The sequence below is a fragment of the Haliotis cracherodii genome, unplaced genomic scaffold (genome assembly GCF_022045235.1).
Source record: "Haliotis cracherodii isolate W230 unplaced genomic scaffold, xgHalCrac1.p SCAF_13, whole genome shotgun sequence".
Taxonomy (NCBI): Eukaryota; Metazoa; Mollusca; class Gastropoda; order Lepetellida; family Haliotidae; genus Haliotis; species Haliotis cracherodii.
Genome location: NW_027266268.1, coordinates 18,745,360 through 18,817,448, shown reverse-complemented (window position 1 = coordinate 18,817,448; position 72,089 = coordinate 18,745,360). Strand labels below are relative to the sequence as shown.

The 72,089-nt window shown below is 42.3% G+C and overlaps 4 protein-coding genes and 1 pseudogene across 4 annotated transcripts in view; 2 read left to right on the top strand and 3 right to left on the bottom strand.

Moving 5' to 3' along the window:
- LOC139459030 (uncharacterized) overlaps window positions 1–1,039 on the bottom strand; it is a 12,020-nt gene extending 10,981 nt beyond the window's left edge. The window contains exon 1 of the mRNA XM_071240471.1: window positions 905–1,039. The gene's annotated coding sequence lies outside the window, so the exon portion shown is untranslated. The remainder of the gene's footprint in view (window positions 1–904) is intronic.
- A 4,525-nt stretch (window positions 1,040–5,564) lies between these two features.
- On the bottom strand, window positions 5,565–13,871 carry LOC139459029 (uncharacterized). The gene is made up of 4 exons (XM_071240469.1): window positions 13,791–13,871; window positions 12,613–12,769; window positions 7,198–7,403; window positions 5,565–6,448 (listed from the first exon to the last, which is right to left on the bottom strand). Exons 1-4 carry the CDS (start codon window positions 13,845–13,847, stop codon window positions 5,657–5,659), a joined length of 1,212 nt encoding a protein of 403 aa, XP_071096570.1. The 5' UTR covers window positions 13,848–13,871; the 3' UTR covers window positions 5,565–5,656.
- A 4,699-nt stretch (window positions 13,872–18,570) lies between these two features.
- LOC139459028 (uncharacterized) lies at window positions 18,571–21,546 on the bottom strand. Its single transcript, XM_071240468.1, has 3 exons — window positions 21,455–21,546; window positions 20,679–20,814; window positions 18,571–19,563 (listed from the first exon to the last, which is right to left on the bottom strand). Exons 1-3 carry the CDS (start codon window positions 21,506–21,508, stop codon window positions 18,650–18,652), a joined length of 1,104 nt encoding a protein of 367 aa, XP_071096569.1. The 5' UTR covers window positions 21,509–21,546; the 3' UTR covers window positions 18,571–18,649.
- Window positions 21,547–26,989: 5,443 nt separating this feature from the next.
- On the top strand, window positions 26,990–57,486 carry LOC139459027 (sushi, von Willebrand factor type A, EGF and pentraxin domain-containing protein 1-like; annotated as a pseudogene).
- Window positions 57,487–67,253: 9,767 nt separating this feature from the next.
- Window positions 67,254–71,583, top strand: LOC139459025 (uncharacterized). The gene is made up of 5 exons (XM_071240467.1): window positions 67,254–67,311; window positions 67,664–67,903; window positions 69,704–69,931; window positions 70,492–70,746; window positions 71,207–71,583. The coding sequence occupies exons 1-5, from the start codon at window positions 67,254–67,256 to the stop codon at window positions 71,581–71,583; spliced, it is 1,158 nt and encodes a 385-aa protein (XP_071096568.1).
- Window positions 71,584–72,089: the final 506 nt, after the last annotated feature.

Here is a 72,089-nt window from a genome sequence, read left to right as displayed (position 1 = left end):
GTGAGTGAGTGTGGGAGGAAAGCCCGAATTGATGCAGGTCCTAGAGGTTTACCCCTGTGATGAAACCAACGAATGAAACTTGGAACGGTATCGTCAAGAGTGAGTGAGTGAGTGAGTGAGTGAGCTTGACGTGAGAGGAAAGCCCGAAGTGATACAGGTCCCAGAGGTTTACCCCTGTGATGAAACCCACGAGCACAAGTACAGTGCTCTCCTTAATATGGCGAATCAAAGGGTCCTGTCACGCCTAAGGGACGCAAATATGCACAGCGAAGTACGTAGCCTAAGACGACCACACTACCCGTGTCTACCCAGGATTAACGATGTTTTACAGAATATCGACCCTTGAGATGACCTGCCGCTATGAAGACAATAGAAAAGTGTTGTGAAAGGGGTGTTCCAAACAAGTGTTGAAAATAAAATTAATGTCACGGCCTATTGATTTTTGTCGACATGCATCACGTGTTTTGAGCTTTACGACAACAAGTGTACGGATGGGTGATCATTGTGCAATACTGATCATTTGGGGAGCAGTGCTAATCTTCCGACGTTGAATCGCAGTAGAGGCACCCCGTGAATCTCGTCAAATCAATTCCCAGTGCAACAGAGTATAGACGAAATTCCAGATCAACAAACTAAGACTACCTGGTAGCTCCCCATAATATATTCATGTATAGACGTTCAATACAGGATTTGTCCGGAATGCGGGGTTTCCGGACTAATGAGGTTTCATTGCAAAAGGAACTGTACGCATTTGGGTAATGAGGCAAGTGCTGAATAAACCAAGACATCGATCGATGTCAGTATTCACGCTTAATAATTAATAATCGCCCCTTCGCAGCATACATTCATGTACCCAATGTCCCCCCCTGCCACTGACAAAAACTTCTGGTGGACAACCACTTACCTTAATCAGTCGATGTGGGAAACTTTGCTCATCCTGTCCGAATAGACGATTTTACAAACCAAGGAAAGTAATACTCTAATGTTTACATGTACATAACACAACAATCTACCCATGCCTTGCACAAGAGACCCGATCCGAAAATAGCCACCGCCATATTGGCTGTCGTTGTCAATGACAACTGTAAACAAAATAATCTGATCGCTAGACCGTCGCTCCTTTGAGTGGCCCAGAATCACTTCTGAATAAACGGACGTCATGAGCGTGAAGTGACTATACTATTATTATATAGAACGTTCAATGATAACTGGACTTACTAGCTGTGAGAGATTTGTTGTGGTTAATCTGTTTATGCAATCAGTTTGCGTTGAACGCAATGACCTTCCGTGTATTTAGACCGTGTTTGTTGATTGGTTATACTGTTAACTGGGGGACAGATCGGAGTACTTGTTGTGTATGTCATACTAATCTGCGGTCAGGTTCCCAGTTTAAAACGTGGCTCCTAGGTGCCAATTTCTATCTTCAGTTCGATGCATGTTTAAATCGGGAGGAATGTCAGAACACATTAGGAATTAGACTCACTTGAATATTAAGATAAGTTGTTCGCGGTGAGCATTTGTGTGTGCGTGCGTGTGTGTGTGTGTGTGTGTGTGTGTGTGTGTGTGTGTGTGTTACGGCTTCTGCCGGTGTGTGTGTGCATGTTTGTGTTTATGTGTGTGTCTTGAGGCTGTGTTAAGGCTTCTGCCGGTCTGCGTGTGTGCGTGTGTGTGTGTGAAGGCTTCTGTCGGTGTGTGTGTGCATGTTTGTGTTTATGTGTGTGTCTTGAGGCTTCTGCCGGTGTGTGTGTGTGTGTGTGTGTGTGTGTGTGTGTGTTTGTGTGTGTGTGTGTGTGTGTGTGTGTGTGTGTGTGTGTGTGTGTGTGTGTGTGTGTGTGTGTGTGAAGGCTTCTGTCGGTGTGTTTGTGCATGTTTGTGTTTATGTGTGTGTCGTGAGGCTGTGTTAAGGCTTCTGCCGGTGTGTGTGTGTGTGTGTGTGTGTGTGTGTGTGTGTGTGTGTGTGTGTGTGTGTGAAGGCTTCTGTCGGTGTGTTTGTGCATGTTTGTGTTTATGTGTGTGTCGTGAGGCTGTGTTAAGGCTTCTGCCGGTGTGTGTGTGTGTGTGTGTGTGTGTGTGTGTGTGTGTGTGTGTGTGTGTGTGTGTGTGTGTGTGTGTGTGTTGGGGTGGGTGTGTCTGTGTGTGCGTGCATGTGTGCAGGAGTTTATGAGTTCGTGCTTGCGTGCGCGTGTGTGTGTCGTATGATCCAGACACAACACGCATTCCTAAATAAAGGCATTGACGTCATAATTTATTGCACCGTTTTCATGCTGACGTGGAATCTTGACCAGGCATACCATTGACTGAATGTATGAGCAACGATCAGACAGAGTGGTAAACTATCGACAAGGTAACACGTTGTTGGATCTCTGTTCATTCGGCGTCCTTCAAGTACTGGAATTACTAACATGGGGAAAACGTATTTCGTACTTGGTTAGTACTTGGATAGTACTTGATAGTACTTGGTGGTTACTACTTGGAAAGTACTTAATAGTACTTGGATAGTACTTGATATTACTTGAATATTACTTGGATAATACTTGGTAAGTCCGTAGTTATTACTCGGATAGTACTTGGTAGTGCTTGGTTAGTACTTGGTCAGTCCTTGGTTAGTACATGGATAGTACTTGATAGTACTTGATTAGTACTGGATATTACTTGGATAATACGTGGTCAGTACTTGGTAAGTACATGGATAATAGTTGATAGTACTTGGTTAGTACTTGGATATTACTTGGATATCACTTGGATAATACTTGCCACTACTTGGTAAGTACTTGGATAGTACTTGTTTAGTATTTGGATAGTTCTTGGTTAGAACTTGGATAATACTTGTTTTGTACTTGGATAATACTTGATAGTACTTGGTTAATACTTGGATATTACTTGGATAATACGTGGTCAGTACTTGGATAATACTTGATAGTACTTGGTTTGTACTTGGATATTACTTGGATAATACTATGCTAGTACATGGATACTACTTGGATAGTACTTTGTTAGTACTTGGATAATGATTGTTTAGTACTTGGATAATACTTGGTTAGTACTTGGATAGTATTTGGATAATTCTTGGTTATTACTTGGATATTACTTGGTTAGTACTTGGATAATACTATGCTAGTACATGGACACTACTTGGATATTACTTGGTGAGTACTTGGTTTGTACTTGGTTAACCGATCCGCCGTCTCAACATTCCAGACAGCGCAACAGATTTTCACAACTGTTTCTTATTCTTACAGCTGAATCTGATGAGTCAATATTTTATTACGCCCCGTGAAAGACCCGGATTAGAATAGGTCTTCAGCAACCCATGCTTGTCGTAAGAGGCGATTATGCATGTCGTAAGAAGCGACTAACGGGATCGGGTGGTCAGGGTCATTGACTTGGTTGATGCATGTCATCGTATCCAAATTGCGTGGATCGATGCTCATGACATAAGTCACTGGATGGTCTAGACTCGATTATTTACAGACCGCCGTCATATAGCTGGAATATTAATGAGTGCGGCGTTAAACAACAAACAAACATATTTAATTACAAAAACAAATCAAACTATATCGGTTCGTAAAACAAAACACTCAGAGTCGAGATGTTTTAATTTCATTTTGTTTTTCACTAATGGTTTTAAGTGATACCTATATGTTTTGGGTTCTATTTTTTCATTTCACTTAAAAACCAGGTCCCACTTGCACAGAGCGATCTTAAGTACAATCGACCTCAGGTGCTTACAACCTACTTTACTGTCACCATGCTATTGATCTTAGCGCGATTGTAAGACGACTTGGATTTAAGTTCGCGATCGTAGATCGAAGTCTTCAACGGTGGAGGCACGAATGTCATAAACTCGACTCCTGTTAACAGTTGTCTATAGCTGTCTGAAAACGCGCATAGCTTGCTGTGTGTACCAATAGTGGAACCGGTTACGACACACAACACGTGCCTCTCCCCATCGCACCTTGCACAGTTTTAAGAAAATGTCTCAGTTATTTAAAGGAGCGATAATTAGGATGATGGCATATAACAGTTTGATATGGGAACTAGAGAATACGTACCCATGTATAAAGAAAATACCGAAATACGAATGGGTTTTGTGACATAATTGTTAATTAAAATAAGCAATAATAATATTTCGATATAACCTAATACGTACATGTATGATCGTCCAATGGTTTCACCAAAGGTCATTGTATAATACGCATCTATTTTGGGGGAGCCTTTCGTAAAGTATCCCCGGCCATATGCCTGCGTTATTCTGCTATAAGAAAAGGAGCTATGACTACCTTTCTTAAAGCACAGAGAAAGGACGTGTATTGTGACGCATGCACGGAAGGGAGATAAGAATGATAAATAATAGCAGCTGTTTAATAAATATTCACTTGGTATGTAATATTTAACAATATAACAATGATAATTATTTTCAAACAGTTTAAAATTTACTATTGCTGGTTATAGGATAATTACACAGATTTCAAATGTCTAGTCAGGATTCCCTTGTTTGATGAATACGTTTTGTTTATATAAAATTCATATATATATGTTCGTCCCTCGTTCCACTCGATTTACTATTTTAGATAGATTATAGAAACCCGTATGAGTTTGCACTTCTCCTTGTATTTAATTGTAAATCATTTTAATGATAAACTTAAAACAAAATACCCTGTTTTGCACGCCATGTTGTCAAGTTGTGTCCAGGAACAATAACGATCTCAGCAATCTAAGAATGGATCCGGGCCAATTGTAAGTTTTAAATTGTAGCTTACAGAGCTAATGCTACAAACTTTTTGTGCCACTGGATAGTGATTGTAGCCGAAGCCTGGTTACAGCTGTTTCACAATGATGGTGGAGTTCGAGAAAACTGTCGCAGGGGGGAACGTTTGGTACCAGGCTGCATTCAAGAAGTTCATCCCTATGGTGGAGGTGGTGTGAGGGTTTGGGGTGGAATTTGTGGCAACCCACGGATGAGACTTGTCAGCATCCGTTGCAACCTCAACGGCCAGCGATACAGTGACGATGTTCTTCAACCCGTGGTGCTTCCATGCGTTCGCCAACAGCATCAGGTAACATTCCTGCAGCACGACAACGCTAGACCACACACGGCTCTTCCTGGACTTCTTGCATACGAACAACGTCAACGTTCTTCCGTGGCCAGCACTCTCACCTGACTTGAACCGAATTGAACACTTGTGGGATCATCTGAAGCGTCAGATCCGAAGACGTCCACACCCACCAGCAAACCAGCAACAGCTTGCCGACGCTGTAAGAATTGGATGGAATCAGATTCCCGATTACGTCATCCGTCTGGGCGAGTCTGGGCGTGCATTTGTGTACACGGTGGTCATACTCATTATTGATGGTACCAGGTATCCGTTAAAGACCACAAACTTATCAAGACAGTACCTGGTTGACTCTGATCATTCCCGTAAACTGTGATCTGCCTGCCCCATGTTCATGTAAACGTCATGTACACGTCACCCGTTTTGGGTTTCGCACTGCAGTTGTGCATGGACTATCGCATGTGATCCTATCAGCGAATACACAATCATTGAATAACATTGTCTTGTTTGTTTTCATTTTATTGATCATCAAACATGGGTGATTACTTTCTTTTGCCCACTAGTTTATACATTCAAATTTTATCAACCTGACCAATATTTAATCAACATACATTCAGGACATTGATGTTGAAATCGGCTTTTGCACTGCCTGTTCCGTTACGTGACTTCATCTTTGCTACTAACAAGTATTTCCCTGCTTGTTCTGAAGTTACAGACCGGAACCGGAAGTAAACCTCTCTTTCGAAGTAGCGTTTAATATCAACAACTGGGTGTACCGCCTGCTTCTTTTTTGTCAGCCTGATTTTCGGACATTCATACAATGGTTCCTCCCAACCTTGACCAGCCTCACTCCCGCCGACAGCCTTGAATCCTACATCGATGTTCTTGCCATTTTCAACATAGTAATTTCTCTTCACCTGTTCAAAAGCAACTTCTTTTTCCGCGAACATAAAGGAATGGGGCGGTGGTTGGAGGAACACCATATTTGTGACCTTGACCCCTGCAAACAATACGCATGACCTTGTTAAACTGTACCCATTGGTGAGTTTCAGTATTCCCCGGGGTAGGTCATCGGATGAGTTGTAGGTCACGTTCAAACGTCGCACATTGTACTTTGGATCATTAATAGCAAACATTTCGTCGAGATTGAGGTTATCATCGCGTGTTGGGGTGGTGACTAGAAGGAATTCGGGGTCAGATACGGCTGTTTTGGTCTGGATTTTTGGAGGGCTTATGCAGTTATCGATGGTGGTGAACTCCACTTGAAGTCCGTCCCACGTGCCACGCGCAATGTCCTTTGCTTCAAAGGAAGTACGGAATAAAAGGGAGTCTCCGGGGTTGTAGGTGACACGATCCTTTGGACTCACTTTATACTCGTACTTGGGTATATACTCCTAGAAAACAATGAAAGGTGTTCGAAGTAGCGGGACAAATCAAGGGAAGAAATACCCCTCCCAGAAAAAGAAACTAATCATTTATTGTTTGTTTGTTGTTTAACGCCGCACTCAGCAATATTCCAGCTATATGACGGCGGTCTGTAAAATAATCGAGTCTGGACCAGACAATCTAGAGATTGACATCATGAGCATCGATCCACGCAATTTGGATCGATGACATGTATCAACCAAGTCAGTGAGCCTGACCACTCGATCCCGTTAGTCGCCTTTTACGACAAGCATAGTCGCCTTAATCATTTATAGAAGCATCAAGTGTATTTTACAAGCATGTCATCAACGAGTATGTTCATATACAATTCTTAACTGGTTCTAAACAATCAAAGAGGTTACGAAATATGTCTCAAGTTATTATTGAATGGAAATATGGTTGACATATTAATGCCATTTCATAAGAAAATGATCAAATTGATCCAACAAACATTAGCATGTACATACATGTATGTATGATTTTCCTTCTGTAAGTGCCTATATAAGTGTAAGTATCCACAAGATATTTGCCAGTAACTCCGGTTTCAAATTTCAGATTCGCCTCAATTCTGATCGTTGATCCATTAGCACCATACACATGTTCGTAGGCCTAACACATGTCACAGTGTGAGTTTTCCTTCCACACCAAGATGAGACACCATGATACATCTTCAAAACTATTCCCAACGGAGTTAATCTCAACCAAGTCACTCACTTACCAACATGGACTTCCCAGGTGCTAGCGTCACTACGGTAATTCTGATTGAGACGTCGACGGTTTTCCCTGCCAACTGCAGCTGAAGTGATGTGACATTAAAGGACTCTGGTATGCGTATTGACGCCGTCGTGTACCAATGATCAACCCCATTGTGTGCCGTTTCGTAAAAGAGCTTGGTCACGTCAGTTCTAAGACCATCATCACCATCTGGAAAGAAAACAATCGTTTCCATTTTTTCGTCAGCATTTGTGGAGTGTAAGGAACTATCGTCGCATTGTTTGTTTGTTGTTTAACGCCACACTCAGCAACATTCCAGCTATATGACGGCGGTCTGTAATTAATCAAGTCTGGACCAGACAATCCAGTGATTGACAACATGAACATCGATCCACACAATTTGGATCGATGACATGCATCAGCCACCCGATCCTGTTAGTCGCCTTTTACGACAAGCATGGGTTGCTAAAGACCTATTCTACGCCGGATCTTCACGTCGCATTGCAGTTGCCGGTGTATCCATAGCAAGTTCGAACATTAGCAGTTGACATTGGTGCCAGGCTACACTATCCATAATATCGACGGACGATACGAAATGAAAAGTGTACTTATAATTATGTATACTTTCAATTAAAATAACATGGAAAAAATCACATTCCATTGTCCGTTGTAGGATTCCGACAATATCCGATTTATAAGAATGTATTTAGGAAACACTATCAAATATTCATGACACCAAGTTTTAGCGAAACGTAAAGCGTACCCCCCCCCCCCCCCCCCCCCCCCACCCCACAGACACACCCACACCCCACAGGTGAAACCTGATCACCAGAAAAACTCAGGAACATATGGTACAAATCAAAACTGGAAATTACATCGGACATCATTTGGTCACTGATGCGTAAATGTAGCTCTGTCATCCACGTGTCCACCACAAAACGTCTTGAAAGCTTTAAATGATGTAACCCTGATCAAACAACGCTTGAGCAAGAGTCGCATGACGCTCTTTGACATCTTCATCGAAAGAGAATGTTCGATTGTGCCTCAAAAGTTGTGAAAATATCGGTACTGCAGGCTATTGGAAAGTTGACGTCATCCCTCTTGTTAATGCAGTCTTGTGGACAGATTTTTCTCACTCTAAATCTGTACACAGATATTATGAAACAGATGTGGATGTTTCATTGGTCGCTTTCATTACTAGTTCAGGTGGGTAAATCAGTGGAGGGGACCACTATAGAACAATATTGATATTGCCTGAAACATAACTTAACTTCTTGCCCAAAATCCTGTTTTGTAACTTTGCCAATCCATGAGGAAGTTCCGATTAATTTGGTCAAAGGAACAGGTCAGCAAGGAGCGTTTGGTTTCCCATTGTAATGACTGCTCATTTTTACCGAGAGATAATCGTTCAGACCTATTATACACCTTTCTCACGCGGTGGCCATTAATAGCAAGAACCAGGCTCGATGTACACGACTCACTTCCGGTTTCGCCGTCTGCTAGAAATATGTCACACGTATCATTGCTACCGCAGTGGACTAGGAGTCTGAAGACATTGCCAATACACGTATTAAAGTCATCCGATATATATATATATATATATGTCTGGGTCACCGAGTGTCGGATTCCACGAGCCATGTATAAGAAGGCATTTTTTGTTGAATTGTATGTTCACGAAGTAAACAAATACCCAGGCTATCTACTTAACATTAGAATCATTGATTAACTGAAGGGAAAAATTCATAATCGTATTTTTTGTCTCAAATATGTTCAATAGATCTAAGTGATAACTAGCTTAAGCATTTTCTAAATATTAATTCATATACCAACCTGGTGCAAAATAAACATAGGCTAGCTGAAAACAAAATAACCATAACATTTTGTATATCGAGTCCTACGCCTGCGTCCAGCAATTTCGGAACCCCACATCCCCAATAATGAGTGAGTGAGTATGGTTTTACGCCGCTTTTAGGGCTTCACACCTTGCCCTCAAATAATAATATCACTAATATACTATGATGGTTCATTAGAAAACGTGTGTGCCTGTAACCTATCAACGTATCTATTGGAAAAAGCTATATCTATCAATTATTTTTCAATAAATAATATTAATTGGGGCCCCTTTTAACTTTTGTAAAATTTCAATCATATAAGGTATTGGCTGAATTTTTTTATTTCGACAGATGGATTTTTTTCAGCAACATACCAAGACAAGTCATTTCTTTCCCCTTTTCCCAAGGGCCAGGTTTGTTATTCGGAAATTACATTTATTTTACATTCAAAATATTAGGCCACAGGTTTATAAATCAAGATGGGAGGAAAAATATTCATCTCTAATGTGTTTAACATGTTTCTTTATTTTCTTAAATCCAAGATTTAATCTAACTTCAAATTCAAAGTGTGCAATTACAATGTCAAACACATACAACAACACACACATGTAAGGCTGTAAACGTTGGGAACATTTTCAACATGGCACTTGCATGCTCGTACCAAACCGTCCATGGAGAGACGCAGTGCCTCCATTGTTTTTCAGACAGTGTTTGAAATAAAATAAACATTGCACAATTCTTGCTTTTGGCACTTGGTTTTTGGACCTTAATTTCTTACAATCGAAAATATCTCGGGTATTAGGGTATGTACTCTTAAAACATTCTTGCATACTTATATCAGCCCTTTACTGGCCATCATGGAAGCATACCTAACATCAACATACAGATTATGGGCAAATGTATTTAAACGTCTTAGTTAAACTGGTGGCCAGATCTTCTGAGCTGATGATTTCTTCCTCAAAGCTGAAAAAAACAATCTTCAGTAAAATGCAAATCCATGTTGTCTTCAGGGACGGTTGTGTAACATTTCCAGGTAATATAAACTAATATTACAATGGACGGAGGGGCTAAAACAAGGACTGGTCGGCTCGGAGTCAGTGTACTGTGTCTGAGTGGGGTATTCGTGTTAAACTGCGGCATGGTATCTCAGTGAGCGAGCACTATAAATCGGCATCAGTCCGGACTAGTACAAGCAGCCACACACACACACACACGTGCATGCACGTCGCTACATTAGTGAAATAATCTTGGACGCGACGTTAAACCCAATTTCACCTCACCTCATACAGGTACAAAACAATAACATTCCTCAAAATATTTATAGACAATATTACACATGGTATAATTTGTAAATAAACAGGACAACCCTGACTAAACGTGTCTTTGGAGGTTGACGTTAACTTGTTTTTTTTCAAGTAAAATGTTTGGCATGGCTCCATGATTAGCCTGCGGATGCCAGTCAAGGTTCTGGTCTAAAGTGATTGCCATAAACATGTGTTTCATTATTTATCTGAAACAAAGCAAAATTGTAATATTGAATATGATTTTGTGAATTCATTGCATAACTAAAGACATAGAATACACACGCAATTACCAAGCGTGAAAAGATTTTTTTTAAAGTAGTTGTGAAAATTTTGTAGGTACAATTACAATAGGGACGTTGAAGACGTTTTTCTTATTTTGACATTTTTAATATAAATAGTTTTAAAAAATCAAATGACAAGGGTAAAATTCGGAATCTATTTGTAAACAAAGAAGTCATTGATGGAACAGCGAACAATGCATCACATTCGACCAAACAATTGGTGGCAAATCGTTTAATGTGTAAATAAAGATTGTTATCACAACTTAATCGGCTTAAGAATCGTTGAAGCTAGATATTATGTCCACCAGATATCACTACAATCATCATCTGGTCAGCGTAGCTGGTGAATAGTCGTGGAGCAAAGGTAGACCCGTGAACCCATGCTTGCCGTAAAAGGCGACTGCGCTTGTTGCAAGAGGCGACTAACGGGATTGGGTGGTCAGGCTTGCTGACTTGGTTGATGCATGTCAGCGTGTCCCAAATGCGTGGATCGATGGTCAAGATGTCAGTCACAGGATTGTCTGGTCCAGACTCGATTATTTGCAGGCCGCCATCATATAGCTGGAATAACGCTGAGCGATGCGGTAAAGAACAAACAAACAAACAATCCTGTGATTTCATGACCAATATATATGCTAACATACCATGGAAAACGGTCACTCATCACGACGGCTGTTGATAGTCCACTGTGTCCTGAAGCCCGTGAAGATCCGGTGTAGAATAGGTCTTCAGCAACCCATGCTTGCCGTAAAAGGCGACTATGCTTGTCGTAAAAGGCGACTAACGGGATCGGGTGGTCAGGCTCGCTGACTTGGTTGATGCATGTCATCGGTCCCAATTGCGTGGATCGATGCGCATGATGTCAATCTCTAGATTGTCTGGTCCAGACTCGATTTTTTACAGACCGCCGTCATATAGCTGGAATATTGCTGAATGCGGCGTTAAACAATAAACCAACCAACCAAGCACTGTGTCCGGAAGGACAGCGCTTTGCCTTCACGGCCATCATTCCAGCAGCGTGGCATGCAGCAGTGATGCGACATTCGTGCTAAGTGTATACCGAGCACCGTTTTGAATTTCTTTAGCGGGTCGCGTGAGAAGAGCGTATTGGACAACGTTCTGTGTCTTGGAAACAGTGAACGTGTAAGACGTTGGTATACTGTCTAATAATACAAGGACATCTTCAGTGTAGGAGCGTGTTTCACTGTGCCGTCACAATACCATTGCAATAGTTGCAATAATAACATAAATCTTTGTTCAGAGAGGTGTATTTGCAGATGTCAAACCATTCCGTCCATTCCGTGTGATTCACGTACCCTAGGGATGAACAATCTTGTCGAGCTGGCAGTTATTTTCAATGTACGCATTCCACAGGGGCTCCAGTTTTGAAGGTGCATGTGCGTTTCATTTTGGAAAGGTATTATATTTTTCTCCATGTCATTGTGGTCCATATGAAAATCTCATAAGGGGTCGGGGTTATCGAGTGCTGCGTCCCCTAATTCCCTGTATCTGCCCCTGACATGCACATGAAAAGAATATCAGAGAACGAACATCAACGATCCATTCGTCACCACTCGCTCCTTTCCGTAACCTACAAGAAGACTCGTCCCCCTACCGATGAATGTCATGTGCGAAAATACCACAAACCAATCAGAATGCGCGTACGATTTTCAAGTTCTTCGTCAAAGAATCTCTCAGAAATATTTTTTGATTTTACATTTGTCTTGTATCTAAAATTATACCCAAAACACATTTAAATGTTTTCAATCATACTGTATGGATAGGCATGTCCAGATGTGCTTTAAATTGCATATGAAATATATACGACATAGGGGAAATATATGTGAACCATTACGCAACGAGTGACAATTGTTTTAGGTATGTCCGTTTGCGCTAAGACGGAGCACGGTCGCTAAAAAAGGCCATGAGAGGGGCACGAGTCGCTGTTCGGCTTGTCCCGGAATAACAACGATCGTTTTACAAACAAAGGGAGATAACTCACCCACAGCGAGGTTTCCATTGAGCCACCATAACGGGGTTACATCCCGTGGAGAATCATATCTAACGGTGACGTTCACAGCGCCTCTGTCATTAGCCAGATATATCGTCTTTGGCTTGATCCAGAGTTCTTGGTATTCTTCAAAAGTTGAGGAAGAGAGCTGAACCAAACAGAGACCCACCATCAGCTCGATACACCGTTTAAGACAAAATCACATAAAGTGAGTGAGTGAGTGAGTTGTGTTTAACGCCGCGTTTAACGGTATTCCAATTATATCACGGCGTGTCAGTTTAATGTGGGAGGAAAGCCTGAAGTGATGTAGGTCTTAGACGTTTAAACTTCGGTGAAACACACGAGCACGGGTATGGTGCTGACAAACCTAGAAACATAATCGGGGCGGACCGGGATTCGAACCCACATTCATAGGTTTCTGGCTAGCCGAAGGGTTGCAACTCTGAAAAGCGAATCGCGGCGCCTTAGACGACTGGGCCACCCGTGACCAGTGGCTTATTCCCCGTGCAGTGTTTTCTTGTACGACAAACAACGACCACTCGTCATTTATTTCTTATTTGAGATATCAACATTATCATCAAGTTGCTCGCGCATGTCGAATCTCCAGAAATGATGTCATGATAGAACATGGTTTTATCGTGAAATAAACAACACTTCGATTCGTTCTTCATTGTTCTCTGCGATTTATCACGTAGCTATCTTATATTTTAAAACAAACAATGATACATATCACGTATGTTTCTGCTATGAAATATGTTTTTTCTCGATCTTGGAACCCTCATCACAAACTGTTACAAAGCCTCAAATTTGCATTCTCTGTTATACAACATTTTTTTCCTTTCTGATAGTTCAATAGTTTTCAATAGTTCAAAATCTCGTTAGACCTCTGTATGACAACTGTGTGTAGCCCTTCATCAACATGCAATCATAACAAACACATTCTTCTATATTTTGTTTGATTTCTACATTTAGATAGAAAGTACATTTAGAAAAGTACAAATACTTTCAAGACGTGTTAACCACCGAAACTCTGAACATTGAGATGTATAGTACATACTAAATTCGTCAATATTTTGTACATATTTTGAATTAATCGTAATGGATTGTTATCAGATATATTCATATTAATCCAAACAAATGCACTTCGAATATTTGAAACTGAAACTTACCCCATGGACGACTGCCAGGAGTAGAGTCAGCAGCAGCGCCACCTGTGTGGAAGCCATACTTGTAAATGTTCCTCTCTTAGCGGAAACAACAAGGCTCTCATTATATCATTATATATAACGAGCGGATATGAACCATTCCAAATTCATGCTATAATATGTCTCTTTCAAACCATTAAGTCAAATCGAGAGTGAATTTGACCCCACTTTGCAAATTATCTTTGTGACATGACAGCCCAGGGTCACCTTGCTTAGGCCGAGTGCTATCCAGTGCTACCCAGTGCTATCCAGCGCTGTCCATCGCTGCGCTATAAAACACCTCCCTGTGGCACAGGACTAAAAAGCATAAGTCAGCAACTCTGGGAGATGCTTAGCATCGCTGAATGGCAAAATAAAAATGGCGGTCAAAAACACCTTGGTCAAAAACAACTTGGACTCTCAATATCCCGCGTGTAAAATGTATGTACATGCAGAACTCATTAACAGAACCCTGATATCAAGATCGGTTCCTGTATACGAAGCAGATATTTTGTATTCTTATTATACATACGAAACTGTTTCATTTTGTAAACTTTGCCTGTGTAAAAACCTGCACGTTGACCCACTATTATCAATCCAACACATACATTTCCATACAAACATTTCCATGAAGAAATAAAATATAAATATTATACTCTATAAACATTAAAAAACACACCAAAAGACATATCTGACTGTATGGTTGGCTCTCTAGAAGTTGGTGATTGAAAAGAAAACGTACAACTTACTGAACCAAATTAAAAACTTCACAATCCTAAAATTTTAACATTTTGACCAGTTATCATTGTTGGCCCTTATCGTGTATTTAAACAGTAATGGCCACGTATTGTCTTCAGATAACACCCGTTTTTGTGCAGGTGAATCGATCAAAATCATGTGCACAGCACCATAGTGGCAAACGTGTTTTTTCACGTGCAACTGGTCACCGCAAGTGTTTTCAGCCATGATACTTGTTAGCAGTCATTAACAAAAAAAAGAAAAACACAAGAAAACAAGTCTTTACGGCCATTTGTCATGCCACGCCTTACAAATGTGCAACGTGAACGTGCCATCGGCATGTTGCAGACGGGAACGTCCGTAGCTGAAGTCGCAAGGACGATGGGTTGTAGTCGACAGACTGTTTATGATTTACAGACGCGTCTACAGCAAACGGGTACCACCGCAGATGGCCCTAGGCAAGGTCAACCACGTGTGACGTCACATGCAGAGGATCGTCAGATTGTCTTACGTCACCTCCGTAACCGATTTTTGACGGCTACATCAACCAGAAATGAACTGTTTAGGGGTAGACTTAAGCACGACGGCCATACTGCGGTCCGATTCTGACTCAAATACACAGACGTCAACGTCAATTGTGGTCACAGCGACACTTACGACGGACTCAGAGGAATAGGAATCAAATGCAAGTCGTCTTCAGTGAAGAATCCCGATTTAATCTTCGATTTGCTGATGGTAGGGCGAGGGTGTTGAGGCGCCGTCATCAACGTTACGCCAAGTGTTGTGTACAGGAAGTTGTCAGATATCGAGGCGGAAGTGTCATGGTGTGGGGTTCTTTCTTTGGCAATGCACGTTCCAGGCTTCTTGTCATCCGTGGCAACCTCAACGCTGCTGCTTACCGCGACCAGGTACTGGCACCAGAACTTCTGCCGTTTATGGCAGCACATGGACCCGGTTTGATCTTCCAACACGACAATGCCAGACCCCACACTGCAATTTTGACAAGGAATTTCCTTCAGAATGCGGGAGTCAACGTCATGGACTCCCGACCTCAATTTCATCGAACACGTCTGGGATGCTCTTGGCAGAAGTCTGCGCACTCTCCAGAACCAACCACAGAATTTGCAAGATCTTGGCACTATTTTGCAGCAACAATGGCGTCGTCTTCCCAATGATGTGTTCACAAGCATCACAAGGTCCATGCGGAGGCGTTGTGTGGCAGTTGTCAACGCACATGGTGGGCATACACGCTAATAAACTTGTGTGCCATCAGATTCTCGTGCTTGAGACTTAAACTGCTGATGTTATTACCGAATACCGTAGGTGCTTGGAACAAATTATGGTTACCACCGTTAATTAAAATCCTTCTTTGGACATTAATGATTAAAAATAACCTTCTCTGATACATTTGTCCGTTGTATATCATATATGGGATTACTTTTAAGTTATTAATTTGACTGCATATTGACTGCATATAGCATATATTTATTGCATAGAGCGACGTTTCGAAGTAAATGCTTACACCGTTATTAAGCTGGAGTAACAACCAAGCGATGAGAGGCATATCTGCATGATATTTTGTGATGAGTCGCCGATTAACATCAGCAACAACTGGTAATAGATACACGTTTTTTTATATATAGGGCAGGACAGGCTTACCCCTTTCGTGAACATCTGGTGTTATCACTGATTTTCAGTGGTCCACTCATAAATGCTCTTTTGCCCTTTAAGCCAAATGGAATCTGTTTCGGTGAATCTAGACTGGTTATTCTCTTGCATTGGCAACTTATATTAAATATAACTGAGAAAACCTTTTCCATAAACTCAATAAATAAAAGCGACACATATTTCCATATTCATAAGAAATCTATACTAACAGCAGATTCAATTGTACGATTCCGACATAATCAAAACATGTTCGTGACTCACTATCAAAATAGTCATGACACCAGGTGTTCGCGAAAAGGTGAGTGTATCCTGCCCCACCGGTGGCACCAGTCACAAACGCACGCAAAGGCAAGTCAACTGTCCACCGTAGAGATCCGGGGTGGAATCAGCAACCCATTCTTGCCGTAAAATTCCGACTGTAACATAAGCATATATAGTGATACGGATCCTTGGAGGGTGGTTCTGGATGCATGTGTCTGAGACAGCGACGCAACAACATGAGTGTGAGCACATGAATCATTCAAGCAGCACGCACCCCCAACCCCCCTCCGACAACACCAACCACACACGCCTCCAACTTGCCTGACGCATGTCATCGTATCCCAATGGCGTCGGTCGATGCACATGAGGTCAGTCACCGGATTGTCTGGTCCAGCTACGATTATTTACAGACCGCCGTCATAAAGCCGGAATATTGGTGAGTGCGGCAAACAAACAAACAGACAAACCTCTAAACAAAGATCTGAGGACATCCTATTACGGGTCACGTCAGACCGACCTTTCGCCAACTTTGACCGACCAATGGAATGACTGACACAACGTCGACATTAGCCAATCAGAAGGTAGCTTTCCTTGTGCTTTACGGCACTATTTGTAAATTTACGACTAAGCTTCGAAACATATTTTGACAAATTCACAAAGTAACATTATGGAATGGCTAAAGATGGTCTAGATTGTATGGATTCTTCTACTGCAAGCCCGAAACTATCGTTCGGAATACCCCGTGTTAAACCTTTCGAGGTTGCATGATTAGAAAACACATTCCGACTGTCACTTTCCTGATCTGGTAAGCGAAGACCCTTAATGGGAAAACTGAAAACTGTAAATGAACCGTTATCTGTGAAAAGTATTTTTCTAGAGGAGGATATTCTACTATGCTAGCAGAAGTTCACAATTGTATTAGAAACAGCTTCAGTCATGAGCAAAGAGCGTAATATGATTGGACGGCTATGTTGATTCACCATCAGTGTGTGTGTGTGTGTGATTGTGTGTGTGTCTGTGTGTGTATGTGCGTGCCTGTGTGAGTGTGTGCGTGTGTGTGTGTGTGTGTGTGTGTGTGTGTGTGTGTGTGTGTGTGTGTGTGTGTGTGTGTGTGGGTGTATGTGTGTGGGTGTATCTGTGTGTCTGTCTGTCTGTGTGTGTGTGTGTGTGTGTGTGTGTGTGTGTGTGTGTGTGTGTGTGTGTTCGTGTGTGTATATACTTTAATGAATCCATCCATCCCTGATCAGAGGGACGAGCCCAAACGGACGTTGTGTAGCCAAAGTTAGAACCCGTATGTATTCATGCAATACCATCATCATTATTATCATGTTTCGATATCCTTTTGACGTTATTTATCATTTATAATCTAGCTTGCACCTCTATTGAAAACTGATACATGTTACACTGTTGTAATTTAATAACCTCACCTATCTTATTACATTGTAAGGGGACATGGGTGGCCCAGTTGTCTAAGGCGCCGCGATTTGCTTTGCAGAGTTGCTTCCCTTGGGCACGCCAGAAACCGATGATTGTGGGTTCGAATCCTAGTTCGCCCCGATTGTATTTCTAGGTTTGTACCCGTGCTCGTTGTAAGTGGTAAACGTTTGAGACCTGCAGCACTACGGACTTTCCTCCTACATTAAATTGACACTCCACGATATAACTGGAATAATGTTAAAAGCGGCGTTAAACCCAACTCACTCACTCACTATTATATTGTAAAGGCGGGTTCTGAGTTGCGTCCCTTAGACGTGACAGAATAATATGATCGGGGGTTTGTATCCCAGACTCGACCCGATTATGACCCTTGATCAGCCACATACCCAGATGCATGGTGTCGCCACATCAGTTACCATCTATTACGTCATTTGGGCTTTCCTTACAAGAAGGCAGTGCTGCTGTTTCCATTGCCACAAATCAAAATTCTGCAGTAATTGTGTGTAAATTCTGCAAATAAATTTTTTATAATTCTTCACGCAATTCAGCAAACTTTTAAGCTGAGTCTTCGTGCATTTCATAGTTGAAAATGGCTGACATACCTTCACAAAACGCAAAATGTTCAAACAAAAACACTTGAATGATAATCAAAAACACTATCTTGAACAGGAACCAATTTATTAAACTTCATTGCATCTGGAAGGCTTACAGAGCATCAACTTAGCCCCTTCGGTACGTCATCACAGGACTTGTATATAGTACATTTGTGTGACTTGGTTGTCCCCGTTCGACGCGCTTGCGTAATAGGTTCCCTGCAAAGAGTCTGTAACGTTCTTGAACCGGAAGATCCTTCGGGTACGATAGGGAGTTCCGATTGTGATCGTCTCCACTTCCGGCTCTGTAATCTCGCGACAATCGCGGAACAGCTTCAGAACAGGTTTCGGATACCCTATGGCATCAATCTGGGTGTACGGAAATCTCGTGTGAATCATTTCATTATTGTGCCTGTTTTGAGGGTCATCAACCAAACTTACACTGTTCCGAAAAGGCGAAACGTGTCCACGATTCTTCAGATACACCCAGTGTCTGATTATTATTCTATCTAGAAGGCTATATGCAGAACGAACTCTTAACCCGACTGATAATTCGACCTCCCCTTCCGTGTAAGGGTAGGATGTGTCGATAGAAGCCAAAGTATGCGCTACAGTCGACGCGCGAGTGATGTTCAGATCTGGTAAGATAAACGAGTTCCTTCTAGGGTGCGAGGGTTCTACTACGGGACTTGATTCAATGTACGTTTTTAATGGAGGGAGCGATCTGTAATCAAAAGAGGTTAGTATCCCCACATTGAAATAGATCTCGAACAGTCCTAGGTTCTCGGACTCAATAGACAGATCAATGTCCACCCGTTCATCTTCATCAAAGTTGACGATACCATCTGGCTGAGAACTGAGCACCAAGGGGGTGATGTTGTTGCGCTCTAACCGGCTGTTAATAATATCTCCCTTGACGAAGACCAAGTTTATTTCGTAGTTGTCTCCATAGATGCAAGTCAGTATATCATCTCTGAGATCATTAAGTTGCGGGTCTATGTACATGTGAAGAGTTGCTTCCCCTTCCGAGTCAGAAAAGGTATGGGTTGTGTTATCGAAATCTGAAAATCACGAAAAAGGATCGGAATAATATTCATACATGAAAAAAATATGACCGGGTTTTTCTCAAAGGTTATGTCTGAGTACCATTTTAAATGTAATGTTTTATTAATTCATCATATAATCTGGAGACAGACACTTATTACAAAAAAGCTGATTAACAGCTGTATTGTAACTTGAAACCCTCGAAAACATGTAGTTTGATCGGTATTTGGAGTGATTGAGTGAGTATGGTTTTACGCCGCTTTTAACAATAGTCTAGCAACATCACAGCTGGGGGCACTAGGAATGGGCTTTACACATGGAACCGAACTCTTCAACCACGAGGCTACCCCACCGCCCCTCGACCGTATTTGGTAACAACAGATGAGGCCAAAAAGGGCTTTTGCAAGGGCAATACGTTCAATCGTTCCAATTGATCAGGATAAGGCACATTCGTCACCACTCGCCCCTTTCCGTGACTCCTCCCCCTATCGATGAAAGTTATGTGCGAAAATACGACAAACCAATCAGAATGCGCGTATGATTTCGAGTTCTTTGTCAAATAATCCCTCAGAAATAATTTTTGTTTTTACATATGTCTTGCATCTAAAATTATACCCAAGACACAGTTAAATGTGTTCAATCATACTGTATAATTCCGAACGTCACGATGTGCTTTAAATTGCATCTGAAATATATATAATATATTGGGAAATATATGTGAACCATTACGCAACGCGTTGACAATTGTTTTAAGTATGCCCGTTTGCGCTAAGACGGATCTCGGTCGCAAAAATGGCAACGAGAGGAGCACGAGTCGCTATTCGGGTTGTCCCGGAATAACACGAATTGGTCACGTATGGATAAGGCAGTTTGCGATATCCAGGTCTGGCAGCATTTCCGTTCTACAAACTGCATTAACACAAGTGAGTGAGTGAGAAGGATGCTATGACACTGTTAAGGCTATTCCAGGAATACCACGACGGCTGACGCCAGACATGGACTTCACCCATTGAAGACATGTCAGAATTCGAACCTGGACATTTGGCATTTTAGTGACACCTTTAACCTCTACCTTAACCCACCGCACCTACCTGCACACACCTCTTTAAACACTATAAGATTTAGTACTTACGGCTGAGAAAAGATCCGACCTTCCACAGCACGACGGGCCGTGTTTCTGCTTGGTACCTGATTGTAATGTTCCGCATGTCCCCTGCAACGGACGACTGGACATCGGTCACTACCGGAACACCGCTACAGACGGACACCTGGAGAGGAGGAATTAGTGGGTTAACTCCGTCTTTGGCAATATTCCAGCAATCATACGATGGTAAAACAAGCTAGGTTTACCCATATGCATGTGAGGAATCGAACCCGGATATTCAGCGTGACGAGTGAACACTGTAACCACTGTATCCCATCGTCCATTAAAAGACAAACTCAGTCTTAGGCCATCTTTATAAAATGCTAGGCTTAACTTGGCATTCAGACCACATCAGTTGTATGGTCGTCCTAAAGGAAAGACATATGGAATATAAAGACGTTTCAGCCAGTGCAAGCATTCTTTGCACTTAACCTTGCAGCGCAGGACTAACATTTAGCGCTATAACCTTTGTTACCTTAGACCTCAAGCACGGTTCTGCTCGTAACGAGTTACGACAAAATGGGGGGTGGGGGGATGGGGTGGGTGTGTGGGTGTGGGGGTGGGGTGTGTGTGTGTGTGTGGGGGGGGGGGGGGGGGGGTCTGTTTCAAAGACATACGTGTCGAATTATTTTATCGGGCAAATCCAAGCACCGCGTATTGTCAACATTTCCTTATGTCAGCTTCGACAGATGCATTAACGTCCCGATTAATAAAGAAAAAGAAAAAGTACTAGCGAAAATCACAAATAGTCATGTATTACTTACCGTCCCGAGGATAAGTAGCACCGACAGCACAAGTCCGAAACGCACAGCCGCCATGTTCAGCCAACGGTTTAGCCAACCTTTAACGGACAACTTTTAACGGTCCCCATTATTGCTGGCCTGCCGGATGTCAATAATTTGTGCATTTGCAGTCGTTATTTAACAATTATTGACTCCAGATAGTCTCACTCAGAAAGGTCAGATTTGTGTTGGCAGTGTAGACATGACGATTTGAAATTGAGTGATTACGGTTTCACGCCGCTTTTAGCAATATTCTAGCAACAGCGGGGGACACCAGAAATGGGATTCGCACATTGTACCCATGTTTGGAACCGAACCCGGATCTTCGTCGTGATGAGCGAAGGCTTTAACCACCAGGCTACCCGAAGCCCCGATTTTGAATTGAAAAATTAACACGTGCCTATGAAACCAGAGATTGAACTATGAAACTGTGATTGAATGTTCAAATTTTTCTTCATCACGTCGACTCACTACTGACTCATAAAGATTCGGGTTATATTTGGTTTTCAGCAACCCATGCTTGTCGGAAGATGCGACTAACGGCATTTGGGTGGTCAGACTCGCTGACTTTGTTTCCCTATCGGGTTGATGCTCACGATGTCAATCACTGGATTGTTGGTCCAGACTCGATTATTTATAGACCGCCGTTATAAACCTAAAATATCGCTCAATGCAAACTTAATATTATTGTCCTGATGTATGGCTGACTGAAAATCAGGTTCACTTGCCCAAAGCGATCTTAGCGCTACGACGATCGTTACTCCTATACGTTAACATATATACTTACGATAGTCGTAGCACTAAGATGGCTTTGTGAAAGTGGGCCTTGCCGATTACAGGATTCTGCATGTGTTGTATTTGAGTTGGCATCATGTTACTAATAACAAATACGCGACGAATATCATCAACATAGAGATTATTACACGAGCATGATATAACGAAACGAATGTCAGAATTTTTGTAATCCCCGAGCGAGAGCGAGGGTAATACATGAGTTTGCTCCCCATTAGAAACATGTCTGATCACGACTGCTGTCCTCAAAAATAACTACTGTCGAATGTCTTCAGCTATGACGTCGTTTCTAGTGTGACGTCATTCCGACCTTACGTCACAATATTGACAGTAGCGGGTGACCTCGCCTAGGTGAACACTTCCAAGCTGACTGTCGTTCATTTCCCGATGAACGTCAGTATGTCACGTGGTTACGTTGTCAATCGAGCGGAGACATACAGAACTACTTTGGGGGAATTCCTCAATGTCTGAAAATAACATTAAAAGGGAAACCTAAGAGAGACATCGATTCAGGCTATGAATGATGCAGGCTTTGTAGCCATAGGCCGACGTATTCAAAGAGGGGAATCGCAGTCGTCTGTTGCACGCCACTTCAACGTCCGCCACAGCACCATTTGCCGCCTTTGTGATCGATACGCACAGTTCAATTCCACTGCAGACCGCCCGAGAACGTTACCACCCCTGCACAGGGTCGCTACATTCGACTGTTCCACCTACGTCATCGCAATGCCACAGCTACGGAGACTGCAGGACGCATCCCTGGTTTGAGGAGGATATCGGACCAGACTGTCAGGAACCATCTTCGCGAGGCTGGAATCCGACACAGAAGACCAGTTATCGTCCCTGCTTTACAAAAGATCCATCGACAGCGACGCTTACAGCCTTTGAATTTGAGAAACTGGAGACGAGTGTGGTTTAGCGATGAATCACGATTTCTTCCTCCCCGGCGAGATGGAAGACAACGTGTTTAGCGTCGTCGAAATTAGCGTTTTGCCCAACATTGTGTACGTGAACTCTACAATTTCGGTGGCGGTATGGTCATGGTGTGGGGGGGCCAAATACTACACCACGAGATCTGACTTGGTTGTGGTTCAGGGAACTTTGACAGCAAATCGCTACATGAATCAAATTCTTCAACCTCACCTTCTTCCAATCATTGCCGGCCAGAGGGAGCTGTTTCAACAGGACAACGCTCCACCGCTGTCACGGTAGACTACCATCATAATGCCAACATCAACGACCCGCCCTGGCCGTCGAGATATCCAGATCTCAACCCAGTCGAACACCTCTGGGATGAACTCGATCGAAGTGTACGTCAACGTCAGAACAACGTCAGGACCCTTCATCAGAACCCAAACATAAACTCTTTTGGCGCTCACGCGCGACTCACTCCGCGTCACTCACCCACTCACAAATCCTGCAACTAGTTGGCCTTTGCAGTGTGAAAGCTGGTGAAACATTGTACATGCAATATAACAGTAAATACAAACGCATGCACATAACCAAGCATGTAAAGCCTGCAACGATACTTCATTACCTTTCCCAGTATACAACAGCGTGATAAGGGACCGACAATTTTATACCTGATATCTTATCCAAACAAATATATTATCCACGAAAAAATTAGAAAAAATAATTATGCTTCAGATTGTTGAAAAAAGGCGGCCTGCCGAAAAAATACATCGTTGCAAGGTGATTGCTTTAAAGCATTCAGACTCATAGCTGCAGATACAAAATATCTGGTTTTGCAGCTGAAACAAATGCCTTCAGAATCCATAAATGAACAAAATAAACACAAATGCATCTGCCTTATTGTCCATCCGTGTTCTCATATAAGCAAATAGATCCCAACATCTGCTACTTCTACTGTCACGTCAGGCGGTATTTATTGCAGGAACTATATTCCTAGAACTATGAGAACTGTCTATGTCTGCAACATGTTGCGTGCTTTATACACCAGGAAGTCACTTGAACAGAGAGGTTACCAAGTTGAATGAAGGGATTGATTTGGTAGACACGGAGACTAACAGTATTAACAGTCCCGTGGGAATGCCTGGTTACAATAGGCCCGCAACAACCTGTGATGGTCATTTGTTTGTTTGTTTGTTTCTTTGTTTCTTTGTTTGTTTGTGTGTTGTTTGAAGCCGCACTCAGCAATATTCCAGCTATATGATTGCTGTCTGTAAGTAATCAAGTTTGGACTAGACAAACCAGTGATCCCGTTATTCGCCTCTTACGGAAAGCATAGTCGCCTTTTACGGTAAGCATTTGTTGCTGGAGACAAATTCTACCCCGGATCTTCTCGGGCCTCTGATGGACGTAATAGGCCACTTAATGATTCGGGTGGTCAGGCTCGGGATTTAGTTGATTGCGTGGCAGCGTGGCCTACAGCTTGCATCAAAACTCATAATATCAGTCACTGACAATGATGTTCATGATAACAATGGTGACGATTGTAATACACATGTAAGAGGCGAAATACGGAATTGGGTGGTCAGACTCACTGACTTGGTTGATACATGTCATTGTATCCAAATGACGTGGATCGATGCTCATGAAGTCAATCACTGGATTGTCTGGTCAAAACTCGATTATTTACAGACCGCCGTCATACAACTGGAGTGCGGCGTCACAAACAAACAAACAAACAAACAAACAAACAAAATGTGGTAAACGAGGTGAAAGGGAATGGGGTTTAACTTCGCGTACAAAATATACAGCGACGTACATGCACGTGTGTGTGTTTGCGGCTGCTACACTTGTCCGGACTAATACCGATTTGATAGTATTTATAGTGCTGAAATACCATGCCGCAGTTTGCCACTGATGCCCCACTCAAACACATTATACTGACCCCGAGCCGACCAGTCCTTGTTTGAGCCCCTTAATGCCGAGCGCTAGGCAGAGTAATAACAAGTACCATATTTTTACGTCTCACGGTATGACGCGACCGGGGATCGAACTACCGACATTCCGCTCTCTGGGCAGACGTTCTATCCACTAGACCAAGGAGGCTGTCTCATGTAGATGTGACAAAATGATGTTATGATATCAGTGATGACAACAATGCCAAAACAAATGGTTGCAACGAGAAGAATGCTCCTCCGTGGTCAAGTGGATAGGGCGGTCGGGTAGCTTTCGTTAAAGCTTTCGCTCGTCATGCCGAAGGCCGGGTTCGATTCCCGAAATGGGTACAATGTGTGAAGCCCATTTCTGGTGTCGCTGTGATATTGCTGGAATATTGCTTAAAGCGGCGTAGAATCAAACTCGCACACTCTAATGCCCAGAGAGCGGGTCGTCGGTTGTTCGATACCCGGCCGCGTCATACCAAAATACAAACATTTGGTATTTGTTGTTGCCATACAAGTCTGTCATACAATTCTTTCAAAGATGACTTCCATACGGACCTGTTAAACATATCCGTCGTACACTTCGGTCACAAAAGTCTGTCATACAGGTCCGTCATGCAAGTCTGTCATACAGGTCCGTCATACAAGTCTGTCATACAAGGCTTCTGTACAGATCTGCCATACAAATCTTTCGTCCGGATCTGCCATACAGGGCCGTCATACAAGTCTGTCATACAGGTCCGTCATGCAAGTCTGCCATACAGGTCCGTCATACAAGTCTGTCATACAGGTCCGTCATACAAGTCTGTCATACAGGTCCGTCATGCAAGTATTTCATACAAGTCTTCCATACAGATCTTCCATATATATCCCTTATGTAGGTCCGTCCTACAAGTCTTATCAAAGTCTTCCGTACAGATATACCATACAAGTCTGTCATACATGTCCGTCATACAAGTCTGTCATACAAGGCTTCTGTACAGATCTGCCATACAAGTCTTTCGTCCGGATCTGCCATACAGGTCCGTCATACAAGTCTGTCATACAGGTCCGTCATACAAGTCCGTCATACAAGTCTGTCATACAGGTCCGTCGTACAAGTCTTCCATTCATACGAGTATGTGCCATACAGTCCACCATACAGGTCCGTCATACAAGTCTGTCATACAGGTCCGTCATGTAAGTCTTTCATACAGGCGTTCCATATAGATCTGCAATAAAGGTATGTCATACAGAAACCAACGGGGTGATTCTGGGGGGGTTCCCCAAGTAAACTAGTTTTTATTTTCGCCTGACAAGCAGTATTATTCGATATCCCTCCAGGGGGAGATCATATTCCCTGACAAAATTTACCAACAAGGAACATATTTCTGGAGGATCTGTGTTTACTGTTGGTTGCACGATTCTTCATTCACCAATGCTATTGTTTCCGAAATATGACCAGATATGTTATCTAATTGGTCATGGCAATCATGTCAAAGTTCTTCCTGATAGAAATTGCCGTTGATTGGTGGAAATCGAGCTCTGTATGGCTGAGTTAATTGGTTAAGAAATGTTGATGTCATGCCAAATTGTGCACCTATACAGGGTGAAGGGGTGTGTAAGCATATCTCAGAAGCCTGGAATCGGCAAAGAGGTAGGATAACAATCTGATTATCTCCATTTACCTACCCGAGTGCGTGTCTTCTGTCTTAATGCACCTACCTACCCGCCTGCCTGCCAGACTGCCTACCCGACTGCCTACACGCCAGTGCATCAATAGCTATCTAAACATGGCAAATTATCGTACCCACGCTTTTTAGTCCGGAAATCTGGTGATTGGTCCTTTTCACTGAAAACTCTTTCTTATACAAACATTTTTCATTTTCAGGACAAGATGGTGTGGCTTGCTACCACAGTGCTTTGGGCTACAGCACTCATTTTGCTTCCCCCTGTGCTCCCATCACCCGTCAACGTCAGTCACATCTCCGGCATCTCAGGACGACATCCACACGCACTTCAGGACATAGTAAATCTTGATGATTATTCATTCTAAACCAAAGTAACAGTAGTCGTGTCCTTAATGTGTGATATTTTAGTCAGAAGTCTCTCTCTCTCTCTCTCTCTTTCTCCCTCTCTCTTTCTCTCTCTCTCTCTCTTTCTCTCTCCCTCTCTCTCTCTCTCTTTCTCTCTCTCTCTCTCTCTCTCTCTCTCTCTCTCTCTCTCTCTCTCTCCTCTCTCTCTCTCTTTCTCTCCCTTTCTCTCTCTCTCTCTCTCTCTCTCTCTCTCTCTCTTTCTCTCCCTCTCTCTCTCTCTCTCTCTCTCTCTCTCTCTCTCTCTCTCTCTCTCTCTCTCCTTCTTGGAATATTTAAAGTGCAGTGGTGTTTCATTTAACAAAAGAAGGACCCCATAGCTTTTAATGCCAACTTGTGTGTGTCACCACTGATTTGCACTGATCCATCCATAAACGTCCCCAACTTTTTTCCTTTACGCTCAATGGAATTTGCTTCGATGGATAAACTGTTGTTCTCGGCAGTTTTCACAATTCTGACATTTTTAATTGTGCCATCGATTTTTGTGTGTTTATTTATTAATAAGTTACCGTTAAATGTCTAGTTCATTTAATTAATTTAATTAGAGGTTTCACATGTTGAATTTAGCTCCTTTGAATCTACAGGTAACCTACTCTACATTGAAAACATAGTACATTTATCTCCGTTCTACCATATTCGTCTGGGCGGCAGGGTAGCCTTGTGGTTAAAGCGTTCACTCGTCACGCCGAAGACCGGGTTCGATTCCCGACATGGGTACAATGTGTGAAGCCCATTTCTGGTGTCCCCCGCCGTGATATTGCTGGAATATTGCTAACTCACTCACTAACTCACTACTCTTTTCGGGAACACTTGGTGTTATCACTTGTCCATTCATAGAATTGTCACAGCTATTTTGCCCTTTACGACAAATGGAATCGGTTTCGGCGGGTAATTTTTCTCTTGCATTGACATTTTATGTTATTTATACGTTTCTTTTGGCCAATGTCATGTGAAGTGTTTTACACATCAACAGTTGTTAAACTTGCGTTTGTCAGATGACCAACTACCAATTGTATCAAGATCCCACGTGTGTTATGGAGGGTAGGAGCGACGTCATTGAACGTTGCTACATACCTGTTGACGGGCAGATGGTACCGGCTGGAAATGACATGGTTCGTTTTCCCAAACACTCCAGCTGCAGACTTAGAGAAGACAACCCCGACATGCCAAGGTGCATCACATGTTTAAACAGTGCTTGGAAAACTACAGGTTGCCGTGAAGGTATAGTCTTATTATGATATTAGAATATGACAGATGAAAAAAAGGTTAACGGTAAAATTTAACGGTACTTTTCCTGATCTTATATGTATTTTTCATTCCGCGTGTGCCTATGTGGCTGACTAATCTTAGAAGTTTAGATCTGGAACAAAATATTTGTGTTCATTTTAATTGGTATTCGCAATGATTCTACGTGACCTGGATCAAGAATGTACTTACATTACGTCCGACGTCTCGACAGACATGGGAGCTCAGAAACATTAGGCTGTGGACAAAGTGAGTGTTTTCCCGAACTAAATGTATGAAATATTTCACCTTTTACCATTGGAACTATACCACTCACAAAAGGGAAAGAACACCCGTCCGAATTCGAATGTTTTTAATCTTAGAAACGGGTTTTCTTTACTTCTTTTGAATAAAATCTTTTATGAGTGTTCCTGTTATGCGCAGTGACATTATTCTTGCAAGTGCATGTTTTTTATTTGCTTTTCAGGCCTGCAGAGAGAGAAAAGATTTTTTTGGGTAATAATCGGAGCTTTAGGTTGTTACTTCTTCTGTCGTCGGAGCTGCGGAGGTAGTGGCGGGAATGGTAAGTACTGTACACATATCGTGCATCGTACATGTCTTGGTCAGCCTCCTTCTAAGTTGTGTCATTGATTATCCAGCCTAAAATCTACATTCTGTAATGGACAAGACTTGGACCTTTTCGCGACTGTAGCTTTGTTTCAGAAATGACGCCAGCATCCCTCCTATCAGTAACTTCTCACATAATGTCTCTCGCCCATGTGTGTTATGTGATTCGACTGCTAAGTTTCACGACGTTTCGGTCGTGTCGGTATTGGTATACTTTGGTATTGCATCATTACCCGTTTACCATGGCATAGTATTTGTTAGTGTACGGGTGGCCCAGTCGTCTAAAGCGCCGCAATTCCCCACGTAGGGTTGCGTACCTTGGGCACGCCAGAAACCTATGATTGTGGGTTCGCTCCGATTATGTTTCTAGGTTTGTGGTAAACGTCTCAGACCTGCATCACTTCGGGCTTTCCTCCCACATTAAGCTGACACGTCGGGATATAGTGATTGAGTGAGTGAGTGTGGTTTTACGCCGCTTTTAGCGATATTCCAGCAATATCACGGCGGGGGACACCAGAAATGGACTTCACACATGTCGGGAATCGAACCCGGGTCTTTGGCGTGGCGAGCGAAGGCTTTAACCACTAGGCTACCCGACCTAGAATGAAGTAGTTATGGTAATGATGTATTACCCTCTCATGTGAACAGGTCTTAGTTATTTGTAATATCTTTTCGTGTGTGAATTACGTCTTAATAACTTGCATTATTTTCTCACGTGAATAGCGTATTGGTTACTTTATATCTACACTTTGTTATCTTATTCTTGGCACACGGGTTTTACATATTCTAATTCGTACCTGAAAAGACCATAGTCCCCCAAAAATGACTTCATGTGAACCCCCGGAGACCCCAATCTTTGCTGACCGAGGACTGACCAGCACAACAGTGACGTGGACAATGCCGTCGGCTGTTGATGGAAAGGGCAATTCAATAACGTAAGTATTCGTTTTTACACTCTAAAAAATATATTTTCACAACTATGAAAATACACTCCTATGTATTCTTTTTGACCCACAAAACCATTATACAATTTACACATTTAGAATTAATGAATGATTTGCAAAATGTTGATTTGTCTGGGGAGGAGATCAATGTTTTGACTGCATCATCTATATCGACAATCAAACCCTGTGATCAAGACTCTACTTTGTAAAAAGCCTTCTGCACGATTGGTTTTTTTTAATGTCTCAGTATACACAAATGGATTAACGGTACTTCACTGTATACACACAGATGTTTCCTGAGGTGTCATGTAATGTTGTAGACCTTCACAGTCGCAAGGGCTGGCACCAGGCAGTAAGTTTCTCCGTGGGTATCACACAGTCTCCTATAAAGCGACGGACAGTAAAGGCTTCTCCGACTCCTGTCATTTCTCATTTGAAGTGAGAGGTAAGATATGATTCCAGCTCCCTCTTTATTAACACGGGGCGGTCGGGTAGCCTAGTGGTTAAAGCGTTCGCTCGTCACGCCGAAGACCCGGGTTCGATTCCCGACAATGTGTGAAGCCCATTTCTGGTGTCCCCCGCCGTGATATTGCTGGAATACTGCTAAAAACGGCGTAAAACCATACTCACTCACTCTTTATTAACATACTTTAAGGACATCACATTGTTTTCGCGGAAACACTGTCCTTGGGCACCGAAGCTTTTATATTCGGTGGGAAATTGGAAATGGGGGTGGTGTGGGGTGCTGAAGGGGTCAGAGGGGGACGGGGGAGACTGATGGGATGTTTTGCTAAAACAGGTTATCCTTTTTGTCACTCAATGCAAGAGCCACACAATCTTGTGAAGGACAAAACAAAATATTATTCCCAGTAGATAAACCTTATACCAGGTGTTTCTGTAGCATATTTACATCAAAATCACAAAAGTCGTTTTCATATAAACTTGAACACGGCTCTTGATCAGCGTATCACATTTTTGTCAAACGCAAAGTATTATCAATTTTGAGCCCCCAAGCTGTCACGTTTACTCTTTTAAGAAATGACAGACTCCCACAAAGCACTGCAGAACCCAACTGTGTGGTGCACAAGCAGTTTTTATGCACGTCGTTTTTTATATCTCAACATGTCGGTGAGTGAGTTCAAGACGAAGAGGGGGGGTCGGATAGCCTGGTGGTTAGAGCGTTCGCTCGTCAGGCCGAAAACCCGGGTTCGATTCCCGACATGGGTAAAATATGTGAATCCGATTTCTGGTGTCCCCCGCTGTGATATTGCTGGAATATAACTAAAAGCGGCGTAAAATCATACTCACTCACTCAATAACTATCGTGTCAGCTTAATGTTAAAGGAAAGCCCGAAGTGATGCAGGTCTCAGACGTTTACCACAAACCTAGAAACATAATCGGAGCACTCACGCACTCCAGACGAAGAATTCAACCTTGTTTGGGGAGACGTTTGTGATTGAAGTGTAAGATTGTACTATCCCACATGGTACTGTAGGGCCGTGCCTTGGCTGCCGGGTCACATTGCGGGTTATGCAGCGGTGATCGGGTGTTTACAATGCAGGACGGTTTGAATGATTGCTTAGTGTTCATGATGTCAACCACTGGTTTGTCTGGTCCATACTCTATGATTACATGCCGTCATGATATATCCCCACGTCAAATGTTTTCAAACCTCACCTATTTTCGATCCCCTGAACAATATCTAACCACGCGCTTAATATAGTGATCAAGGTAGACGCTTCAAAGTCCACTGAAGACAGCAAAGTGTTACTAATAAAGCTACACGAGGTAAAATATTCAACACGAGGTAAAATATTCAACACGAGGTAAAATATTCAATAAGTAATGAAAACATACCTCAAAACTTACATTTTCACCAACGCACAATTTAATCGAACTTTTTTTCGATAATTTTGCTTCAGAACCATTTTATGCACTAATAATGTATCGGCCTTTTTTAAACTTCCTGTGTGACATTTGACTGATTGTGCAACAATTTTTAATTGGGCTGTAATGGAAGGGCTCGAAATCATGTGACCGTAACATTCGTCTCGCTCGTCGAATGATTATCCCGATAAAATTAGCAAATAAAAGCGACAATACCCTTTCCATATTCAGACATCTTCCCGAGACAAACGAGTTAACTGACAATATAAGTCCAGTTTCCACCCTTGCCGAACTAGGCTGGTATTATGGAGTTAATTTTTTGGCTGGACTAACGAGTCTATACATAGTCCAATCAAAATTTTGCAACGAAATCGAAATCCGGTCAGTGAACTGCAAATTTCGGTCGATTGCAGGATTTGCAAAGCATGTGCACTGCCAACTCGTTGTCAACAGATATTTTCCAAACCTTTTCATGTTTTTAATCAATGTGCTCGCGTGATTTGATGCTCTTCGTGATGTAAGACCCGTTTTATGACAATATAGATCTTGGTTATCCATCAGATCATCTTGACAGGGCGCCGCCATTTTGTTTGAAACAAATGCAAGTCATGGAATCGGATTGGTCCATAGGAGAGGCTTAGAAAGGACATAATCCGTAATAACCACTGGTGGCGCTACTATCGAGCCCAGGAATTCCAGCCTTGTTCGGCAAGGGTGGAAACTGGACTTTTAAAGTCAGTTAACTATCTTGCTTCGGGAAGATGTATTCAGAAGACGTTTTTGATGAAAGCAGAGTCGATTGTCCTATTCCGACTGTATGATGAGCATGTGTTTATGAATCATATCAAATAATGATCACACAAGGTGTTCGCGAAGACAATCGTTGACCATAAATGTTCTCAAAGGTAAGACCTCATTTTAGTGTATTGGGATTGTTATAAGACACGTAATCAGAAATACTTCTCAGGGGCTCTCAAATTCTAACAATAAGGAGGATATAAGTATTATTGTGGTTTAAATACATTCCTTTCACTTTGTATGGACGTACATCGAGATCGAGGAATGAGAAACAGAAAGTGCATTTTCACACACCCTGTTATTTTGAGTTTTAAGAATATCAGTACTCACCCCTCCGGTTGCCTTTCGCGCTATGTGTTGGCGTTCCGAGACCAATCATTCCCAATCATTTCCCAATCATTCCCCCATCTTCTTACATTCAAACAGATTATATACTTAAGACAGACGGCGGGTGCCAGATTATAAGGTCTTGTAGTGTTGTAAACTCCCACGGAGATTACTCGTCAGACTTGGCAACCATCCAGACAGTGGGGACAGCAGGTCATTGTAATGGTAGCATGTATATACTTACAGAGCTTGATTTGATAAAAACAATCAATGGACCTTACAAGCACACACACTTTGTGATATCTTAAAAGGGTCCATGCACGCAAGTCTGTGTATGATAAGACACACAACTAATACAAATAAGATCCTTACTTGGGTAACTGAAACGTTATTTGAAAACATTATTTTTTTATTGAAGTGTAGACAGAATAACATAGCGTTTAGTTGTCATCGGCTACTTAGATTGGACTACTCTATCTATCAAGTTGAAAAATACAGTAAACTACGTTTATAACGAACACGCGTATAACGAACTGGCGGATATAACGAACTGTTTTTTTTGGTTCCGGCCATTTGCTGTATATATGCTGTATAAATGCTATATATATATGCTTATAACGAAATACGCTTATAACGAACTAAACTTTGTGGTCCCTCTGAGTTCGTTATAACCGTAGTTTACTTACGTTTTTCCGGACTATTTGATTTGGAACGAGACCGCCCGGGTGAACGAAGTTTCATGCATTTGTAGACTGTATTGACATGTTATTATGTAAGACGTTGAAATTGGATGCACAAGTTCTGTCTTATCGTATGGGTGGCCACAGGAAAATGTTTACATTATATCAATAATTATTTATTACCAGTTCCCACGTGTTACATGCACTGGGTTCGTCACGCCTCTCATGTGTGTGACGGCGGAGAGATCATCCACGGCAAGAAGTGCCAGCTGATCTGTGACGATGGGTATGACCTTGAGGGCGCTGCGGAGGTCACATGTGAGCAAGACGGTTCGTGGAGCAGTGACCTTCCCACCTGTAAACGTAAGCGCCATTCTCAGAAGTCGTTTTGGCCGATTAATAATTATAGCTAATGGATATATATAAATGTATGATATAATGTATATATTTTGTACTCCTTTGAATGTCATTTTAATCATAAGTACCCTTCGAGACGAGGCAATGGAGTGCCAAGCTAAAACTGTAAAACAAAAAACCTAAACAGTGACTAAGTGAGTTGGGTTTAACGCCACTTTGAACAGTATTTCAATTATGTCATGGTGTGTCAGCTTACTGTTGCAGGAAATCCCGAAGTGATGGAGGTCTCAGACATTCAAATATGACATAAATTGTGCATAACAATCAGTCAGGTTGGATACTGAATCCATGTTTTTTAATGCGTACATACTTTTAATTACTTCGATAGATACATAATTTTTTCTATGACGTAGTTCGCATGTGTTCCTAAATAAATTAGAGCTGAAATGCTGAAAGTTCAAAGTCTAATCCGTGTCAAGTCTAGCAGCAGTAAGGCTGGGAAGTGTTGCAAACACTTCAATAAACGTATTGAGTGATGTTACATTATATTTATAATGTCAAAGACGTTTATCACTTTCGTAAAACCAACGAGCGCGTGCTGGTAGTTGACACATCTAGGATCATAATCGGGATCTGAACCCATGACCACGGATCCTGACACTACTAAGGGACGGAACTCTGCTCTGATCATATAGTGAGCTTGCTGCTGATGATGCTGATGCGGATACCTATCTCTTTCTGATATTTTTTTGAAGCCAAAACGTGCGCCGATCTCGTCGACTTCACCTGCACAGACAACTACGACTACGGCAGCATCTGTTCCCTGTCCTGTGACATCAGTGTCGGCTTCAGCGTCAGCAACCCCAGCATCACCATCTGTTTGAAGACGGGGCAATGGTTGCATCCAGTGCCACAGTGTATAGGTGAGCATTCAATATGTAATTAATTCAGTGATGGGGATGATGAACTACAATATGCTAGTGTGACGACGGATGTGTAGAAAAGGTTGGAATCGAGCCTCGCCAGAGAGGGCACCCGTACACCAACAGGCAATCTAATTGAACCATGTGGACGGAAGAATATTTGGATGTACCTTCAATGTTGTCACATTTATTGCATCATTTATGCATTTATCTACCTTAGCAGTTATACGTGATTGAAAACCTTGTCAACAAATATTATGCAGCACTTTTCAGCATAAGCATAATATTTACAGCATTTTTTCAACACAGACACCTGATTGTTCACGACAACCATACGCTTAATTAAAGTCAAGCATACTCTCCCAGAAGATTGCAACTCGATCAGTACAGTACAGTACAGGCGTTCTGCTCCCAGTTCATAGAGTACTTGTAGCATGTACTCTACGCACATCTATCAGAATAGGGAGGAAAGAAAACTGTACTATCGCATTCGCCATAACTGATCATAGTATTGGATGACTGAAGTGACATGATTTTTATACTGAAATTGGTGTTTTCGGAATTGTACAAACTTCTCATATATTAAAAACAAGTGCTCAACTTGCAAAACTCCACATCCAACTCCACACCTTAGCTTTGTTCATCCGACCTCAAACTCAACTTAGTTCTTTGTTCATGACAAATTATATGCTTAAATAAATTAGAGCTACCTTGTATATGTAAATGATTCCTGTCATGGCAGACGTACCGCTAGGATTCCGGGCTAAAAGTGCTCCTCAGCATCCTATGTTAGTCGGAAGAGACGACTAAGTCGCTCTGCATTGGATCCGCGTTGCTCATAATATCAATCAGTGGTTTGTCAAGGCCAGACTTGATTATCTAAAGGCCGCCGTCGTATACCTGGAATATTGCTGGGTGCGACCTTATGTATAACAGAAACAAGCTAAACCATTCTTTACGGGGTTTACAAGAATATAGCATATATCCATCCTGATGTGTAATTTAAATTATGTGTTCCTGCCGCCATCATATACACTGTAGTTAGTACTTTGACGAATGCTGTGTTCGTTATCAAACAAACAGCCCTGTCCGATGAGACCCGTGAAGATTCGGGGTAGAACAGGTCTTCAGCAACCCATGCTTGCCGTAAAAGGCGACTATGTTTGTCGTAAAAGGCGACTAACGGGATCGGGTGGTCAGGCTCGCTGACTTGGTTGATCCATGTCATCGATCCCAAATGCTCATGATATAAATCACTGGATTGTCTGGTCCAGACTCGATTATTTACAGACCGCCGTCATATAGCATGAATATTGCTGAGTGCGGCGTTAAACAACAAACCAACCCTGTCCGATGACACTGTTCCATCCATCAGATACCGCGGCTCCAGTCTTTGACAACTGTCCCACCGTGAGCCTCATGTTGTTTGCGGATCAGGGCACATCTTTCACAGCTGGACTATGGGGCGACATCACAGCGACGGACAACTCCGGCAACGTCACTGTAACACAAGTCGAGGGGTTATCGCAAGGGTCGATGTTTTCTGGGTCGTCAGTCATCGCGTACAAGGCAACGGACCCTTCTGGAAACGAGGCAATGTGCACATTTAACGTCGTGGTCCAAAGTGAGTGAACTACTTAAATTTTTGCCGTTGCCCGTTCGTTCATACGGTTGATTTTACTCGGCTGATTATGATAATAGCTTTGTGATACATGTGCTCAACCACCAGAACATTCAACTACACTGTCACATAAGTGAGGGCTCGAATCAGAGATGGTCACCAAGACGGCCATCATGTGGTCTGTAAGCCTGTCGGAATGCGACATGTCTCCATAGTGGCTCGGGCGGGCAGGTAGCCTAGTGGTTAAAGCGTTCGCTCGTCACGCCGAAGACCCGGGTTCGATTCCCGACATGGGTAGAATGTGTAAAGCCCGGGGATCGGGGCCGGGGATCGAACTACCGACATGCCGCTCTCTGGGCAGACGTTCTATCCACTAGACCAAGGAGGCTGTCTCATGGAGATGTGACAAAATGATGTTATGATATCAGTGATGACAACAATGCCAAAACAAATGGTTGCAACGAGAAGAATGCTCCTCCGTGGTCAAGTGGATAGGGCGGTTCGTTAAAGCTTTGGCTCGTCACGCCGAAGGCCCGGGTTCGATTCCCGAAATGGGTACTGTGTGTGAAGCCCATTTCTGGTGTCCCCCGCCGTGATATTGCTGGAATATTGCAAAAAGCGGCGTAAAACCATACTCACTCACTCACTCACTCCAAGGTGGCTCAGTTCACGGTTTCTAGGTTTGTCAGCACCAGTCTTCTGTTCGTGGTGATACAACTTGTCGCATGTCCCGATTTAAGTTGACACTGTCGTCTAATAACTTGGACAGTGTTCAAGCACAACTATCATATATATGTGGAGTCTTTGTATTCACGGGGAGCACGAGTGGCCCAGTCGTCTGAGGCGCCGCAATTTGCTGTGGAGAGTTGCGTCCTTTGGGCACGCCAGAAACCTATGATTGTAGGTTCGAATCCCGGTTCACCCCGATTATGTTTCTGGGTTTGCGGTAAACGTGTTAGAACTGCGAGCTTTCCTCCCACATTAAGCTGACACGCCGTGATATAACTGGAATACTGTTAAAAGCGGCTTTAAGCCCAACTCACTCACTTTGCATTCACGGTCTAGTGGTAAAGCGTCCGCCCGTTGAGCGGAAGGTCTGGGATTCGATCCCCAGCCGCGTCATACATAAAGGCGTTAAAAGATGGTACTTGTTGTTACCCTGTCTGGCGCTCGGCATTAAGGCGCTTAAACAAGGACTGGTTGGCTGGGAGTTAGCATACTGTGTCTGAGTAGGATATTCACGATAAAGTGTGGCACGGCATCTCGGTGGGCTAGCACTATTAAATAGGCATTAGTCCTGACTAGTACAAGCAGCCACACACACGTACATGCACGGAGCTATATATGTGCAATAATCTTGGACTCGACGTTAAACCCCATTTTACCACCTTACCTTTGCATTCACACATGTGCCCACTGATTCACATCGCCATTGTCTAAGATACGTTTATAGGTTTGTTTCCTTTCAGCCCTCACCTGCAGTCCTCCATCGCTCCCAGACAACAAGATGTGGTTGAAGTGTACCAATGACTATATGTATGGATCTGAGTGTGCTATCGGGTGCATGGGAGCCTTACTGAATGGATCCAACTTGATGACCTGCGTGAAGGAGAACTCAGTTCCACCTAGTACCAAATGGGAATACAATGACAGCACACCCTTCTGTGAAGGTAAGTGAGTGAGTGAGTAATTATTGCTAAACGCCGCACAACAATCTGTCAAAACAATTTATTGCGACTTCAACACTGGTGTCCTGTATCTGTTAATGAAGCCTGTCGCCATTTCGACTGTATTAAATGGACTCTCAGACTCTTCAACAAAATGAGGAGTATTAACAAGACATTGGTTGGATGGTGATAAACGGTATAGAATTCTGACTTCCAATTAGAGAGTCGGCGCCAGCAAGGTCATCGTACAGAGAGTTTGGACCTGGTATCTTGCAGCGATAGTGGGGACACAGTGTCATGGGACATGGAGTTGGGACACGGTGTCATCATCGTGCAGAGAGTTGGGACACGGTGTCATCTCCGTGCAGAGAGTTTGGACACTGTGTCATGATCGTGCAGAGAGTTGGGACACGATGTCAGCATTGTGCAGAGAGTTGGGACACGGTGTCATCTCCGTGCAGAGAGTTGGGAACCGGTGTCATCATCGTGCAGACAGTTGGGACACGGTGTCATGAGCGTGCAGAGAGTTGGGATCTGTTGTCATCATCGTGCACAGAGATGGGACCCGGTGTCATGAACGTGCAGAGAGTTGGGATCTATTGTCATGATCGTGCAGAGAGTTCGGACCCAGTATGATGATCGTACAGAGAATTGGTACCCGTTGTCATCTCTGTGCAGAGAGTTGGGACCCGGTGTCATCTCTGTGCAGATAGTTGGGACGCGGTGTCATCATCGTGCAGAGAGTTGGGACCCGGTGTCATCTCTGTGCAGAGAGTTGGGACCCGGTGTCATCATCGTGCAGAGAGTTGGGACCCGGTGTCATCTCTGTCCAGAGAGTTGGGACCCGGTGTCATGATCGTACAGAGAGTTCGGACACGCTGTAATCTCCGTGCAGAGAGTTGGGACACGATGTCATCTCCGTGCAGAAAGTTGGGACACGGTGCCATCTCCGTGCAGAAAGTTGGGACCCGGTGTCATCATCGGGCAGAGTTTGGACCAGATGTCATCATCGTGCAGAGAGTTGGGAAGCGGTGTCATCATCGTGCAGAGAGCTGAGACGCGATGTCATCATTTTATTGATCACTTTCTGTTTTCAGACCGTCAGTACAATCCATATCAGCGGCATCATTGTCTGAACCCTATAATGTTTAATTACCTTTCAGTACTCACTCTTAAGCATGACTGCCAAACTAAAACCGCTGGACGAATCTGTTAATGGGATATCCTGAGGATGAAAAGGAGAACTTAACTTTATGGCTTTTGATATTTTATGTTTTCCATTTAACCACATATGATATGGCAATCATTCTAATCCGTGTAAAATATAATGGGCATTAGTATGTGGACGATGGAGGAAGAACAATTCTCAGTAAATTGAGTTTTGAAGCTTGGAAGAAAATAATTTTACAATCACTGTCATTTCAGAAAGGCCTTGTCCCGACCTCGACCTGCCCAAGAATGGCGCTCTTGCTTGTGACGCAAACTTAGCGAGTTCCTTCTGTAGCATGCAATGTAACGACAAATACGACGTGCCCTACACAGTCCCGGCGCTGTACGTATGTGGCTATACAACGGGGACCTGGCAGCCAGAGAGTACTGTCGAGGACTGTTCCAGTGAGGAACAGGGTTTATTTTACTTTTGACGAATGCGAGACCATTGTTCGCGTCTTTCGTCTGTTCCCAATTATTCAATACCATACAACCACATTAGATCCAGGTTTGAATCTCAACGGCCCAAACCAGTGTTCGTTGTTTACGATCGCAGGTCAATGTTGTCTTCACGTCACTTCGGTAACTTTGTCATCGTGTTTTAAACGCCGTGGGCACATGCGGGTCAAGTTGTCAACGACGCCGCAATTTTGCAGAAATGTAGTATATCCACTCTTTATAAATTTAGTTAACACAACATATGTTTAAATTACAAGATTTCATTTGTTCTAACCACGGCAATATTGTTTGATGGAAATATATGTCCGAAATTAACATTTGATTATCAGTATGGTTTTACAGACAAACATCGTCCTCATGATATATGTCTGAAATTTACATTATGATTATTTATATGGTTTTACAGACAAACATCGTCCTCGTGATATATGTCTGAAATTAACATATGATTATTGATATGGCTTCACAGACAAACATCGTCCTCGTGATATATGTCTGAAATTAACATATGATTATTGATATGGCTTCACAGACAAACATCGTCCTCGTGATATATGTCTGAAATTAACATATGATTATTGATATGGCTTCACAGACAAACATCGTACTCGTGATTTTGTCTGAAATTAACATATGATTATTAATATGGTTTTACACTGTCCTCATGATATATGTCTGAAAATTACATATGACTATTAATATGGTTTCACAGACAAACATCGTCCTGGTGGGGCGAAAAACCTGGCGGAGATGTTGTACTACACGGGGGACTGCGGGGATGAAGATACATTGCATGAGATCAAAGAAAACCACCTGAAGGCTATGCAGAATTCTTCTTCCTTTACTGACGTTTGTAGTGGGGCGCAGTGTTCTGTGGAGAACGTAGACGTCACGTGCGGGGAGCTGGGGAGGAAGAAACGCGAAACAGACAACAGACCTAGGGCGCACCTAGGCGTCGATTTGTTTCGCATTTCAACTCGAGATCGTCCCCGCCTGCATCATTTTCAGGTTCCTCTTTCTTGCTTCCCCCCAAATGAATGACAAATGAATGCATATGACAACAAGTACACATGCATCTGTGTCCAGGGGTTTCTGGGGAGGCTGTGTGAATTACACATTGGTAGGTGGCAGTGTGTGGGATGGGTGTGAGAAGGTTGTGTGAGGCACACATTGGTTGGTGACAGTGTGTGTGTGTGTGTGTGCGTGCGTGCGTGCGTGCGTGCGTGCGTGCGTGCGTGCGTGCGTTCAAGCATGTGATTATAAGGCCCTTTGGGCTTGTCAAGTGCAGTTTAAACAGCATTCTACTGAAAATGCATGCATCGCTGCGAAAATTGCATTGTAATACTGTACAACTACGCGTGTCCTACAGAATCCGATAATTATACTGTTCGGGCCAGTGGGGACTGTACGAATGGGTTAGGCTCATCTAAGACCCAGAAAAATAATACTCTTTTGACCTAATATACCTATGCTTAATATGAATATCGCCATCCCAAGGTGTTTGCGTCTTAGTATAGGGTTGACAATACTTATGCGCATGGGTGTATATAAATCAGTGATCCTGACAAGTCGTATGTCTTGCACTTGAAATAATTCGACTTTAATCGAATCTTCCACGGGCAGCTAATGGTGTGTTCTGTAGATATTACTGATTGTTTACACCAGAAATTTCTGCTTTGAAATTAAAACCTTGTTACATTCAATTGTCAAGGCTGTTTTATTCTAATTATCGAGTCTTTGGCCAATAGTGTATATGACCTTGACATTCATTTTCACATTTACTTAGAGAGACCCGGAAGCATACAACGTGATCACGCAAGACCGGGAGCGCCGAGCAACAATAACCGCCGTTATCGTCAAATGGGACTTCCTCATACCTTTCGATTGCGGCGAGATGTCAGACAATGATTGTATAGATCACCACCAGTCTATTCTAGACACGTTGTCCGCCGTCGTAAACGACATGGCAAACAACGGTGACTTCCAACCCACAATATCCGGATATGAGACCCGCGTCGATGAATCTTACTATCCCGGGGGAATAGACCTGGTGTGTGGGGAGGGCATGTGGCCCAAGATCCAAACTGCATCTTGTGGTGAGAAAAATAAGAGAGCAAAACCCTTTCCATAACGATGAGAAATGTCTGCTAAAAGAGTCCATTATACGTTTCAGCGTCCAACCGACGTCACGCGTCACACGTTAATCTCCTTTGGCCTTTGGTGTATTTTCAGCTGTATGCCCAACGGGAATGATGTACAATGCCACTCTAGATGACTGCAGCACGTGTCCAGCGGGATCCTATCAGGATGAAGATAACAGCTTCGCGTGCAAGCCTTGTCCTGAAGGTTCAACGTCACTGAGCGAAGGGTCAAGGTCACTCGGTGATTGTCTCGGTCAGTGCATGTCATCAATTTTGTTTGCTTAAGTTGCAGTCAGGAAATACATTTTTTAAATAAATCTCGAGATTTATCCTGAAAATAATGTCAGGACTGACAACCCCGTGATATTATCAGCAACATTCCCACCTGGAAATATATGACGTCAAGGCCAGAGTATAATCAGCCTCGATTATCCGCTTAAACCGATTAAATTGGCCGTATAAGGCAAAATAGTGGTGAATTGTTTGTGAACGGATGACTGAAAATCACTGATGACCCCAGTGTTTGCAAAAAAGAGTAACAATATCCTGCTCAAAGTAATGATATACGCGACAAAAAACTTTAATGGTCGTTAGAAATGAGTCCACTGTACGCTATGCCAAGCCTGTCACAAGCATATTTTTCTGAATCAATACCAAATATCGTTGATACAACGTGTTGCGGATGCCTCATGGTGATCGTCGGTTTCTTTCAGACATCTGCACACCAGGACATGTTTCTCTACACGGTGTGGAGCCCTGCGCCCCCTGTCGGTTAGGGGAGTATCATCCCGCAGGGAACGGAACTGAGTGCTTCACGTGCCCGCTGGGAACGACGACACAGACGACTGGGGCTACTGACCCACAACAGTGTCTGTGTAGGTAGCAGCTTAATCACATGACCACCTTGTCATTATACATTTATAACCAGAACATTACTTTGACACAATTTTTATATCTGTTGCGTTTCAAAGAAATAAAATACGTGTGGTTCATTTATATGCAAAAAATATATATTTGTTTCGTAGATATTCCGTGCTCAATAAAAACCTTCCTTATGATGGTAGTTAATATCTTAATATAGTTAAAGGAACTTTACTTCCGGGTTTTAATAAGCTCGGAGCCGTCGAGAATAACGAGGTTTCGCTGTTTCCATATTATAGGAAAATAAGTTTCGTTTTCACGTCAGTGAAGACAACAGTGAGCGAGTGAGTTGAGTTTAACGCCGCATTGAACGCTCCAGTTATATTACACAGTGTTTGAAATAGCATAAACTACTAGACTACAGTGAGGACCCACATGCTTTAGAAGCTGCAGGCCATGTCTGAACTCTTCAGGCCCCCTTTTAAAAAACGCATCTTACTGTAACAATTAAATAGACACTTGATTGTACATCAGGCCGTAAGGACCCATACGAATTTAAAAGTACGGGCCCAACACGAGATCTACCTGCCACGGGCCTACGGGCAGGCGCTTATTTCAAACACTGATATCACGGTGTTTCAGTTTAATGTGGGAGGAAAGCCAGAAGTGATGCAGATCTCAGACGTTTACCACAAAGCTGGAAACATAATCGGGGCGAACCGAGATTCGAACCCACAGTCGTAGGTTTCTGGCGTGCCCAAGGGACACAACTCTGCACTTTGAATTGCGATGACTGGGACAACTGTGGCTCCGGTGAACTCAGTAACGGGCAATGAGAGCTGTAATTTTGATCAGATATTATTTTTATTAATCACTTTTAAGTCATACGTTTTACATACCTTTTGCAGCTTATGAATTGGCAGTTGAAGGACCTTGCAGTCTGACCACAGGGAATCAACTCTCTGACGCTACCAATGACTTCACCTTGACTCTGTGGATCAAGATTAAATCTGTGGCCCAAATGTCCTTCAAAGTTACAGAGGCATCGGCTGGAGATCAGCTGGACATGAGCATTGGAAACCTGATTTCTGTGTCTGTTCACGGGTGAGAGTGTCAATGTTTACCTTTACCTTACAACGTGGACTCTAAAATCTAAATCTAACAATATTTGAGAATCAGATCTTGGCCGTAGAGGAACCGACCATTTGATAATACCTGGTGAGGAGACGGGGAGGGCTGGGATTTTAGGTTGAGACAAGCTTTTTTCATCTGCATCTGCAAAGCCCGATATTTGTTAATGAATTGACCTAACATTTGTTTACAAAATGCAACGTCAAAAAGTGTTGTTGTTTTTTTGTGTCTCATAATTTCTTAGAATATTAAATGATCGGTCCCTATACGAAATGGATAATGGTTAAAGCAATTTATGAGTGAGTTGGGTGCTTTTAACAGCATTCCAGTTATATCGCGGCGTGTCAGCTTAATGTGGGAGGAAAGCCCGAAGCGATGCAGGTCTCAGACGTTTATCACTTCGGTAAAACCCACGAGCACGGGTATGGTGCTGACAAACCTAGAAACATTATCGGGGTGAACCAGGATTCGAAGCCACAATCATAGTATTCTGGCGTGCCAAAGAGACGCAACTCTGCACAACGAATCGAGGCGCCTAACGTGTCGCAATATTCGCTGTACAGATTCTGTACCATGCATATGCTGTGGTGTAAAGGCGCATACGTACACCGATTTCAAGCTTATTTTATGTCGTGTGCTCTCAGACAAAATGCGCAATACCACACATGCAACTCTTTGTTAACTTATAGTACAGAGATCATGTCTGGCATCACTATGAAAACCGAAGCGTGGACATTCCTAGCCTTGACCTACACTGGGGACAGCAGTGCGTTGACGCTCTTTAGGGGAGACAAAGAGGTGTCCATGACGACGATGGTCACCTCCCCAGTGTTAGCGGCTGGGTCTACGATGGAAGTGAACGTCGGCGAAGTAGGAGGTAATCGTTGACATACACATGCAAAAGGGACGACGTCGTGGTTTGAAATAAACACATATTCTACTGATATAGACCTTATCTTTTATCGATGTTCGTTTGTTGTTTAATGTTAACGCCGAATTCCGCAATATTCCAGCTTAAATAATTGAATCCGGACCAGAAAAACAAATGATTGATATTCTGAGCATCGATCAACGCCTTCAGGATACGATGACACGCAATAAACCAAGTCACCAGGCCTGACCACCTGACCCATTAAGTCTCCACGTACCACAAGCATATTTTGATAGGCTCCGTTTTTATAAGAAATTACAAGGGAGCTTTTATTTAAATGAAATGCTTATTTGTCGCAATAGTCGAACATAAAAAGAACAGGGTTGTAACTATGTTTGACCTGGTCGATAATGAGTGATTCTACCCAACGGCTCGGGTTGCTGCCCATGCTATCAACCACTGGTGTACCTTGTCAGATTCTTTAATTTGATCATCTTAAAAAAGCTGTGAAATTGTTGTTTGTGGCATAAACAATATGCACGCATTCATATTGAATTAATGTAGTGTTAATGCATATACATGGCCTTCTCTTTATTTTCGCGACAGTTCTTACATATGCATTGTTAACATTCTTCAGAAGACAAATACGAGTCTTACCGGTAACATTGAACATTTCCGGAGGTTCAAAAATGTCAAGGGCTAACTCTTTATTTGAAATTGCATACACTCTGCCCAACAAGCGATATGTTACGAGTCGTCTAAGACTAGCTTCAGTGACTTTGTTGTCTCTACGTTCTTCGGCGGGTTTGTTTCGATCACGGTGTACACAATATTCAATCCCTCAGTGTTTAATTTAATTGTGTACATGACGATATAGCCTTATGGTTAAAGTGCTGGTTCATCGCACCTAAGACCCGGGTTCGATTCCCGACATTGGTACAAAATTTATGTGTGGAGTCAATTCTTGTGTTCCCGGCCGTCAGCCGTTATTGCTGGAATAGAGAATGAAGCGGCACTCACTCACTCACTCACTCACTCACTCACTCACTCACTCACTCACTCACTCACGGTATACATTTTGTGTTACAGGAGCTGCAGTCAAAAGCATGAACCTGATAAAACGGTCTCTTCTACCCAATGAAATATCAGCAATGGCGGCAACATGTGACGTCACTGATGACGTCGATATCGTCGTGTCCTTAGGAAATATGAGTTCTGCAACACCAGAGAAGGTCAAGGTCATAGTTCCCAGTTCATGCACAAGTAGGTTAAAACAAATGATTAAAGGTTATGTGACTTTAAGATTATTGAGCTAATATAGCGACGTTTGTAAGACTGTTTGTACTAGTCCTGACTAAAGCGCTAGCACCCTGAGATACCATGCAGCCGTTTAACATGAATACAAAACTCAGACACAGTACATTGACTCAGAGCCAACCAGCCCTTGTTTTATTGCCTTAATGCCGAGCGTCAGGCAGGGTAACAACAAGTACCATCTTGTAACGTCATTTGGTATGACGCGGCCAGGGATCGAAACCCCGACCTTCCGCTTTGTCCACTAGAGAACGGAGGCGGATACACAGCTAGTGTATGTAAGACCTGTATATCATGTATCGATGGTCATGCAATCTCATTAAAATCAGATCTTAGTTCTCGTTGCCGCTAAACAAAGATCTGAGGACATCCCATTAAGGGCCACGTCAGACCGAAATTTTGCGAACTCTGACCGACCAATGGAATTACTGACAAGAATCGACCTCAGCCAATCAGAAGGCAGCTTTCTCGTGCTTTACGGCACTAATTTCAAATTGGCGACTACGCTTCAAAACATATTTTGACAAATTCCGGCTTAAAAAATTGAAACCTGAACAAAAGAACATTCTCGAATGGCTAATATATGGTCTAGATTGTATAGATTCAGTCGTTAAGCCCGTAGCTATCTTTCGGAATACCCCGTTTAAAAGTTTTCGAGGTTGCATGATTAGAAATTACATTCCGACTGTCACTTTCATGATTTGGTAAGCGACGCTCTGATTGGTCGGATGAAAGGTGGTTCTGACGTGACCCTCAATGGGATGTCCTTAGATCTTTGTTTAGCGGTAGCGAGAACTAAGATCTGATTTTAATGAGATTGGATGGTCATGGTAAAGGCATTGAAATATGACAAACCTAATATCAACACAAACACTACCGCATAAATACAAAGCAGTTAAGATTTGATCTTCAGCAACCCATGCTTGTCGTAAGAAGCGACTAACGGGATCGGGTGGTCAGGCTTGCTGACTTGGTTGATGCATGTCATCGTTTCCCAATTGCGTAGATCGATCCTCATGATGTCAATCACGGGATTCTTTGGCCCAGACTCGATTATTTACAGACGGTGTTCATATACCTTGAACAAACAAACTACAAACAAACACACAAACATTAAAACAACTGTCGTCTGAAGTTAAATCGGAGGCTTGGTCACTATTGTGAGAAACCTGTTTCAGTAATAGCATAATGTACATGTATCTGTTACGCAAAAGTAATGCCAATATTTTCCGGTTTATATCAATTATTTCAAAACTCGTAGGTTCTGTAGCAAACTCACTTCTTCAAACACACTCCCATCGACAAACCATATGTTGCCTAAAACGGAACAGTAGAAGGTGTATTGGACGAGGCGTTTTGCTGCCCGGATGTTTATAATTATGCATTTCACCGATTACAGTTTTAAACCCATGTGATCCGTCGCCATGCAACGACCACTTGTGTGTGAAAAACGGCTCCATCCATTCCTGCGTGTGTCAGAACGGCTTCACCGGCGACGACTGCTCCGTGCCCCCCGACTTCTGTGTTGACAACCTATGTGAAAACGGAGCGACGTGTGTAACTGGGGACAACAACTACACCTGCATCTGTGCCCAGGGGTATCGGGGGAGGCTGTGTGACGCACACATTGGTAGGTGACGATGTGTGGGGTGTGTGTGTAAAGGGGTATCGGGGGAGGCTGTGTGACGCACACATTGGTAGGTGACGATGTGTGGGGGGGGGGTGTAAAGGGGTATCGGGGGAGGCTGTGTGACGCACACATTGGTAGGTGACAGTGTGTGGGGTGTGTGTGTAAAGGGGTATCGGGGAGGCTGTGTGAGGCACACATTGGTAGGTGACGGTGTGTTTGATGTGGGTGTAAAGGGGTATCGGGGGAGGCTGTGTGAGGCACACATTGGTAGGTGACGGTGTGTGGGATGTGTGTGTAAAGGGGTATCGGGGAGGCTGTGTGAGGCACACATTGGTAGGTGACGATGTGTGGGGTGTGGGTGTAAAGGGGTATCGGGGAGGCTGTGTGACGCACACATTGGTAGGTGACGATGTGTGGGGTGTGTGTGTAAAGGGGTATCGGGGGAGGCTGTATGAGGCACACATTGGTAGGTGACGGTGTGTGGGGTGTGTGTGTAAAGGGGTATCGGGGGAGGCTGTGTGAGGCACACATTGGTAGGTGACGGTGTGTTTGATGTGGGTGTAAAGGGGTATCGGGGGAGGCTGTGTGAGGCACACATTGGTAGGTGACGGTGTGTGGGATGTGTGTGTAAAGGGGTATCGGGGGAGGCTGTATGAGGCACACATTGGTAGGTGACGATGTGTGGGATGTGGGTGTAAAGGGGTATCGGGGAGGCTGTGTGACGCACACATTGGTAGGTGACGGTGTGTGGGATGTGGGTGTAAAGGGGTATCGGGGGAGGCTGTGTGAGGCACACATTGGTAGGTGACGGTGTGTGGGGTGTGGGTGTAAAGGGGTATCGGGGGAGGCTGTGTGAGGCACACATTGGTAGGTGACGGTGTGTGGGGTGTGGGTGTAAAGGGGTATCGGGGGAGGCTGTGTGAGGCACACATTGGTAGGTGACGATGTGTGGGGTGTGGGTGTAAAGGGGTATCGGGGGAGGCTGTGTGAGGCACACATTGGTAGGTGACGGTGTGTGGGGGGTGTGTGTAAAGGGATATCGGGGTAGGCTGTGTGAGACAAACATTGCTTGGCTACAGTGTGTGCGTAAGTGCGTGCGTTCGTGTATGCGCGTGTGTGTATGTAAAGTGGTATCGGGGGAGGATCTGTGAATCACACATACAGTAAACTACGTTTATAACGAACACGCTTATAACGAACTGACGGATATAACGAACCTACTTTTTTGTCCCGACTATTTGCTGTCGTTAAGCTGCATTATGCTTAAAACGAACTACGGTTATAACGAACTAAAATTAGTGGTCCCTTTGAGTTCGTTATAACCGTAGTTTACTGTATTGTAGATGACAGTGTGGGTTTGTAAAGGGACTCCGACGATCAGGGGATGTCGTCTTCCTGGCCCTGAATGGTCCTATGTTGGTCGACCGAAGAAGGGTCGCTGTTGCAGCTCTGTGACGTAGCTGCTTGAGTGACATCGTGCCTTTGCTAACAGTCACAGGTCCCGGCTAGAACATCTACTACGTTGTAGTTGGAAGATTGCTGACTGCGGCGTTATACAACAGTTAGTGCTGCTTGCCGTGACTACACATAGGCCAGCTGACGTGCAACACACATTCTCTTTTGCCTTCAGTACGCGACATGTTGCAGCATTGGAATATATAAACTTATATGTATCTGTGACAATGTTCTGTGACTTTACATTTCGTTCTTCTCTGATTCTGTTATCTCCGTAGTGAACGGTGGGTATTCCCAGTGGACTGACTGGGGCACGTGTTCAGTGACGTGTGGAGGAGGGGAGACAACTCGGTCCAGAACTTGTGACAGCCCTCCACCTGGTGTCGATGGAGACAGCTGTGTTGGGGGAGACACCGAGTCTGCCGCTTGCAACACAGGGGAGTGTCAAGGTATCCACACTTGTGTCTTCGTCACCGTATATTATCTATATCATGTCCATCTACAAAATGTGTAATGAATCGTATCATGAGCCAGGGATACTAGTATTCCAAAGTAGTTAATCCATTTAGCTTGCCATGATCGAGATTACACACTACCAGATCCTCCTTCTGGTCGGTTTTAAGACAAGCTTGGGTTCCTCGGGGTCTCGGAATCATTCAGGAGATGGGATTTGGCACCAGAACACTGATAATACCCACAAACCTGTAATGCTTTGACTCAGTCGTGCTGAGATACATTTTAGTTGTGTTATGCGTTTTAGAGTTTAATCAGTGTACCTTCTTGACTTTATCTTTCAAGTTAAGGTGTAATGACTTGATTATACCGAACATTGGAACCTTATCTCCGTGTGAGCTAAATTAAGACGGTTTTCCATGTGTTTGTCAAACTGAAAATGTGACATGAATATTTTGGTGTCTCTGATTGATAACACTCACGACACTACTGTGAGAGTACACTGTTGTGTACTTTCGCCTCGGATATAACCCTTGGTCCCAAGTTTCTTCTCGACGACCTGCGTTTCTCTTCTCCCACGTCAAGTTGACACGCCTTCATAGTTGTAATGTACTGTAAAAAGCGACCGTAAAACAATTTCACTCACTCACTCACTCACTCACACACTCACAATATATCTTAAAATGCCTCACCCACGAACAGAAATAAATGTGAAACACTTTCAATCTGGTTTCACCTGAAATTAAAACTGAGACTTTAACCTTTCTGACTATCTTCAGTAAAGTGTCTCCTCTTGATCAACCCGCTCACTTAATTATCAACCCGCTCACTTAATTATCAACTTCAACCATATCAATCTGACATATAATCAACTGTACTGTGAGGCAAAAGAAAGTATAAACGTGAAAATCGAATTTGACAAAACATTCCAAAAGTTATCAAAACGTCACTTGGCTGAAAACAGCCGCGAAGCACAGGTCATTTAGGTCCAGAACAGTAACCATGGCAATCGTTTCAAATACATCACCATCGAATAACCATTTCTTGTTTGTTTCACGTTTAGCATCCATCAAACATGGGTGTTTACTTTCTTTTGCCGGGCGGTTTCGATGCTCTTTAGTTAGATGCAAGTGTTGAATGAGATATGATCCAAATAGTGAATGATAAAATAGTTACATGCATACAGTTATTCCACATAGCTGTGTGTTCTGTATGAAATATTTCAAGGCACCTTCTTCCGTTTTCACGATCCATAGTGTTTAATATTTACTATGTACTTACCCTTCAGTTTGTGTTTCAGTCTGTAGTGTGAGTCAGCTACAACTCGGCAAGTACAACAGCCCGACTGGTCCAGATTGTAACGGTACTGAGGCAGAGCTGAACTGTAGCCTTGTCTGCCTCCCCGGGTACTTCACATCTACTGCCCAGGTCACTCTCTTCACCTGCAGGGAGGGGGTCTGGACACCGAGTGCCACCCTCACGTCTTGCACAGGTGAGGGGCAGCTATGGTCAGAAACAACATGGGGAAACCAAATTTACTTTTCAGATTTTTTATTGTTGATGAACGCCAAACTCCATAATTTTCGTTTGCTTTAACGCCGCACCCAGCAATATTCCAGTTACTGGTGTGTGAAGGCGGTCTATAAATAATTAAATGTGGATCAGACAATCCAGTGATTGATATCATGAGCATCGATCCGTGCAATTTGGAAACGATGACATGCATCAACCAAGTCATAGAGCCTGACCCCTAAATCCCGTCTGTCACCTCTTACGACAAGCACAGGTGCCTGAAGACTAATTCTGACATGTATCGTCATAAGGGACCTGTTGTAAGCGTCACGTAATGAGCATAGAGTGGTTACAATGTGTGATCTATCTGAATGTATGCTCTGATGATAGGGCTGTTGTTTTATACTTTTAACTACTGTTGTGCTTGGCCTAACTCGATTATATCGTGACATTTTGACTGAGGCGTAAATTAACATTCACTCTTCACTGTATGTTATGGGCTGAATATGTACGGTGAACCTCTCTGTGGTTGTGTCATTGCCACGTCTTTCCGATCAACATTACTCAAATAATGTAGCGTCCCGTGCAGATCCGGGGTAGAATAGGTCTTCCGCAACCCATGCTTGCCGTAAAAAGCGACTATGCCTGTCGTGAGAGGCGACTAACGGGATCGGGCGGCCAGGCTCGCTGACTTGGTTGATGCATGTCATCATTTCCCAATTGGTTGGATCGATGATCTCAATGTCAATCACTGGATTGTCGGGTCCAGACTCGATTATTTACAGACCGCCGTCATATAGATGGAATATTGCTGTGTGCAGCGTTAAACAACAAACAAAAAACAAATAATGTAGCGATTCCAAGGAGGTACAACTTTCCACGTAATTTTATGTTATATGGTATGACATTGATGAAATGGAATATATCAACCATAATCAGATGAACAAAAATGGTTGAAATTGATACAATACCTGTGGCCATCTCTACAGACGTAACGTCTCCTTCGACCTTGACCCTGGTTGCTGAGGTCAGATATACCAAGGAAGATTGCCTTTCGGTATCAGAAGCCAGTGACCTGAAACAGCAGCTGGAACAGAACATGAACTCACTGTCCTGTGGTGCTGACCCTGACTGCAAGTCCGCGGTCCATGTCCCAGATTGCTCTTCTGTAAACCCCGAACCATCTGCCAAAGTAGATTTAACCTATGACCTGCCCGACGGTAATCTTGACCTTGCTGGCTACATGACGACTAATACAGGTAAGCTAATTTATGGAGCTTATTGAAGTAAAGATGTTTATGTGTATCATATGTTCAATATTTCAAGAAGCAATAGTTGATGTTCATTGATGAATCAAGTGGGACTAGGTATTACTCTTGTTTTTTCAGTTTCTGTACAACTTCAACGTGTCTTAAATGCTATAGAAATACTGGAAACGACTGGTAGTGAACTTCAGAGCAGAAGTGACATCTTTCAAGTGACATCCACCAACAACGTCGCCTACAATATAGGATCGGAGGTCAATGTCAAGGCCATCACCGAATGTCCTGCAGGGTCTATCGCTGAAAGTGGCTTTTGTGGTAAGGACTTATTGTAATATTTCCTGTCTCGTTATCATGTTCTTTTTTATTTCATTTAGTTTTATGTTCGTTTCAGTTTTATTTGTTGGCTGCGACGTTTACACGGCCGACATGGGGTGCACTTATAGTCTTACACATATTGTCTGTAGTCTCTCACCCAATACAGCCTCAGCTTCGTCCGTAAACCCAAGAAGCTGTATGTGCATAAATCTGTATAGATTTGGAAGTAAAAAAGGATCTTACGATCAAAGCGATGTAGCATTGCACATGTTATTTTTTTAAACCAATGCAATTGCATCACAACGTTTTTTTATTTCTAATTATATAAAGTGGGTAGAAATATTTGAAATAATCTATATTGTCTGGGGCATGAAACATATCGGGTGCCTATTTCTCGGACATGTCTGTCTCCGAACCTATTGCTTGGAAGCAACATTTTAATTCTCTCTCTTATTTATTTAATTCATTGTCATCTGCAAAGTATGTTACCATGGAGTATGAACGTAAGGGTGAGTTAACGGTTCAGGGTCGGTTTAAAAACTACTTTATTCACTAGTACGTCAAAACTCAAATAGATACAGATTGACGGTCGTTTCGGGGCGAATCAACGATTCAGATCAACGATTCAGATCAACGATCATCCGATCCAGGGACAGCGTTAGTTCAGTGGGAACATTTCACCGACAACACAGTTGTCATATTACCCAACCAACAGTGATGCTGATGAGATGATGATGTTCCTTGGTTTCTCCCCAGGGTTCTGTTCCGCGGGCATGTTCTACGAACAGAGCAGCAGAACCTGCAGGTACTGTGACAAAGGGACATACCAGGACCTCACCGGCCAGATCAGCTGTCAGCCCTGCCCAGCGGGGAAGACCACGCCCTATCTAGGCTCGACACTGATTGAGGATTGTAGTGGTGAGTGAGAGAGAGAGAGAGCGTGTGTGTGTGTGTGTGTGAGAGAGAGAGAGAGAGAGATATATATATATTGAGCCACAGACACAAAGACCAAACAGAAAAGTGAAGAAGGTAAATCTCTAATCTCTGCCTGAATATTCATACGCCTTGGTTTCCTTTGTTATAACACTTAGTGGATTAAGTAAGGATAAGAATTTATGGATGAACTACATTATTAAAATTAAGAGCGACGTTTCGGTGTAGGTTCTAACACCGTCATCAAACAAGTGATCGACAGAGTATGGTTGACAAGTATATATAAATGTAGGAGGCAACGTTTATACAGTAGAGTAGATATCAGATGTAGTTATACTGGAGTGAGAGAGTGAGTATGGTTTTACGCCGCTTTTAGCAATATTCCAGCAATATCACGGCGGGGGACACCAGAAATGAGCTTCACACATTGTACCCATGTCGGGAATCGAACCCGGGTCTCCGGCGTGACGAGCGAACGCTTTAACCACCAGGCTACCCAACCGCCCCTATACTGGAGTGGAGAAGCCTGTTATGTAATGGCAATCATCGGTGAAGTCAGTGAAACGTCGCTCTTAACTGTAATAAACAAGTTGTTCATCCATAAATTCGTATCCTTACTCAGTACTTCAACTTGTAAATGCCTATCAAAGATGACTTAGTGTATTGAAATTGCACATTTGATTTTCACCCGTGAGTGTAGGTATAATGTACACTTGCACTTTCGTCCTGTTACTTTTCTATTCAAGCGTAGTAGGGCGACGGTGAAGTTTTTTTTTGTCTAAGTATCTCCTACGTAGGACTTATTATCTTCTTCGTAGGACTTAGTATCTCCTCCGTAGGACTTACTATCTCCTACGTAGGACTTACTATCTCCTACGTAGGGCTTACTATCTCCTACGTAGTACTTACTATCTCCTACGTAGGACTTAGTAGCTCCTACGTAGGACTTAGTATGGCCTAGAGTAACTATCTCCTACGTAGGAGATAGGAAGTCCTACGTAGGAGATACTAAGGAGATACTTAGACCCAAAAAAAATCACCGTGGCCCTACTACGCTTCCGTACTTTTCAGAACGAAAATGATTTCACTTAATTTCTGACGTTAATCAAGATATGTTGTCAGTGTTCCAGACTGGGATACTAACTCCGACTCTCCTGCTCGTCAATCAACTGACATTATCTTTCTGCACTCCGCACTTCGCATTTTCAAACCTTGTTTGTCCTCAGGAAAGTTATTTTTGTGAGAGATCTTGATTTTGGTGAGTGCGGCGAAAAAACCAAACAAGATGGTAGTTTGTTTAGAAAAAAATGCAAATTTGAGGTTTCGATTTGTATTTTGGACCTCACTGGCCCATTGGATTTGATAACTTCAATAAATACGTGTAACGATGCTGTGTTACAGGCAAGCTAAATATATTGATGGTTTCTTGCAGAAATTGAACCGACTCCGGTGTTTACTGAAGCGACAAAGACGGGGCCTGCCGGAAAAGTGGACACCAACCTTGGAGGTCAGATGCTAACTTTTGTTGTAACCTTAGACTATCAACTTTCTCGATCGCTGTTACTTTGACAATTGTGTTTCGATATGCAATCCAATATGTCATGTACTCCAATCACTGTGTATCGAACTGCTCTATACGATATTAATGTATATCATTTAACCTGCGGGGTGGAGGGGTAGCCCAGTGGCTAAGGCGTTCGCTCGGCATGCCGAAGACTCGGGTTTGATTCCCCACAATGTACAATGTGTGAAGCCCATTTCTGGGGCCTCCCTCCGTGATATTGCTAGAATATTGCTAAAAGGGGCATACTCACTCACTTTGATCTGCGATCGCTAAATGTGCGTTATGTCTGTTCATATTTATGGTAAGCTTTTGCTGCTAACCCCCATCAGATTCTAAACATTTCTAAACGCACTGGTGTATGGAATATGGCGGTGAAAAAAAATAAATACATAAATTCAAATTCAGTTTAGAAAAATATAAATGTGGGTACTTTGTTTTATATACCACCATTACGAATTCAGAGAACTGAATAACCACAACACCGGAAAATATTCATATGACAAAACTACCAAATGAATTAGTCTTTTGTTACCATGACTCCGGCATAATTTGACGTTTCCTGCTGCCACAGGCACCGCCTCGTCAAAGAAGGAGGATCTCTCGGGCACGTCTATAATGATGATAGCAGGTTCTGTTGCTGCTTTCGGGGGACTTGCGATCATCCTCTTCTTTTCCGTTGTCATCTACAAGAAACTCTCAGGGTAGGTGGACCGTCTCTGTGGTGTTGTGGATAGAGCGTCTGCCCAGAGAATGGAGGTCGGTGGTTCGATCTCGATCGCGTCCAGCCAGTCGTTAAAAGGTGGTATTTGTTGTTACTCTGCCCGGCGATTGACATTAAGGCATTAAAACAAGAACTAGTCTGCTTGGGGTCAGTATACTGTGTCCGAGTGGGTTATCAAGGTTAAACTGGTCAGTGTATCTGAGTGGACTAACTAGTACAAGGACATGTGTTGGCGTCCGGAAAGGGACGTGTTCGGGATAAACTAGGTCTCAATTAACGGTATACTTAACTTGTGGATTATCCATCCTCATGACGCATACGTTGGTAGTTTAGCTGGGATTTGTGAAACCTGATTATTCCGGAAATCGTTCATCCGGAAACCCCACCTCATGGATAATTATTGCCTTCAACCATACATGTATTTCTGTGCCTCACCAGACAAATCTATGATAAGATCTTTATGTAAATTTCGAATTTCTTTACATAATTTAAATGTAGATATGTGTCGTAAATCTAAATTATATTGATATTGTTAATAGTGTATGTTCCAATCGGGGCAGAGGTGAAATTGTTGATGAATTCCACGTCTTATTGAAGTGTAACAAGTATTCCAAATTAGCTCTACATATTTTTTCTTTCTTAAAGAATGATTATAAATCTTAAATGTTAATGATAAATGTTATTAACTCACAAAATAAACATGTTATCCTTTCAGTGTGTACTAATATAAAACATGTTTTAATATCAATTTCAAGAAGATATAATTTTTGTATATTCACGTGACAACATATTATGAGTCAGTATCATTTGTACTTTAGGCTATATGGCCATAATACTGAACAAACCTGTCTGTCTGTCTGACCACTGTGAAGGTTTCCACGTGTATAAAGGGACATTACTCAGAGTCTGTATCCTGATTCTTTTATCCAGACACTCACAAATCCCACCGATTTCACAGGAAAACGCAACCGCCCGGATAAACTGTGTTCCATTATGAAGTGGGATTTTCAGCCTATGAGTGTATCTCTCATGATTGTCATAAACACTGATTAAAAAAAATATGCAATAACTATTTTTCAGAAAACCCACCAAGGTAACCAACATCAACAAACGCCACGTTAATGGGATAAAGGTCAACCAAATGGGTCAACACTGGAAGCAAAGACCTACCCACCGCCCTCCCTACCCCCACCCTCCCGTGGATTTCGGTGACCCATATCGTCCAACCAGTTCATCTGGTATATACACAGATGTAGAAGACGAGGTTTATGATCAGGGAGGGATATACTACACCCCTATCGGAGCAGCAAGCTTTGCCCCGTGGTCCTCTCACATGACCCCCGTGTCGGAGCAGACTCGCCCCAAGGCCCAACTTCCACGGTCATATTTCTAGCAGTTTTTGTCTCCTGTTATCAACCTGTATTGAACCTTCATTCGCTATATATGCAACTTTTGATATCTTACAGTTTATAACTGACAATGCCTCCAAGAAAGTGTTCAAAAGTTACAAATATTTGGGATTACATTTTCTTACACTGTACATATACTAGTACGTTTTGGGGTGGAGTCCAATCCAGGATTCGAACTCACACTCACCGATTTGTGTTATCGCTTAGGAGCTTTACTCTGAGTGCGTGGGTTCCAACCCAGGATGGGTCTCTCCCAACAAAAGTGCTTAAAGTTGCACTTTACTAAGTGTAATCCCAAATATAACATTTGTTACTTTGAGGAAACAGCACAAAACCAATTTGGCATATTGATTTCCGCACGACTTGAATATTGTCGCCGTTTCATTCGGTGTTGACAGCCCCCAGGGCAACCGTCCGTAGACCATTCAGACTTTGTGAAACAATTATAATGCAGCTCACCTCATTGATCAGTACTGGAAACTTCCCTTTCTAAACAAAAGATTAAGGATCAGATATTGGGAGTGAGTGAGGTTGGTTCAATGCCGCTTTGAATAGAATTTAAGTCATATCGCGATGTGTCACTTTGGTATGTGGGGAAAACCCGAAGTTGTGTTTGTCTCCGACGTATGCCACTTTGGTGAACCCACGAGCACGGATATGGTGCTGACGAACGTAGAAACAGAATCAGGTCGAACTGGGCTTCGTAGACAAGATCATGGGTTTTGGCCTTACGCAATGCACAGGGCATTGCGGCGCTCTTAATGACTGCCCATGTGGCCCCGATCATGTACATATTAAGCAAATGTCATACATACATGTATGATCATAACCACAATTAGATGCCTATTCATGGTTTTATCCAGTTTAAAATTGCGTTGAATTTCATGATCTAACCCCATTTAGATGCCTAATCATAATTATGTACTGTTTAGAATTAAGTTGAATGTCATGATGTAACCACATTTAGATGCCTAATCATAATTATATACTGTTTAGAATTATGTTGAGTTTCATGATCTAACCACATTTAGATGCCTAATCATAATTATGTACTGTTTAGAATTAAGTTGAATGTCATCATGTAACCACATTTAGATGCCTAATCATAATTATATACTATTTAGAATTATGTTGAATTTCATGATGTAACCACATTTAGATGCCTAATCATAATTATGTACTGTTTAGAATTAAGTTGAATGTCATGATATAACCACATTTAGATGCCTAATCATAATTATATACTGTTTAGAATTATGTTGAATTTCATGACTTAAACATGTTTAGATTATGAAACTGTTCATGCTTTCAACGTATTTGGAAACAAAACATGTTCAGAATATCTACATTGATGATGAGAACGTATGGTGGACCAGAGCAATGGGGTTTAACTATAGCAACGTGGGTTTTTTCTGAAAGGTAGTGTTCCAGCATTGCGAGGGGTAGTTTTAGAAATTGACGCCAGCCTTCTCAATGCATCTTTAGTGATACTTGTACATCTCTGTCATCTGTAATGTCCTATAAGTGTTACCGGTTTATGTATTCCATCATGTTATTACCGATTTTATATAACTGTAAAGTGTGTATGACGGCAATGATTGTAATATCAATTAAGACGTCATTGTCCAGCAAACTCAGCTTCGAATAGCTCGCGAAATGTTAGCCAAGGTCGTCACGCAACTTATCGTGACGTAATTCATGTAACATTGACCTCTGTTGTGTTCTTGGTGTGAATGAACTTTTGTTTGTTTTTAATTGAGTTCATTTAGGGATGTTCAGGACGAATTCTATCCATTATAATATAATAACGACAGCGTTTCTTGTTTGTTTGTTGTTGTTGTTTTTTGTTGTTGTTGTTGTTGTTGTTGTTTTTTTTGGGGGGGGGATTATTATTTGCAGAAGCAGTCAGTCTGTTCAAATGACGTCCGTCGTCGGGCAATTCATTGCAGAATTCCAGTTAGTCCCTATGATCCCCAGTGACGTGGTCTAGCTTTTGTTGTTGGTGGGTTATAGCCCGTGTTTCAAATAGTTGTAAATATTCTTTTTTATGTTAAAATATGAGGTCTTTGATAGGCATTTAGAAGTGATGCACATAAGGAAGAGAATTTATGGATGTCAGCTTCTTTATTATGCGGAACACAACGTTTCGGAGTCTATATTTACGCATTCATCAGGTGGAAGGAGTAAGTACATACTCCTTATGTCATCTGTAAATTTTCTTCCTTATGCAAAAATTTGTTTGTCAAATTTGCTTTTAAATGAACTTTGTATTTATGCTGTATTTGTACATATATAAACCTTTCTCGTCGCTATATGGTTGGAATGCTGTCGATGTTAAATGTTTCCTTACTCATCAACGGCAGCATTCTGAATTCTGCAAATACAAATGCCTCAGACAATAGCATTACCCTTATATTATATCCGATCTTAACAATGAAGGCGACTTGTGCTGTATCATTTATTGTAAACATTTAAGGGAATATTCTCAAAAATATAAATGCATCCATAACTGTCGTTGTGGAGAAAATACTGACATATAAATGTTTAAGTGCTCAACGTTATTGTGTTGTCTTTTTATTCCACCTTGTATGTAAAAAGGTAAACAACCCTCTAATAGATTAACTAATTAAATAATCAAATGAATTTGGAATATTTGCAACGTTTCCAGACAGTTATAATGGACCTATTGATTTTGAGTAAACCTTCATTATTAATGTGGCACAGGACTTCAATAGGGTTAGTATCTTCAGTGTAAGGCACATTGATGATAGCATCTCAAGGTAAAAGCACAGTGTGGATAGAATCCCAAGGTATGGACATTGGGTTGGTTTTATCTTCAATGTTAGGGCACAGTGTGGGTAGCATCTTGAAGGAAAGGACATTGGGTTGGTTTCATCTTCAATGTAAGGGCACAGTGTGGGTAGCATCTTGAAGGAAAGGACATAGGGTTGGTTTCATCTTCAATGTAAGGGCACAGTGTCGGTAGCATCTTGAAGGAAAGGACATTGGGTTGGTTTCATCTTCAATGTAAGGGCACAGTGTGGGTAGCATCTTGAAGGAAAGGACATAGGGTTGGTTTCATCTTCAATGTAAGGGCACAGTGTGGGTAGCATCTTGAAGGAAAGGACATTGGGTTGGTTTCATCTTCAATGTAAGGGCACAGTGTGGGTAGCATCTTGAAGGAAAGGACATAGGGTTGGTTTCATCTTCAATGTAAGGGCACAGTGTGGGTAGCATCTTGAAGGAAAGGACATAGGGTTGGTTTCATCTTCAATGTAAGGGCACAGTGTGGGTAGCATCTTGAAGGAAAGGACATTGGGTTGGTTTCATCTTCAATGTAAGGGCACAGTGTGGGTAGCATCTTGAAGGAAAGGACATAGGGTTGGTTTCATCTTCAATGTAAGGGCACAGTGTGGGTAGCATCTTGAAGGAAAGGACATAGGGTTGGTTTCATCTTCAATGTAAGGGCACAGTGTGGGTAGCATCTTGAAGGAAAGGACATAGGGTTGGTTTCATCTTCAATGTAAGGGCACAGTGTGGGTAGCATCTTGAAGGAAAGGACATAGGGTTGGTTTCATCTTCAATGTAATCGCACAGTGAGGGTAGCAACTTCAGTGTTGGGTTAAAGATTGCAAAGTATATGTGAGCCAATTTGTTAACACTGTAACCTAATAACCTACATAACGTTTACACGACACTATCACAAGAAAACCACCCGTCACACAACAATATCACATGACAGTCACAAGACAGTTTCGATACAAACACAATGCTTTCACGACGGTTTCCGGACACGAACACAACACTGACAGGACACTAAACGATTATATTTTACATTTTTTATTATCAATTATCACAGGGCGTAACAGTTGGTTCATTCGCAGGACGACGACCCCCTGTGTCGTATGAAAACAAACTAGCAAAAAGTGAAGTCGTCGTCCTGCGAATATTTTAATCCGCCAATCTAGTTAAACAATGGGTATCGAGTGTTATTTTAACAACTCGAGCAAGTACAAAAGTGGAACTGGATTTGAAACGAACGAAAGAAAGACAATAAGGGTGGAATATTGATTTATTTACAAATAATTTGAATATATATGTACAAGATGACGTACATTTAAGATTCACAAAAGTCATGGGCAATTAAGACAGTTTGAAAAGATGAGACACTGAGTCAGCAAAGAAAATTACGTTGACTTTATTCTGGTCTGGTCTTCAGTTGATCGATTCTGCGTTGTATATCACAGAACTTCTTTTTTTGTTGGGAGACGCTGGCCGGCCAGGTATCTGGATCTGTCAAATATACAAAATCACATTTAAGGTTATGAGGACTTGACTCTTTCGTCATGGTGTCATTGACTGTCGATATTGTGGAACGACAGTCTTTGTTGGTGCACTTCCAAGAGATCCAGTCATTCCTCTTCCATTTTCCAACTCGGTAGGTGTACCCACCAGTACAAAGGTATCTACTGCCGCGTGCAGTTGGAAGAAACGTGTACTGTCACTGCGCGTTTGCCATATCGAGAATGATGACAGACTACCATGTTTCGGAGGTTTATAACAGAGTTACTGTTGAGTCAAATGGTACTCACTAGATTATCAAAGTTCAGAGTTCACCAATTCAGTGAACACATTTCAGTTTTCGTGTACATATTTCAGTTTTTGACACTAACCAAGGAGTTAATCCCTTCCTAAAACAATACCACACATCAAAGGCGTACCGGCGGTCGTCGTCCTGCAAGTGGAAAAATTCGAGGGGTCGTCGTCCTGCGTTTTATAGGGAAAAACAGTACGCTATATGCAGAGTCTTTGTTCTGTTTTTAGTCTTACGTGGCGTTCGCAAAATACCAGATGCATTTTTGAATACGGGTATTCTGAATTTAACACAGTAATTTCTATGAGCTAACTCAACTCAGCTCAAATTATTCTTGAGAAACCACCCGCGTTGGTAAATGAGAAAAGTAAAAAAAAATGACAAAATAATTAGATATCAAGTAATGCACATTTCACATACATGTCTTTCATTGATTATTCATACATACGTAAGTAGGTATGATTATTCACAATGTATTACTATAACAAGAACAAATCATAAGAGAATCAAAGGCGAGAGAACACACTGGCTCATATACCATGAGGGTATGCAGGAGTATAAATAAATCACATATTAGTTATTTATTTCATATTTATGTCAAGGATTGAGAGGAAGTTTGCGAACTTCTGTTACTTTTTCGGACAAAAGGAGATTGTATATTTAGTGATGTCAGAATGAAATGTGTGCCTTTACGAGAGAGCTTCTATACGTGGCGGAGAAAGTAATTTCTGAGGTTTCCATACAGAATATATATCTTAAAACTCATTAAAAATATATTTTTCTTAATGTGGAATAAGTTTTCATTGTTTCTACTTCTCATCGAGTGATGTTTTTAAAATTGATATTTTACCGATTAATTGTTACAGTGTTTTTTTCGTAGGGATTCCACCTGTGAGCCAGGATAACACTTTCCTTTCCCCGAACCCCTGGTATCATTACTATTTGATTGTGATTAATGACGTATGCTGATAACATAGTCGGATTCGTACATTGAGACTGTTTATGATTATGGAGAGGATTTTTCGCTTTTGTTTCTTATTTTTTTGTCATTTTGGAAACACTATATTGATTATAATGTTATCCAATCTCTACTATATGTGTCAAAACGTAGTGCATATTGATATTTCAGTTGTCTCATGAGCATGTGTTTGTGTGTCTTGTGGACCTTGCTGTGGTTCCTTATAGCCCTATGCTGGTATCTTAATGGATCGGGTGTTCTGAAATGGCGATTATGCTTCTTGTTCTGTCGGCATTACACCTGTGTTTGTGAGTTTCGCCAATGTGGTAAGCGTCTAAGACCTGCATCCCTTTCTCCATCTGTAACCTGAACCGCTAATGTATAACTGCGGCGTTAATCAACATACACTTACTCACATCACTCATCTGATTTGATGTGTAAGGTATCCTCGAGCAGCTTATTCACTTGATGAGAAAATGATTCTTAACATTTCCTTTCCACAATACCAAGGCCCAAAGTGCGATGCTTTAATATCATCAACTCTGACGTGTCCGTAATTATTTAACATGGCCTGTAAATGAGGAAACCATATCTACAGTGATCACATATAATAAACACGATCTCGACGTTCTTTGGCTCATGGACCCGTCCGGGGTAGAATACATGTAGGTCTTCAGCAGCGCATGTGAAAGGCGACTATGCTTGTCGTAAAAGGCGACTAACGAGATCGGGTGGTCAGGCTCGCTGACTTGGTTGATGCATTTCATCGATCCAAATCGCGTGGATCGATGCTCATGATGTCAATCACTGGAATGTCTGGTCTAGGCTTGATTATTTACAGACCGCTGGAATATTGCTGAGTGCGGCGTTAAACAACAAACACATAAACAAAACAAAATCTTTAGCTCACGGGTACTTCACATGGTTCAGGTCAAAGGTTTCAGGTGTAACAGCTATCAGGTCTACTGTCCCCAGGACGTCCACCCCCAGGCCACATGCCCCCGGAACACTTCCCACCAAGGACACCTGCCTATCAGGAAAGTGCCCCATGATAATATCACAATATAATCGTATCTTCTTACCATTCCCCGAGGCAGCATAATTTGGAAGATATTTGAGATCGATTTCGCGATACACTAATTACATTAGTCTTTTTCAGCTCGGATTCTCCTGTTCATCGAACGAGTTACGAACATGTGCTCGCTCAGACAAAACACTCTCCAAAAGACTGTGTGACACATAGGGATGACTCCAACTTTCCAATAGTCAATTTTCCCTTGATGTCGAGCAATTTGCCAGCAGCTCCAACCTTTGGTGTTTACATTTGACAACTACCAAGATACAGTCTACCAAGATTTCAAAGAGCGTCATACGACTCTTGCTCAGAATTTGTTTGATCAAGGTTACAACACCCAAGGCCTCAGTAAAGGCTTTCAAAACGTTTTATGGTAGACATGTGGAGGACATTTCCAATATTGACGCATCAGTGACAAATATGATGCCTGATGCAATTCCATATTTTGACTTTTGCCATATGTTCCCGTGTTTTGTCAGGTAAACAGTTGACTTGCCTTTACATGTGTTTGTGACGGGTGCTCACCTTTTCGCGTACACCTGGTATCATCACTATGTGACTGTGGTTCATAAAGACAAGCTCATGATATACTCGTAGTCGGAATCGTACAATCGGCTCTAGTCTAGAGTTCTATTAATATTGAAAGGGTTTTGTCGCTTTTATTTAATTGAACAGTATATCAGTTATATCATGGCATGTCAGCTTGGTGCAGATCTCAGACGTTTACCACATTGGTTGAAAACCTGGATCAAAGATACATTGCTGACAAACCCAGAAGCATAATCAGGACAAGCCGAAATAAACCTCAACGATAACAGGCTTCTAGCACGTCTGTTGGACGCAGGGCATTCCTGCCCCTCAGACAACCGTGTCTTATAGCATACATTGTATGTAATTCAATATTTGTTCTGGTTATCTAATTCTATATAAGATTCAAGTAGGAATAATGGCGAAACACATTCAAATGTTAATCTTAGCCCATGTTTACACGTTGGAGTACACATACCTCATCCTACACGACGCTTGTACCGACGCCCGAGGGCAACAAAACTAATAAGTCCAAGACAGGGGTAATTAGTTTCTCAAAAGTCCACGAATAATCCGCAGTAGTTTGAGATTTTGCGATCTTTTTAATGCGTTGTAGTGTGACTAAAATGCTTGTACAGAAAGCCCCGGTTATCATTGGTCTTATCGCCACATCTTAAAGGAAGATTGGGTTCACATGAAGCGTTGTAACTGTTGACTTATCTAGACAGACTGGCCAATAAATGACGTCACATTGTGCTGGTGGAGAAGGAATATTACCAGACATGTTAACATGTATTGTCAAAAATCACACATTGCTAAGGGAAGGTTGAGTTAAAAAACACATTGGGTCAATTAAAAACAGCATAAGTTTTAAGTGTTGGGATGTTTGAAACTTTGATGTGATAAACATACCTGTAATCTATAAATTAAGCACTAAATAGCTAAAAGGACAAAATATGTAGAATAATTAATACATGTAGAAAGTAAATACTTGTACCTTATGTTGCTTATGTACCATGAAGCAATACTCATACACTGAAACATGCCTTGTGTGTTATTTAGTTATACTTCCATTGCACAATGTCTGTATTTGAAACAAATGCAAAAATAAAAGGACACAATAAAAATAACTACAAGATATTCATAATCCCAAAACCATCGACATTTACTTGCATATGCATGTCCTATTACACAAACACATCCCTAGTTTCTCAAATTTCAAACACATCCCTACTTTCCCAAACTTCAATCACATCCCTACTTTCCCAAACTTCAAAGTTAACACATCCCTACTTTCCCAAACATAAAACACATCCCTACTCTCTCAAACTTTAAACACATCCCACCTCTCTAAAACTGAAAACACATCGTTACGTTCTCAACTTACAGTACATCCCTACTTTCCCAAACTTAAAACACATCCTAACTCTCTCAAATCTCAAACTTAAAACACATATACTTTCCCAAACTTCAAACACATCCCTACTTGCCCAAACTTCAATCACACCCCTACCTTTCTCAACTTAAAGTACATCCCTACTTTTCCAAACTTCAAACACATCCCTACTTTCTCAACTTAAAGTACATCCCTACATTCTCAAACTTAAAACACATCCCCAATCGCTCAAACTTCAAATACATCCCTACTTGCCCCAACTTCAATCACATCCCTACTTTTCCAAACTTCAATCACATCCCTACTTTCTCAACTTAAAGTACATCCCTACTTTTCCAAACTTCAAACACATCCCTACTTTCTCAACTTAAAGTACATCCCTACATTCTCAAACTTAAAACACATCCCCAATCGCTCAAACTTCAAATACATCCCTACTTTCTAAAACTTCAAACCCATCCCTACTGTCTCAAATCTCAAACTTAAAACACATCCCTACTCTCTCAAACTTCAAACACCTCCCTACTTTCTCAACATAAACTACATCCTTACTTTCTCAAATTTCAAACATATTTCTACTTTCTCAACATAAACTACATCCTTACTTTCTCAAATTTCAAACATATCTCTACTTTCTCAATTTAAACTACATCCTTACTTCCTCAAACTTCAAACACATCTCTCCTTTCTCAGCTTAAAATACATCCTTAGTTTCCCGAACTTAAAACACACCCCCTTCTTCCTCAAAACTGATGCGTTGGATTAAATGTTACAGATGCCTGAGAATTATTTCATGTTTTGCCTGATGAGAGAAAGGGAATGTGCTTGAAAGAACTACAGTCGTGACGGTGTTGGAACGTTCACGGTAGCTTTACGAACGTTGCAATAGAAAACGTACGTAAGTTTACATATGCGAACATAACTACCAATGTAATCACAGTTATCATGCGTCGTCAGTGCTGAATAAATATAATCAAACACAGTTTACCCGCTGGATATAATTAGCATCATCTGACAACGTGAATACTGTGATTTGTCCGCGGGCTCTTCCCAGCCCTCTCTCATTGACGCGCCTGTACATTACGGAAAATCCCGTGACTTTGATTTGCTGATCACCCTACCTTGCATTACATAATAAGTAATTTGCATTTACTGTCTATTCGTATATAAGCCTCGAGTTTCAGGTCCAACCATCATTCGATCGCTACCTCATCCAGCATGGTCTTCGTCGTGTGTTTAGCAGCTCTCGTAGCAGTGGCAAGCGCCAACAATTTCGGTAAGTAGGAAGTGAAGATATGACATATATTTATCCGAAAGTGTAAGATTTACATTAACTACTAGATACAATTATAGAGCCGACGTATGGGAAAGTACGCCTTTCCGTATCGTCAAGTACTTTCTAATATGGTTTTAGTACACTGAGCTCTGTTAATCCTGCTAACCCTGGTAATACGGTTCCTTGTGAGATCTTCCGGATTAATAAGTGTGATAACTGAATCACGGTTCCTTCGTAAAATCCATTTAATTATGTATTGGCGTTCTAGCCTGATTTTAATGCATATGTGCTGATATTGAATTAATTCTTATAAAACTGCGTTTTAACACATATGATCTCCTTGAACCTTTAGGCTTCAACATCGCGCAGAACCGCCCCACCGGCTCCAGCAGTGTCTTCGTCAACGGTGTGCCCCCCATCACCGCCAACTCTAATCTCGCCGTCGACGGCAACTTCAACTCCAACTTCTTTGGCGGCTCATGTTTTTCCAGCGCTGATGTGGCGACAGATCCTAACCCCTTCTGGTACGTGGACCTGGGGTCTCGCGTATACGTCTCCGGCGTCACCATCACCAACAGAGGCGACTGTTGCGGTAAGTTAATGTGATGTATTAAACAGCCTAGTGTTTCGAAATACGACTTATCTCGAAGATTATCCCATTTTGAAAATCCCATCTCTTTATTTCGGCAACAAATATACATTATACGAACCCCGTTAATCTGAACCATAGTGTTTCCAGTAACATCTTCCGGCTTAGCGAATGCGTAGACAGTAATGTTTCTTTATGGTCGTGTGTTACCGTTGCATCAGTAAAGAAGTAGTGCTGACTTGCTGCCTGCTGTATAGGTATGTAACCTATATTTAATAAGTATACCACAAGACATGCTACTCAATGTATTACTCTGTAATATCATATACTGTATTGAATAAGAAAAGAGAAAAAAAGAAAGAAGTAGTGTCCCTTTCCTGTGCGAGTATCCGTTTATGTCAGTCCATGATTTGTAACGGGGATGGACCCGATTATGTCTCTAGCTTTGTGGGCTCATGTGTTTCTTTAAAGCGGTAAACGTCTGAGAAATGCATCGCTTCGCATTTTCCTCCCACACCAAGCTGACACGTCGTGATATTACTGAAGTAGTGTAAGGCGGCAGTAAAACCAACTAACTCACTCACCGTAATGTGGACAGACATTTACCTGATCTTTCATTATAGTATGCATGAATCAAACAAACATTGTTCTCCAGAATGCAAACAAAGAAAGGAAAACCCTCAGTCCAAATAAATACCACCGCACTTCAAGAGTTTGTGTTTGTGCCAGTCACTTGTTTGTTTCATTTGTAGAGTGAGTGAGTGAGTTAGTGAGTATTGATTTTACGCCGTTTTTAGCAATATTCCAGCAATATCACGGCCGGGGGCGCCAGAAATGGGCTTCACACATTGCACCCATGTCTGGAATCGAACCCGGGTCTTTGGCGTGACGAGCTAACGCTTTAACCACTAGGCTACCCGACCGCCCCTTCATTTGTAGACACCATCAACCAAGAGTGTATACCTCTAAATAAACATACCGTGTTTTCAGTGTAGAGCTATGTAGAGCACCTGTAGATTCAACCGCTCTAAATTGAATTTTGAATCTAATGCTTTAAATTCATTCTTTTTATAGATCTTTATCGTGTTTTCTGCACGAAATGTATTGCCACACTTCCTTTGGATATTATAGTAAGCGCTGGGGTTGGGACGAGTCCAAATTTACTACCCTGGTAACAATTCCCCTTTTACCCGAACCTACCCGGGTACCCACTATAGGTCTCAGGAGATCTCTCAAAATGTCCGATTGGTACATTTTAGCATAACCCTGGAAAAACGTATTTAGATACATGTATTAAACAATCTGGTCATTCATTCACTGAAGTTGAATTAATTTATGTCTTTATTCAACCATATGAAAAATCAGAAGGAATGGGTGCAGTCAGAAAGAAATGCGAACATTAGCGGCTTGCAGTGTAACCATAGAGTTCTAGATAATTTTTGTCATTAAACAATATATCACGTGACTAACCACGGGTCCGGGTAGTACTGTTGGTACCCGGGTCCTACTCAGTACTCACCCGACCCGGGTACCCGATCGCGATTTACCCGTCCCAGCCCTAGTAACCGCATTGTGTAGCCTATAACTGCACATATGATTATTTAAATGTGCCTGACAATGACTGAAAAATAAATATAAGCTTCCGCGGTTATACGGCCGTCAAATCTGCTATTTCAATCAGATGGGGTTTATTGTGATTTGATAATCTCTGATTTACCAATCAGAATCTGGTATTTTCCAAATTCATTGCCGAATCTCGTGTGCCCGGCAGTTTGTTATCATCATGTATTTCTTTCATTTCAGCTGACCGACTGAGTGGTTTGAGAGTCGAGGTGTTTGAGATGAATCCTACTACAAGCGCTGAGACGCCTGAATTGTGCACAACGTTAAGTGGCGGGGTGGCCCTTGGTCAGTCAATCGGACTCGCATGTTCTCCCTTGACCACTGGACGCTACCTCCGAATCAGCAAGCCCTCTGCCACCGCCCCACTCACACTTTGCGAGGTCGTTGTTTCCGGTGGCAACTTTTACCGTGAGTAATGTGATGAATCCTGTGTGCTATTATCATACAAATATTGCCATATGCAAATACAAGAATAGACTTTACATAAATGTATATATGCTATAGGCGCATGAATAATTGCGTATTTTGGGTATTTCTATTTAACTTCGCACTCAACCATATTCCAGCTGTATGTTGTCGGCTTATAAAGAATCGACTCTGGTGCAAACAATCCAGTGATTGAAATTATGAGCCAAGTCACCGAGTCTGATAACTCCATTAATTAGATCGCCACTTATGACCGACAAATACGACGGGAGACTATTCTAACCTATTCTGATATTGATCCTGACGTCACAGTATTATTTGAACTCGGAATTCTAAGCTCCGCAAACTGATAACTTTTTCTCCTGATCACAGTTCAATGTTCATGGTGTCAATCACTGGTCCGACTCGATCACAGTTTCACCACGCCAACCTCCTCCGTAACTGCTTTCTGTAGTTTTTGCAACTATTGGTAAATTTCACAACCAAATAAATTTAGTTTGGCTCACGGAAGTTAAAATGTTGGCAATAATTGTTTATTTCAGACCCTAATATTCAACCAACAACCAACGTCGCCCTGAATCGCCCAGTGCGCGCTACCTCGCAGTTTAATTTCGAGGCCGCCAACCTGATTGCCTCCCCTGGCCTAGCTGTTGACGGCAACTTTGACAGCCAGTTCGTCACCGGAAGAAGCTGTTACTCCAGCGCCACTGGTGACTTAATGCCTACCTTATACATCGACCTCGGCGCCTACTACTACATCAACTCCGTCATTATCACCAACAGGGGCGACTGCTGTGGTAAGTACAATATCTATGTAATTAATCCCCGCAATAAAAGGAGACTATGGTCCAGTGGCATGAACATGCTGTACTTAACTGTGAAGTATTATCTCCCTTCGTCGTGCCAGGATCAGATGATCGTGTTTTCGAATCCCGTCCCTCGATCCGATTATATCACTCACTCACTCACTCACTCACTCACTCACTCACTCACTCACTCACTGTCTGACTCACTCACACACGTCAGAGAAGACTTGTTGGTGAGTTCCGACGATTTAGGCCGTTGTAAAACTGCAGACAAGTGTCATACTTAAAATACTTTTAACTGACGAGTCTTATATAGGTACACCAATGCATAGAATAAATAAAGTCTGACCGTTTTTAGAGTAACGGCGTATGCTCCAAATTATTTTCATCCCCTTAATTGAAGACTAACACGTCCGTCAATATGGAATAAAAATAATTGGTAATGTTTCAGCCGAACGCCTGCGCAACATCAACGTCAGTACACTTCTGAAAGACCCCTTCCGGTACCTGGAGTACCCTAAACTGTGCGGCACCATCACTGGCAACGTCGCTGCAGGAGCTGACACAACCGTCAACTGCAACCAGCCTACTGTAGCCCGCTACATCAAGATCCAGAAAACCAGTATGGTTGACAGCAATGATCTCTTGACCCTCTGTGAAGTTCAAGTAACCGGAAGGTTCGCATCCCACAGCGAGGTCACCAACAAATCTGTTGACAACGACGTTGCTCTGGCTCTGGTTGCCAATGGCGTTTCTGTGAACAAAGGAAACGTTGCCATGCTGCCCTCACCTGTTGAAATCACTTCCGAGAGGGGTTCTGGCAAATAAGGAGGCCTGATCAGCGTGTCCATTGACTAAATCAAAGATATTTCTTTAAAATATATTTATGTCATTCAGTGAACACAATTTCGCAGTTTACCTTGTTATGACTTATAGACATGTTTTATAAAATGCAATACAGCGTGTTATTATTAAATATCAAGCTGTTTTACAGAGTTTTGAATAATTCTCAGTATTTAATATACCTCGCCAGCGTTTCTTATTGTGTATACGAACGTATATATAAGAACGTTTCCTTCTTCTGTTATCCTGAAATTAAAACTACAAGTGTGTATTTCCACGTTTACTGTTTGCATAACATATAACATAATACCTGTCTTGGACTGTTTCTGCTAAAGGGAATAAATATTGATTATAATTATTGACTGGAGTTGTTTTTTAAGAATCTAGTACAGTTTTCGTTGGCAATGTCTTATCCCCATATAAATTTCCCTGTGATCTAAGGTTGACCAACTCGTCGGGCAAGGGTTTGCTGGTCGTGAAATCGACTTTGT

Bases quoted from the DNA above. Each gene is read 5' to 3' on its own strand.
- LOC139459029 (XM_071240469.1), bottom strand. From the start codon at position 13,847: ATGGCTTCCACACAGGTGGCGCTGCTGCTGACTCTACTCCTGGCAGTC. The intron at 7,404-12,612 runs GTGAGTTATCTC...TTTTCTTTCCAG, and splicing joins CAATGGAAACCTCGCTGTGG to ATGGTGATGATGGTCTTAGA. The intron at 6,449-7,197 runs GTAAGTGAGTGA...ATTGTTTTCTAG, and splicing joins CACCTGGGAAGTCCATGTTG to GAGTATATACCCAAGTACGA.
- LOC139459028 (XM_071240468.1), bottom strand. From the start codon at position 21,508: ATGGCGGCTGTGCGTTTCGGACTTGTGCTGTCGGTGCTACTTATCCTC. The intron at 20,815-21,454 runs GTAAGTAATACA...CCTCCTCTCCAG, and splicing joins TGCTACTTATCCTCGGGACG to GTGTCCGTCTGTAGCGGTGT. The intron at 19,564-20,678 runs GTAAGTACTAAA...CGTGATTTTCAG, and splicing joins GGTCGGATCTTTTCTCAGCC to ATTTCGATAACACAACCCAT.
- LOC139459025 (XM_071240467.1), top strand. From the start codon at position 67,254: ATGGTCTTCGTCGTGTGTTTAGCAGCTCTCGTAGCAGTGGCAAGCGCC. The intron at 67,904-69,703 runs GTAAGTTAATGT...CTTTCATTTCAG, and splicing joins CAACAGAGGCGACTGTTGCG to CTGACCGACTGAGTGGTTTG. The intron at 69,932-70,491 runs GTGAGTAATGTG...TGTTTATTTCAG, and splicing joins TTCCGGTGGCAACTTTTACC to ACCCTAATATTCAACCAACA.